Source organism: Syzygium oleosum, unplaced genomic scaffold (genome assembly GCF_021117445.2).
Source record: "Syzygium oleosum isolate NSW1041296 unplaced genomic scaffold, Sole_v2.1 Sole_v2.01, whole genome shotgun sequence".
In the NCBI taxonomy this organism is placed as follows: domain Eukaryota; kingdom Viridiplantae; phylum Streptophyta; class Magnoliopsida; order Myrtales; family Myrtaceae; genus Syzygium; species Syzygium oleosum.
Window position 1 is genome coordinate 17,613,847 of NW_026607485.1, and position 72,089 is coordinate 17,685,935.

Below are 72,089 nucleotides of genomic sequence, written 5' to 3' on the forward strand. Positions count from 1 at the left end.
TGCTCCCCAACGCCGACGCTACTGCTTTGCACCGCTGTAGCCCCCGACGACGATGTTGACGTTGTTGCTCTCGTCGCCGCCGTTGCTTTGGCAAGTTCGACTCTACTTCCTGTCGCCACCCTATGCTGATCCGGTGAGTTGTTGCTACTGCTACCTCTTGCCGACTCTGCTTCGCCAAGCAGCTGCCACTCCCGTCGTTGTTGCCTCCCTTACGGCCAAACCTGTGGCCATGAACCGTGATCCCAACTCCCTATTGACACCTGATTTTTGGTTCATGTTTCAAATTTACCTAAAAATCATAAAATTAGAATTAGGAACCTTAGCCATGCTTAGGAACCTATTTCTAAACCAAAAATAAATTTTTTAGAATTTTCGTGAATTTTTCCTTATTTTCTTTTGGCCAAAATGAGTGAAAAATCAAGAAAAATACCAAATGGAATTAAAAAATTCCATAACAATAACCATTAGTCTTATTTTAATTCTAATTTCATCACTGAAGTATCAATTTTGGAAATTTCAATTGGGGATATGTTTTTCCCAAAATTGGGTAATTTCATACTTTAATTGAGCCAAAAATCCAATTAAATCATTTTTAGTTATTTTTAGGCTATAGTGTCTTCACAATAATTGATTCTGGAACCTTGAATTGCATATTGGTCGGTCTAATTTCACAATTTGACAAAAGAACTGAAAAGCCCCAAAAATTCATTGAAGATTAGGGATTTTAAGACCCAAATTGGGGATTTCACTCAATTTGAAATTTTCAATCAAGACCCATACCTTCCCTAGGATTAATAAGTCATGGGTAATTCAATTTTGGCCTCAATTTTGCATAATTAGGTCATTTGGATACTTAATTGAACAAAAACCCAAGTAAACTGAATTTGAATTTGGGGATTTTTTGACCTAATTAAAGTGAAAATTCAAAGTGAACCCATTTTCTAGGATATAATGTGTCAAGGATTCGAAATTTGGGGTAAAAATCGTGAAATTGAATCAAATTAGGCCGAATTTGCAAATTTAGACCAACCCGGGTCTACCGGGTCGGTCGATCTCCTTCTTCACGTGGCTGGGCAATGCGTGGGAGAGGAAGAAAATATCTACTCGGACCTGCGTTTTCACGGACTGTCTCCGCCCAATCTAGCACGTGTTAAACGGATTAGATATCCCCAGCTGTCCATCTTTATCCGCTCTAATGTCGGAATCGTTCCGACGAAGGGATAAATAAGGGTGAGAAAGTCATTACTGAAGAAGGAGACTTGTTTGACGAAAATCCAGAGAGAGAAAGAGAGAAAGTTAGAGAAAGAAAGAGAGATTAAGAGATAGAGTGGGTAGAGCTTCCGAAGACCGAGCGATCGGCATTATTTTGACCGGAAAAAGAGCCAACAAATCTGTCCCTACGGTGAACCTCCTCACTAGAAGTCCCGAGACGAGTTGACCGCGAAGCTCTGAAACTGAGCTTCGGCCGGTTGATCCAAGACTATCTTGACAAAGTGGAGGTCATCATCATCAAGAGTAGGTGTCAGGAAATCAGTCTACGGTTGCCATTTGGGTCGGAATTTCAGAATCAAACTTCATCAAGAGTAGGTCATCTATAACATGTTTGACAAAAATCCATAATAGGCACTTGAGTTCCATCATGTCTGATTATGCGATTTTCTTTGTGATTTTGATATTATTGATGTTTAAAACATGTTTTTGATCATATGTTTCATTGTTTGTTGCATCTTGGATCGGATTATGCATAAATCGTGGGTTGGCCTTTGTAAACCCCTCCCTCGCCGGAGTATCCAACCTCACCGGAGCACTTTTTCATGGCCAATGGCCATTCAAGTTAGTGTTTCTGATCTTCCTTTATTGTTATGATTGTTGTTTGATCGATAGAAACTACTAGGACGCTTAGTTAGATAAACTGAATGCTCAAAATGCTTGTTAGAATAGTTTCAATGTTAGGTTTTTAGGTTCAGTTTTCGCCGGCTAGCGGTTGTTCAGTGGCAATTTAGTGAAGCTAGGTGGTTAGAGGGAGTGTGATATATGATCTAGGAGCTGAGGAAGTGGCCGGAAAATCATTAGAAGGTCGTCGGAAAATGATTCGAAGTTACGACCTTGAGAATTTGAGAATGAGTATCATGCACACCATGTGTTCGTAAAAATGTCCCAAAGAGAAAGAGGGAAACGTCGTTGTTTTGGCGCTGTTCCCCCCGGAGTACTGACCGTTGCTGACCAAGTCGGACCGGCCTAAACTGATTCGGTCCGGTTCACTCTTCGACGGGAAAAATAAAAAAAATTCAAAAAAATCTAAAAATAAAAATAAAAAATAAAAAAAATCATAAAAAATAAAAATTCAGAAAATCATAAAAGATGAAAATTTTCAGAAAATTCAAAATTTTCAGAAAATTCATAAAAATTTGTAGAATTCACAAAAATTAAAAAGATTCATAAAAATTTTTCAAAAAATGTAAAAAAAATAGATTTCGGGAAAGTGGAAATTCTCAGTAAACTTTAAAAAAAATCAAAAATTTCAAAAATTCACAGAATGGCTTAAAAACCTTGTGGCCACCCATTTTGAGTGAAATTTAAATTTTTCGAGGTGCCTAAGTAGTATTTTTGAGAACTCCTCAGTTTAGGGAATAAAAGGGTTTTAACCCCTAAAAAACCCTAAAACTCTAAGATAACACAATTCATTGAATGAACAAGCTATTAGGGCTTTACTAGGGTTTAGGTGTTCTGAATGATTTTCATTTTAGAGACCATTTTAAGATTGTTGTGTTTGATTGAAATTGATTGCGCATTTCCTTATTGATTGTCTGATATCTCCCGATTAGAACGGTTAGAATTAGTGGATAAGCCTTGCGAACTCGCGTGACATGTTTAGACACATCGGATCGTTTTAAGTACCGAAAGGGTGTTAGAGATCTCAATTTGGGATCATTAGCATAACCAAGTCCCTTTACCTACGTAATCTCTGGTTCGCAGAAATTGAGATGGTTCTCCTATATCTCGATTGGGTTTCTAGTCAACCAATAATGACTAGTGGCGACTTCAAATCAAAACTCACTAGTGGTGACTCCAAATCAAAACTTAGGCTAAATAGAAATATATAAAATTACCCGCTATTGCGTGAGGTATGGTCTGGGAGAGACCCTCGTTCGTCTAGTGATGAGATGTCTGTGAGACGTTTGGGCAAAATATCCGTTTCGAACCTTAGTAGCTCATTCGGGAACAGTTTCCTCATTCGTGACAAACGAAAGTACCTCCATAGGCGCATGAAAGCACGGCGCGACACCCCCGTCGCTCCACCGTCCACGTCACGAGCTGTTGTCCAGCCGTGCTGTAACTGATGCTCCATTGTCAATTGAGTTCCCCCCGTGTGTCAAGCCACCGTGAAGCGCCACCGTTGTTGCCGCCACCGCCGCCAGTCCCCGTCGTCGGCCGCCCCATGACTCGGGATCCTGATATGAAGTCAAGCTCAAACTTGGAAGTTATCTGCAAATTAGGTAATAATATTATCCGATATTGTTTCAAACATTTAATTGCCTAATTTGATTGGTCTAAATATCTTTGGTGGATTAGTTGATATTTTTGAATGATGCATGGTATATCTGCAAATTAGGTAACAATGTGCCTGGACGACTATTCGATCTTAATCATGAGATACAATACTCGGTGACACGGAAAATCTTTACTCTATTCATAACCATTTGGATACGACAATAGATTTTATCATGTTCCCAAATTTAAACGAATAGCCTTCCATCAATATCCATAACCACATGGATATGATCGCTGGTTTATATCGTTTTCCTAATTCAAAGATGATAAAACAAATGTTGCTGATTGCGTGGATTGGTTTCGACGACGGTGGTTATCTGCTTGAATTGTTTCCTAAAAAAATCCAAAAAGAATTAGTTAAAGTTTGAATTGTTTTCTTAGAAGATAATGATGCATGTTTAGGATGTGTTTTAAATAATTTTGTTTGAATAGAATAGGATAACCTGAATATGCTAGAAAAATAGGATAATTTTCCAATTTAAATTAGGATTTAAAGTAATTTATTTCCTAGTCTAATTTAGACATTCTCCAAATCTTAATGGTTTATTTAGGGTGATTCTTTATTTCGAATTTTCATAAAAAATACCAAAAAGAAGCCCCTTTAGAATAGGTTAAATTATCTTTTCCAGAATAGGTTGCATGTTAATGTAGGCATTTTTTCTCTATTCCGAATTTTATTGGAAAAATACAAAAAAATATCATTTGCCCGTCATTAGAGTTAGGTCATTTAATCGTGTGTCATGTAGCTTGCATGTTAAGTTTATTTAAATACGTGTCATACTTTGCATGTCATTGCATATGGATTAGTTTTAATTAAAATAAGCGAAAACCCTAAAAAATATATTGTGTGAACTGCTTATTAATTAGAATTCATATTAGGACTATCGCTATGATCTTCTTTCTAACAATGCACATGCTTACGTTGCTTCGAGGTACGTCATTCTCCCTATCTAGTAATTTATTTATTGCTTTCATTATTGGGTGTTAATTTGGTGATTTGCGCACCCGCATGATCACCCCATATGTTAGGAAGTAATAAAATAGATCCAGACTGCCTGCTCAAAATTTTCATGAAAATTTCATGAAAAGAAAAGATACCGAAAGGGCGCTAGAGTAAATCTAGCATAATCAAGTTTCCGTACTCATAATCTCTGGTTCGTAGGAATAAATAATATCTTCCTATATTTTATTTGGGTTTCTAATCGACTCACAGTAAATAGATTAGTGTCGACTCTAAAATGAAAATCATTTGCACGTTAAGAACTTGAATCTTAAGTCGCGAATTGGTAGAGCTTGGGAGGGCCCGAATTAGGCATAGACTTAATAATCCATTAGCCGAACCCCTAGGTGGTGCCACCTCGAGATTGGGTCGCGACTACACTCACAGTAATTGCTAGAGATTAGCGATGGCTTGGCCAATCATGAGAACAATGCACCTGGGCAAGTCGTCCAACAGCGAGGCAGCGAAAGGATCAGCGTGCTGGATGACGAGCTACCAGGAGAGAAGCTTTTAATTACATCCATGATATTTTAACAAGCTATTATCAAATACACTCTTATTATTATTCTCGACACTTAAAATTACAACCTAAAGTAAACTTCAACGCTTACAATAAGACTAAAGAATCTTACCTAGCTTTTAGTGCTTCTAATAATTTATCTTCAAATGTCAGCATTCTCATGGCTCCATCAACTACACCCGTCAAACCTCTATTAGACTGCTCAGTAGAATGAATATTTCGAGCTGCGGGTTCTAATCTGTCACATCAAATTTGTCACCTCCTACGTAAATGAAAAGAACAGGAGCACCAAAATTGCTGACCCCAACACAAGGGCAACGCAATGCTCCCATTTTGCCACAAAATAATCTCACGTGTCACCTGTCACGCCGATGTAACATACATATAGTTGACATAGAATTAACGATGACATGCGCCTGATCACAAAGAGATGTGACGGGGAAGAATGGCCGCTATACAGACCGTTTCGTGCACCCTCGTCCAGGCGAACCATAGCCTTCTATATCGCAGACATCAGCAATAACAAATGATAATCTTCTATAAGAAACAAATTTCATAAAGATTATAAGTTTCTAGACATGGGATAGTTTCGATAATAATATGTCAAACGCAGTGTGCATCGAAAAGGAGAAAATAAGGAAACAATGTTATAGGTTCGGGTTCAAATGGTTGACATTGACAACCAGTGAAGCGTGCTGTCTACAAAAGATTTCACGTAAAGTCAAATTCTTTCCGACCATATAACAAGAGGATTGAGTTGAGGTTTTCTTGGAATCCACAGAGACTCGATGGATTCTCATTCTCAATCTCAGTCTCATGGCCACATAGTGATGTTACCTTTCATGGCACATGGCCATCTCATCCCCTTCCTCGCCCTCGCCCGTCGCATCCGCCGCCAAACCCCCTTCGTCATCACTCTTGCCACCACTCCTCTGAACCCCAAGTACCTCTGCTCCACCATGTCCCCCTCTGACGCGGACTCCGGAATCCGTCTCTACGAGCTCCCGTTCTGCAGCTCCGATCACGGCTTGCCCCCCAACACCGAGAACACCGAGAACTTGTCACCCAATCAGATCGTGGCTCTTTTCCACTCAGGTGCATCCCTCGCTGCTCCCGTAGAGTGCCTCATCTCCGACATAACCACCGAAGAGGGCCGGCCACCTGTTTGCGTGATCTCGGATGTGTTCTTCGGGTGGTCTGTGGACGCTGCCAGGAGGCACGGGACGAAGAGCATCGCCTTCACCACAACCGGCGCATATGGCACTCTGGCCTATATCTCCCTCTGGCTTCACCTCCCGCACCGCTGGACTGATGCTAAGGAGTTCTCCGTGCCTGGATTTCCCGAATGGTGCCGGTTCCACTGCTCTCAGCTCCACCGGTACATTCGAGAGGCAGACACTACCGATGAGTGGTCCAAGTTCTTTCAGGTTCAGCTCAAGCTCTCTTTGGCCTCCGATGGGTGGTTTTGCAATTCAGTTGAGGAAATTGAGCCACTTGGGTTCGATCTCCTGAAAAAGTTCTTGAAGGTCCCTGTTTGGGCCATTGGTCCACTGGTCCCTTCACACATGCTACAAAAATCATCACCAAACTCTCCCAACTCTAGATCAAAATCCTTCCAAAAGTATACGGGAAAAGCTCTTGGAGTGTCCCTAGAGAAATTCGGAGACTTCCTCAATTCACATAGTCCAAACTCTGTTTTGTACATTTCCTTTGGTTCACAAAACACTATAAGTGCTAGCCAGATGATGCAGTTGGCCATTGGGTTGGAATCAAGTGGCAAGCCTTTCGTTTGGGTCATTAGGCCACCGCTTGGTTTCAATATCAAAGGTGAGTTCCGATCCGAGTGGTTGCCGCCAGGGTTCGAGGACCGAGTGACTGGAAGTAGGCAGGGCTTGCTAGTGCGGAATTGGGCACCACAATTATATATCCTCTCGCACAGATCGACAGGAGCATTCCTAAGCCACTGCGGGTGGAACTCAATTGTGGAGAGCCTGAGCCAGGGGGTGCCCATCGTGGGGTGGCCGATGGCAGCCGAGCAGGCGTACAATGCCAAGATGATTGTCGAGGAGATGGGGGTGTGCGTGGAGCTTACGCGCGGGATCGAGAGCCAGATTGATGCCAAGAAAGTGCAGCGGGTGATAGAATTGGTGTTGAAAGAGGAGGGAAAAGGAGGGGAGATGAAGAAGAGGGCGAATGCAGTGATGGGAAAAATGAGGGAAGCTGTGAAAGAAGGCAGTGATGATGACAAGGGGTCTAGTGTCAAGGCCATTGATGAATTTGTGAGGACAGTTCTTTGTGACTCCACAAATTATACAGTTTCATTCCGCTAAGTCAATCATCACCATCACTCGAAATTTGATTCGCTCGGCACATGTTAATCGAGTCGGATAGTTCCGCTGGTCATGGTGTTGTCCTCAAGTGATAGAACCGAAGAATTAGGATTCTGCTCGTTTTTCTTGAATACATTACGTTTTATTCACGTACAATCTAAACCTCTGTGCTTAATAGTATTGTCTTGAAAGATTCTGCCTGTAATAAACAAGAAAGCATTTTGTGTGTCCAATACTTACATCATGTGTCTGACCATATCTACAAAGTTTTGAGGTGCGACAATTTCAAATGTCGTCGTTATTTGTGATGTCGCTAGCAAGGATCATCCAGATGGAAGTCAATAGGTAATTTTAACAATTCTTGACGAATTTATAGCATAATTGAAAATGTCAAGGATTGACTCTGAACTTATAGTGCAAAGGTTTGTTGGAATTTTGGGTACAAATCCCTTGTAAAGTGAATAAGATGTGTGGATGGAAGAGTCCCACATTGAATAGAAGAGAGATGGGAGATGGGTTTAAATAGTTGAGCCTCTTAAATGGGTTTGGGCCCCAAGGGGTACCCCACTTTTGTGGAAGAGAGAGGACCTACGCCAATTCCCCTCCCCCGCGCACCCACCAGCCGGCTCGGATCGGGACGGGGTTTGCCCATCGGTTTTGTTTTCCTAACCGAACAGACATGTTTGATTTCGAATTTTTATTTTATTTTATTCGAACAAATATGTTTGATGTCTGTTCTGTTTTTGGACGAATGGACATGGTTCGGTTCTTGGAAGTTATTTTCTCTTTGAACGAACACTGTTCGTTCGTGACTCTTCATTAATAAACTGACCGACTAGTTCATGACTGAATGAGACAATTCGGTTCGTTCGTGACTCTTCATTTTTTTAAACCGTGACTATATATTGCAGTCGGTTTTTTTCGAAAAAAATGTTCTTCGCATTTTTTTGACATTTCTGAAACACATTCATTCTCTGCGATTGTCTATGCAAAATTGTGTTTGAAGGAGTCCTCTGGATACGTACCACTTCAGAGGAACGAGATCCAGTCTATCCTGGGAGATGATTGTCCAATATCCTCGGGTACTGATTGAGGGGCCAAATTCGTCTTAAGGACACAACGTTACTTCGTTGGGCTCGGATCAACATCCTGTTTATTTATTTGTACTGCTTTCAGGTTAGTTTTCTTGACGTTTGATTTCAATTTCTGGTATACGAACTTAGCCTACAACAATCTTAAGACGAATTTTCCTTCGGTTCTGTTCGTATAATGATTTGCATGGTCTATGTATTCTTATGCGTTGTTCTGTCAAATATCTACATTGGCGTTCCTTTAAGTCGAACCTTTGTTGTTCGTATGCTTCTGAGTTAATACAAGTATTCTGTATAGTTCGTATGTTCCTTGTCATAGTCGTATAGGAATACCATTCTGTTCATACATTCGGTTCATACATTCTGTTCCTATTACAATTTTTCAATTCTGTTCGTGGACATATTTTTCGTTTCTGTTCATATTAAAATTTTCAATTCTGTTCTTGATCAAACGATTCTGTTCATAGTCATATATTTCCGATTCTAGTCATGAATATGTTCTGTTTTTTTATTTCAGAAATGGCTTTGACTTCGACTCCGGTTAACCTTATTCCGAATCATGGAGAAAAGCCAGAAAAGTTCAATGGTACGGATTTCAAGAGATGGCAACAAAAGATGTTGTTCTATCTCACGACCTTGAACTTGGCTAGATTCCTCAATAAGGATGGTCCTAAATTGGATGTTGGAGAGACAAATAAAGAAAATGTTGCTGCTGTGGATGCATGGAAGTGTCCTGACTTCCTGTGTCGCAACTATGTCCTCAACGGTCTGGACAATACTCTCTATAACGTCTATAGTCCGCTAAAAACGGCTAAGGAGTTATGGGATAGTCTGGACAAGAAATACAAAACCGAAGATGCCGGATTGAAGAAATTCATTGCCGATAAATTTCTGGACTTCAAGATGGTTGATTCAAAGACCGTCTTAAGTCAGGTTCAAGAGCTTCAAGTGATTATGCATGATATTCATGCTGAAGGAATGACTCTAACTGAGACATTTCAAGTGTATTCATTGAAAAACTGCCACCATCCTGGAGAGATTTCAAAAATTATCTCAAACACAAGAGAAAGGAGTTGTCACTTGAAGACTTGATTGTTCGGTTGAGGATTGAGGAAGACAATAGGCTCTTTGAGAAGAAAGTTGGGAAGAACCTAGAGGTTTCAAAGGCCAATGTTGTTGAAGAAGGACCGAAACCCAACAAGAAGAGGAAAATGCCTAGCAAGTTTGCAAAGGGATTCACCCAAGGCCTGAAGAAGTTCGTTGGCAAGTGCTTCAACTGTGGCAAGTCTGGACATCGAGCCAAAGACTGCAGAGCCAAGAAAAGACAGAAAACTCAGGCTAATGTGATGGAAGAGATTTCCAATGGTATTGATGATATCAATCTGACTGCTATGATATCCGAGTGTAATATGGTGGGAAACCACAAGGAGTGGTGGATTGATACTGGGGCAACTCGTCATATCTGTGCAAACAGATCGATGTTCTCGTCCTACACAACTGTGGGGGGTGATGAAAAACTTTATATGGATAATTCATCAACCTCTAAGGTCGAAGGTGTTGGAAAGATTGCTCTGAAGATGACATCTGGAAAGATTGTGACACTAAATAATGTTCTGTATGTGCCAGATGTTCGCAAGAATTTAGTGTCTGGATCTCTCCTTAGCAAGAATGTCTTCAAGTTGATTTTTGTATCTGATAAGTTTGTACTCTCCAAAAATGAGATGTATGTAGGAAAGGGTTATCTGAGTAATGGTTTGTTCAAGCTGAATGTAATGACTGTTGTAACCAAGGATGATTTGAATAAAGTTGCTTCTTCTTATGTGCTTGAGTCTTCTAATATTTGGCATGCTAGACTAGGACACGTTAACTATAAGTCGATAAAGAAATTAATGAATATGGGACTGTTGCCGAAATTTTTCTGTCCAAGTGAGAAATGCCAAGTGTGTGTTGAATCTAAATTTTCTAAGCCTCATTCCCATTCTGTAGATAATAGAGTCTCAGAACCTTTAGATTTAATACACACAGATATATGCGATATGAAATCAATACCGTCAAGAGGTGGTAATAAGTATTTTATCACATTTATAGATGATTGCTCGAGGTATTGTTATGTTTATTTGCTTAGTAGCAAAGATGAGGCTGTGAATGCTTTTAGAACTTATAAGTCCGAAGTTGAAACTCAGTTGAATAAGAAAATTAAAATAATAAGGAGTGACAGAGGAGGTGAATATGAATTTCCTTTTGAGGAAATTTGTACCGAGTTTGGTATCGTTCACCAAATGACTGCTCCTTATACACCACAATCAAATGATATGGCGGAAAGAAAAAAATCGATCCCTAAAGGAAACAATGAATGCATTGTTAAACAGTTCTGGTTTACCGCAGAATTTGTGGGGGGAAGCTGTCTTAACAGCGAATTTTATTTTAAATAGAGTATCCCACAAAAAGACACAACAAACTCCCTATGAGAAATGGAAAGGCAGAATGCCTAACTTGAATTATCTCAAAGTGTGGGGGTGTTTGGCTAAGGTTGCGGTTCCTAAGCCTAAAAAGGTTAAGATAGGACCAAAGACTGTTGACTGTGCTTTTATCGGATATGCTCATAATAGCAATGCATATCGTTTTCTTGTTCACAAGTCAGAGATCCCATGTATACATGTTAATACGATCATTGAATCAAGGGACGCTTCGTTCTTTGAAAATATAATTCCGTATAACATAGTATATGAGCCAATTGATAATAATAAGAGGCCTCGAGATACTATATCTAGAAGTGATCCAATGGAGGATGAACCTAGACGTAGTAAAAGACAAATGACTTCCACGTCTTTTGGACCTGATTTCTTAACGTATCTGTTAGAGAATGAGCCTCAGACATTCAAAGAAGTTGCAACATCGCCAAAAGCCCCGTTCTGGAAAGAAGCTATCAATAGTGAAGTTGAATCCATTTTGTCAAACCATACATGTGAATTGGTTGACCTTCCTCCTGGTAATAAACCACTACAAAGTAAGTGGATTTTCAAGAGGAAAATGAAAGCGGATGGTGCTATTGATAAATATAAGACTAGGCTTGTAGTAAAAGGATACAAGCAATGAGAAGGCCTGGATTATTTTGATACTTACTCACCTGTTACTAGAATTACATCTATAAGGATGCTAATTGCCATAGCAGCGGTGTATAGGCTTGAAATCCATAAAATGGATGTTAAAACGGCTTTCTTAAACGGGGATTTGGAAGAAGAAATATATTTGGAACAACCTGAAGGGTTCATTGTTCCAGGACAAGAGAAGAAAGTATGTTGGCTTATCAAGTCACTCTATGGATTAAAACAAGCACCAAAACAATGGCATGCTAAATTCGACCAAGTCATGTTGTCGAATGGTTTTAAGATTAATGAGTGTGATAAATGTGTATATGTTAAGAACACTCATAATGGTTTTGCCATTTTGTGCTTATATGTAGACGACATGCTCATAATAGGCAGTAATGGTGAGATTGTTAAGAAAATCAAATGCTTGCTTGTAAGTAAATTTGATATGAAAGATATGGGGGTCGCAGATGTCATTTTAGGAATTAAAATCCGTAAATCATATGAAGGACTATCTCTATCTCAATCCCATTACATTGAGAAGATTCTTGAAAAAAGCAAGAATTTAGGCATATCACCAGTAAGTACCCCGATAGATGTTAATTTACATCTTTCAAAGAATACTGGTAAAAGTAAGGCTTAAAATGAGTATGCTAGTATACTAGGCAGTTTAATGTATGTCATGAACTGTACTAGGCCGGACATAGCTTGTGCGGTTAGCAAGCTAAGTCGATTTACAGTTAGTCCAAATGAAAATCACTGGAAAGCTATGAAACGTCTATTGGGCTACTTAAAGCATACTCAAGATTATGCTTTGCATTACACAGAATATCCAGCGGTACTTGAAGGATACTGTGATGCAAATTGGATAACCGGCACTAAAGACACAAAATCGACAAGTGGATATGTATTCATACTTGGTGGGGCGGCAGTGTCTTGGAAATCATCCAAACAAACTTGTATTGCTAGATCCACTATGGAATCAGAATTTATTGCTTTGGATAAAGCCGGTGAAGAAGTAGAGTGGCTTCGAAATTTCTTGGAAGATATTCCTAATTGGCCTAAACCAGTGCCCGCTGTTTGTATACATTGTGACAGTCAAGCGGCAATAGGAAGGGCAAGGAATGTCATGTATAACGGTAAGTCTCGACACATACGTCGAAGACATGACACAGTAAGATAACTTCTTTCTAGTGGAATTATCACCATTGACTATGTGAAGTCAAAAGATAATGTTGCGGATCCATTGACAAAAGGCCTAACTAGAGAGATAGTTGCGAAAACATCAAGGGGAATGGGTTTAAGGCCTATAAACAAGTCATCATAGCGGAAACTCTACCTAGTTGACTGGAGATCCCAAGATCTAGGTTCAAAGGGACAACTAAGTTATGAAGACAATGTAGAGTACTGTCAAATTTTTGACTCATTCCGGATGAAGACAGTACTAATATGTGAAGGTTAAGCAAAGGCTTTTAATGATTCTGAATTGAGTATGTGATATACTATATGTTCAGAAATCACCTATGTGAGTGTGAAGTGAGGGCCGCTTCTGTGAGAATTGAAAAGGCCGAATTCTCTAAAACACTCATGAGACCAGGCGGTGTTCATGGCCAAAACGAACACAACAATGAGAACCAATTTTGTTCGAGAAACAGTTGTGTGATTTCTATTATCTAGGCTTACACCAAAGGTCGACGGTTCAAAGACATCAAGTCTACTGATTGACCGAGTAAGTCCAATAGGTTTCACTAAGGAAAGTTCAAAGTCTCAGACTACTTATCCTAATGCAATGTTTTCTCATGGAATAATCGCACATTGCATCTCATGCATATATGAAGAGTCAGGAAAAAACCGAATCTCTTATTCATGTGGGGGATTGTTGGAATTTTGGGTACAAATCCCTTATGAAGTGAATAAGAGGTGTGGATGGAGGAGTCCCACATTGAATAGAAGAGAGATGGGAGATGGGTTTAAATAGTTGAGCCTCTCAAATGGGTTTGGGCCCCAAGGGGTACCCCACTTTTGTGGAAGAGAGAGGACCTATGCCAATTACGCCAATTCCCCCCCGCGCGCGCCGCCGCCGTCGTCCGTCCGGCCGGCTCGGGACGGGATGGGGTCTGCCCATCGGTTTTGTTTTCCCGACCGAACATACATGTTTGTTTTCGAATTTTTATTTTATTTTATCCGAACAAATATGTTTGATGTCTGTTCTGTTTTTGGATGAATGGACATGGTTCGGTTCTTGGAAGTTATTTTCTCTTTGAACGAACATTGTTCGTTCGTGACTCTTCATTAATAAACCGACCGACTAGTTCATGACTGAATGAGACAATTCGGTTCGTTCGTGACTCTTCATTCTTTTAAACCGTGACTATATATTGCAGTCGGTTTTTTTCGAAAAAAATGTTCTTCGCATTTTTTTGACATTTTTGAAACACATTCATTCTCTGCGATTGTCTATGCAAAATTGCGTTCGAAGGAGTCCTCTGGATACGTACCACTTTAGAGGAACGAGATCCGTTCTATCCTGAGAGACGATTGTCCAATATCCTCGGGTACTGATTGAGGGGCCAAATTCGTCTTAAGGACACAACGTTACTTCGTTGGGCTCGGATCAACATCCTGTTTATTTATTTGTACTGCTTTCAGGTTAGTTTTCTTGACGTTTGATTTCAATTTCTGGTATACGAACTTAGCCTACAACAAGGTCATATTCTAAACAAACTTTAGAAGCAGTGTAGCAAGTGTGCAACATAATATAATATGCAGAAGGAGTTTTAGGGATAAGAGAATTTACAGACAAGACTTATAGTAGTTCGGCTTAGATGAAACATACGTCCACTCTCCCTCAGTGACAACTTATTGGCCGAATTCCACTAGATGATCAGCAAGAGATTACAATAATGAGTGAAAACACTCACTATATGATAGGTCTCACCATCTCACTCAATCAAGCTTTCAGTATTTCTCTTAAGATCACAAAATGTAGCCTACAAAAGACAAGTATATAGGATTGAAGTTCGCTCAGACTTTAGAATTCTAGATTCTGAACTTTGTCTCTTACTTGCTCCTCGGCACCTTGGTCTCTTTTTGTACTCCTCCACTTTCAATGGACAGTCTCCAGAGGATCGATCATCTTCCAATCTACTCATTGGACATATTTGTATCAAGAAGACTGAGTAGCCATTGAGTGACAAAATCTAAATCTCCATAGATTCTGGTTATCCATACAACTAAAGTCTTAGTTTCCATAGTAGAATTTCTCTCTTCACAAGGTAACTTTTGTCAAGATTGATTTGCCAATCAATTAAGATGTTTTGCATCATAATGTTGGTTTGTAGATTGAGTCAATCAAATCTTTGAAAATGTGAAATCCAAACAAGATTATTAACCGTTATATACGTTCTGAACTTGTGTCACAATAGGAACATAAGTAGTTCTCTGAGTCTGAAGTTTTTTATCTCTAGTATAAAGTCTAAACCTCTTTCATTTGGAGTATATTCCACAATCTGAACTCGAATAAGATTTAAGATTGACATATGCTTCTCTTCCAAGAATAATATCCTGAATCAAAATACTTTGAAACATTTATCAGATTTACAAGACATATATGAATAGTTTTGTTAATTTCAAATTCTACTAGGATGTTTTCTCAACAGTTTGGAGATGTCAAAAGTAGCGTTTGTGAACATGAAACCTCAATCGAAAACCTTCGTCTTGTCATTCACAATTTCGCCACCAACGAAAACCCCAAGCTTTAATCACTAGGGCTTGCTCCATTGGCCACCCTTTCCACATGAGAGGGAATGGAGAGGTAGGGAGTTCAAATTCCCACCTTCTCAGGGAGATTTGGGGTGGAGACGTTTAGTTTCAGGTGTGGGGTTCGACTCCCACGCTTTGCAAAAAGGTAAGGCAAAAGTTTGAAAGTGAGTTGAGAGTTAGAGTAAAATAAGACAAAAAAAAATTGCTAAGCTTTTAATGCTCAACTACCACTCATTTTCTCAAACTTAATTCGGAACGAACATAGCAAGTCCAATGTAATTATAGTCCCTAAAATTATGTTTACTTTGGTCCAAAATTCTATTTGCATCAAAATATGGTTATGTAATTTCTGTAGGTGACCCAGTTGACTTACCTCAGGATTGTATCCGTCCAAAGCTAATCCAATTATATCTCGGAAAATGTCAAATGCAAGAATCGGGTCACATTATATATCAAATAAAATTTTCCCAAAACTAACAATCGCTAAACATTAATTTCGTCATCCGTGCCCTTTAAGAAAGATAACTTAAGGGCACTGAAGAAGATCTGTACTCTTTATAATCCAGAATTTGGAAACTCCAAATATATGTTCTACCATTTTAGCGAATGTGATCAAGTTCTGTACTTTTTTTGTGATGAAGATGCCGACTTTGGATAGACAAATTCCAAACTCATAATGCACTTTGCTAATATCATACACCAGGGGAAAATGCAAGGCAGATTCACGTCATTCGCGCACTTGTGTCTTAAAACTTTTACTTTGTTCATTTGAGTCCTAAAATTTGCACCAAAAAGGAGCCTGGAGAATTCCGTCAATTCAGTTGGCTTTCTTGGGATGGAAAGTATATGTGACATTTTTAGACTTTTTAATGTTATGTGGCATTAACACAGCCCCACATCAAAACAAAATTGCCAAATTTTAAAAGCAAAACCAGAAGTTGGAAAGATTAATACTTCAAATCGGGGAAAATTATCCAAAAAATCTTAAATCTATTACACTTTTGTCAATTCAGTCCTACACCTTTTAATTGTGTGAATTGAGCTTTAAACATTTTCACGTTTTGCCAATTCAGTCTATCTGATCAATTTTGATTGGAAATTGCTGAAGTGGACACTAGCCGTCCTACGTGGTACTGTCGGCGCTGATGTAGATAATTTTTCACAACATTTTTTGAATTTTTTATTTTCTTTTTCCTTTTACTTTCTTTTTTGTTCTTTTTTTTTTCCTTCTTCCTTTAGTTGGTTGCTAGGACTCAGCAAGGGCCGACAACTGGCCAAAGGTGAGGGTTGGTGAGGTTGAGCCTTGCCGTAGGGCAAGCTTCGCTAGAGGCCGGAAATTACTGAAGTGAACACTGACCGTCCTATAAGGCATGGCCAGTAAACGTGGATATTTTTTTAATAATTTTTTGAATTTTTATGATTTTTTTTCATTTTTTCCTTCTCTTTACTTTTTTCTAGTTTTGGGAGTGAGGATCGGCGACCGACCCTTGCAAGTACTTGGCAAGGGCTACGACGCCCTCGCCCAAGGTCGGCAAGGGTTGCCAAGCCCTCACCTGGCCCAGATCTAGCGAGGAGGCGAGGGTGTCGCAACCCTCGTTGGATCTGGGCGAGAGCTTGCATGCCCTCGCTTTGGCCGGTGAGGGCTGCCAACTCCTCTTTGGCCACTTAGAGGGACACGAGCCCTCGCCTAGTGGCCACTCTGGGTGAGGGCCGCAATGCCCTCACCGGCCCTCACTCAAAAAACCAGAAAAAGTAAAGAAAAGTTACGAAAAAAGAAAAAAAATTCAAAATACTATAAAAAAAAGAACGTCCACACCAGCAATTTCCAAACAAAATAGTCGGATGGAATCAACTGGCAAAATATGAAAATGCTTAGAATTCAATCGCTTCAATTAAAAGGTTTAGAACTAAATTGGCAAAAGTACAATAGATTTAAAACCTTTTTGATAATTTTCTCCACATTCGAGTGTTTGGTAAAAAGAATATTTCAAGAGGCGAGTTCAAGTTTAACCACTGAAAACGGAAAGAACAAACAGAAGAGCACCATCATTGCTGACCCCAAAACAAAAGTAGAATAGACACAAGGGCAACGCAATCGCGTATCTTGCCACACGACTCACCCACAAAAAACAAGTTCGACGCAATCTTGCGTGGTTTTGTAGACCGAAAAAGTGCAAAGAGTGACAGAATGTTTGGCCGTAGTTGTAGGGTTCAAGTGGATGACAAGCATTGGACTTTTGCAGCCTGTAATACTTTCCCGAAAAGTACAAAACCAAGCACAACAACAAAATACAGAACAACAACCGCGCCCAGGGCAGTCTTAAGTATTCTCCAATCATGAACCGCTCAACCAAAACTCTTAGCACTTTTTGAGCATATAGCAACACATATTGAGTTGAGGTTTTCTTGGAAACCACAAGACTAAATGGATGATTCTCAAGCCCGATCTCGATCTCATGGCGGGGTCGAGAGCTGGATCGACCCCGAGGAAGCACTACAAAAAAACACGAAATTTGCGACGAACGTTTTTCCGTCGCAAATTTGCGACGGATTACATTTTCCGTTGCAAATTTGCGACGGTTTATTTCCGTCGCAAATTTGCTACAGAAAATAAAATCCGTCGCAAATTCCGTCGCAAATTTGCGACGGAAAAACGTTCGTCGCAAATTTCCGACGGAAAATAAAACCGTCGCAAAATCCGTCGCAAATTTGCGACGGCATTGTAAGTCCGTCGCAAATTTGCGACGAAAACTACGTCTGTCGCAAATTTGTAGTTTATCAGCTCGTGATATTCCAACCCTATCTCTCTCTCTCGCTCTCTCTCGTTTTTCTCCCTCTTTCGTTTGTCTGAAACAGCAAAATCCGCGCACGCACATATTAATCTCGGTGAAGCTTTTGTACCGGTAAGTGTCATAGCTAGCTTCGTGACTATTCGTCGTTGTATTGTAATTTCCGTTTTTTTAATATATGTTTATGTTTATTTTTTTTTGGTATCTGCATCACCGGTTTAACGACTGGCGACCGGCGACACCTCGCCGGCCTTTGGATGAGGCCAAACGGCCACGCCGTTTTGCGACGGAAATAGTTTCCGACGCAAATTTGCGACGAATAAATGAAAATTCTGTTGCAAATTTGCGACGGATACTATGTGCCGTCGCAAATTTGCGACGGATACCTGATTTCGTCGCAAATTTGTGACGAATAAATGAAAATTCCGTCGCAAAATTTGTGACGGATTTGAGTATCCGTCGCAAATTTGCGACGGAAGACTATTTCCATGGCAAATTTGCGACGGAACGTAGTAACCGTCGCAAATTTGCGACGGCACGTAGTATCCGTCGCAAATTTGTGACGGAAACCTGATTCCGTCGCAAATTTGCGACGAATAAATGAAAATTCCGTCACAAAATTTGAGACGGAGTTTAGTATCCGTCGCAAATTTGCGACGCAAAACTAATTCTGTCGCAAATTTGCGACGGATACATTCCGTTTCCATCGCACTTTAAAAATTATTAAAAAATGATTCTTAAGTGATTATTCTTTTTTGGGTATGTGCCTAATTGAAGGTCTCGCAATCCAAGTGGACGTTGCAATTCTCATCAAATTGATCACTTTCTCCTACAAATATTTCAGTCAAATATTTGGGTAAGTCTTCTTTACATTGTAGTTTTTTTCTATTTTTGCAATTTCATATTAATTGTTGCGTGAATAACAAAAATTATAATTTCCAAAATTTTATGATTTTAATTAAGAACAATAGATATTTTAAATATTTTACCAGAATTTTTTATTTTAATACAGATACAATGCAAAGAGAAAGGGCTTGGATGTATAATAAGAACTTACCGGACGTCAAGGATTGATGATGAGTTTCAGATCTTGGGTTGGAACTATTTTTAGACTTTGCTAGTAGTAAATATGAGTTTATGGATGGAAATAAGTTAAGGTGTCCGTGTAAAAAGTGCGGTAATGGTAAATTTCTTGTGTGTGATCAAGTTAGAGAACACCTTATTAGATTTGGGTTTACTCCGAACTATTATAATTGGACTTCCCATGGTGAACCATTTATATCTGATGAAGGATATGGAAGAAGTGACCAATTTTCAGTTAGGGAAGAATGTGGCTATTATGAGCAATTGAACCCATACGAGAGGATGGTGATTGATGCAGCTAGTTATAATTTTGTCACAGAATCAAATCATGCAAGTACTAGTTTTACTCCTACACGTGAACAAGTGGGTACTAGTCATGCTTCACAATTGGAAGATATAGGAGTAACGGGTTTTGAGGAGAATATGTATAATGAAACTTTTCAATCTAATCAGTTCTGGGATGTCTTGAAAGCGCAGATGAACCTCTATGGACAAGGTTGTGAGGACCACACTAAGTTATCGGTGATGCCCGACTATTAAATATCAAGGCAGAGCATAATGTGTCTGCGGATTGCTTCAACTCTTTTGTTGAAGTAATGCGGGAATCATTGCCTCGTAATAACAACATGTCAAGTGATTTTTATGATATGAAAAAGCTAGTGGATAACTTAGGTCTTCCGGTTGTAAGGATTGATGTATGTAGTAGGGGTTGTATGATATATTGGAGAGATGATGAAAATGTAGAATCTTGCAAATTGTGTAGCCAACCTAGGTACAAGATTAACAGGAAGCCGGGTCGTAATCAGAAGCATAAACCATGCAAGCAAATGTTTTATCTGCCCTTAATCCCCAGATTGCAAAGGCTTTTGGCATGCAAATCATGAAACAGAAGAGGGTCTAATGTGTCATCCTTCAGATGCAGAGGCATGGCAACATTTTGATAGAACATACCCTGAGTTTGCAATGGAGCCTCGAAACATTAGGTTAGGTCTCTGTGCCGATGGATTTGCTCCATTTGGGAGAACAGGAAAAAGTTATTCATGCTGGCCAGTTATCTTAACGCCGTACAATCTTCCACCTGGTATGTGCATGAAGACACCTTATATGTTTTTGACATTGATCGTGACAGGGCCGCAAAATCCGAAAAAGTTGATAGATGTTTATATGCAACTATTGATTGAGGAGTTACAACAGCTATGGGTTGAAGGTGTCCCTACGTATGACGTTTCTACCGATCAAACATTTGTTATGAAGGCTGTTCTTCTTTGGACGATAAATGACTTTCCAGCTTACGGAATGTTATCTCGATAGAGTACAGCTGGAATCTTAGGATGTCCGATATGTTTGGAGAGGACAAAGTCATTTAGATTAAAACATGGAAAGAAGGCTAGCTATTTTGACTGTCACAGACAATTTTTACCGCCAAGTCATCCTTTCAGAAGGAATAAGAAAGAGTTCAGCAAGAATAGGATTGAAAGAACGCGTCCACCATTGAGGTTGACTGGCGATCAAATTTGGGAGCGTGTGCAGGACTTTCCAACTGTTGTTGAAAACCCGCACGGCACGACTTTTGAGTATGGAAGTACACATAAGTGGACAAAACGCAGTATATTTTAGGATCTACCATATTGGAAGGCCCATCTTATTCATCATAATCTTTGACGTCATGCACATAGAAAAGAATGTTTTCGACAATGTCATAAATACTGTGATGGATGTCGCCGGAAAAACAAAAGACAACTTGAACGCAAGAAAAGATATGAGAGATATTTGTGATCGGCCAATACTAGCTGTGGATGCAAGCAGCAGGGGATCAAAACCGAAAGCAGTTTATACATTGGATAAGGAGCAGAGGCGAGTTGTTTGTCAATGGTTGAAATCTGTGCGGTTTCCTGATGGATATGCTTCGAACCTCGGGAGATGTGTTGATTTGAAGGAATGCAAGTTGACAGGTTTGAAGAGTCATGATTGTCACATCCTGATGGAAAGACTAATTTCAATAGCTTTGAAGGAAGTTTTACCGAACTTTGTATGGGGCGCCATTACAGAATTAAGCAATTTCCTCCATGATATTTGCTCAACAGTGTTAAAAGCATCGCACATGGAAAAACTAGAGAGAGATATTCCAATTATTCTTTGCAACTTAGAAATGATATTTCCTCCAGCGTTTTTTGATTCGATGGAGCATCTCTTAGTTCACTTGCCTTATGAGGCCAAAATTGCAGGTCCCGTCCAATTTCGATGGATGTATCCATTCGAGAGGTAATGTTTTCTTTAAAATACAGTTCAAATGAGTTTATCATATAATATGTCCCGATAAGCTTCTTTCTATTTCAACTAGATTCTTATATCATTTGAAGAAAAAAGTGAAGAATAAGGCACATGTTGAAGCTTCAATTTGTAATGCATATATTATGGAAGAAGTGACGATATTTGCATCATACTATTTTGAGCCGCACGTTCAATGCAAGAGGCGGAGAGCAGGCAGAAATGATGAGGGCCCCATTGATCCCAATTGCACAGCATTCTCTATTTTCAATTATCTGGGTCGACCAAGCGGCGCATGTCAGTTTCGTTACTTATCAGGCGAAAAACTTCATGCAGCCCATACTTATATTTTACTGAACTGTCCAGAAGTCGAGCCATACTTCAAGTAAGTGTAAATTTGTAAATATATGTTTTGCGTGTCAAATATTTGCTAATAATGATATGGTTTTTAATATTAGGATTTTCCAAACTTCAATGTTTGGACTACAACCAAATGAGTTTGACCGTTTGTGCGATGAACAATTTGCAGCATGGTTCAAGACATATGTAAGTTGCCTATGGATTAAAACCAAGTTATTAAAATTATATACATCATTTAGTTAAATATATATTATTAACTTTGCATGTGTAACCTTAGGTTCACAGTAATTATGATGAAATTGGAGGGCAAGGATTGCTACATTATCTATCATGGGGTCTACAGTTAAGAGTTCGAAGTTGGCTAGCATATTTCATAAATAGATATAATTTTCATACTCAAGAATATGGAATGGGAAAATCCACAATGAATAGTGGTGTGTCTGTTCGGTCATCCAATGGTGACAGTTCGAAAGATGATTTTTATGGCTTGTTGGATGAAATCATAGAAATAGAGTACCCTGGACCATTAATGATGCGGGTTGTGTTATTTAAGTGCACGTGGTTCGACCCCGTCAAAGGAATGAAGGTGCATACGAAGTTCAATTTGGTTGAAATAAATCACAAGAAAATGTATATGAAGTATGAACCATTTGTCTTGGCACAACAAGCAATTCAAGTATGTTATGCATCATATCCTAGTTTGAAACGTGACAAAGCTGATTGGTGGGCTGTATGTAAAATCAAAGCACGGAGGAAAATCGAGGAACACTGGAAGGATAGAGCCTACCAACAGGAGGAAGTGTCTAACACGGTTGAAATTGAGGAATATAACATACCAACTTTACGAGATCCGTGTGGAGCAATGATAGATGTGGATCCAACTGAAATTTGCGAGTTAAATGTACAAGAATGTTCAGAATCTGATTTTCAGACAGATGACGAAGACGAGGACGAGGACGAGGACGAGGACGAAGACGAAGACGAAGATTAAAATTTTTGTCACAAAACACTACAGATGTGTAATTATTAATGCTACAAGTGCTATTTTGGTTGTTATCATTATTGTTCTTGTTATTATTGTTATTGTGTTTTTTATTATTGTTATTGTCGATTATTCTTTTTATTTTAATTGATCGTCCGAAATTTTGTCCCTAAATGCCGACAAGTCTAATATTATTAACGTGCCCTAACATTTCCGATATTCTAATTTCTATTGCAACATTTGAGATGGCTAAATTTTGGATTAAAAAAAAGATGTAGCAAATTTAGGACCCAAATAAATGAGATGCTAAATTTTTGACCGAAAAAAAAAATTCACAAATTTAAAACGTTCATGTAGTATGTGCATATTTGCGCCGGACTCAAGCTGTCCATCGCAAATTTTGCGAGAGAATTTGTACCGTTCGAAATTGTATATGGATAATTTAATCCGTCGCAAATTTGCAACGGAATTTTTTTTACGTCCCAAATTTGCAACGGAAAGTTGATTTTGCGATAAGATTTTTACCGATTGAAATTTTCGGCGTAAAAAAAATCCATTGTAAATTTGCAACGGACTAAGATTTCCGTCGTACAATTTGCGACGGACTAATCTGTCTGTCGCAAATTTGCGACGGACTCAGCCGTCCGTCGTAAAGTTACCGTTGAAATTTTGCCGTTCAAATTTGCGACAGACAACTTCGTCCGTTGCAAATTTTAGGAGGGAAATTTTGCCGTTCAAATTTGCGACGGAAAAATTAATCCGTTGCAAATTTGCGACGGAAAAATTAATCCATCACAAATTTACGACGGATGTTTAATTCCGTCGCAAATTTGCGACGGATTTTTGTTTTCGTCTGTAATTTTTGTCGGTGGAAAATTTACGACGAACGTGAGCGTCCGTCGCGAATTTGCGACGGACTTACTCGGTCCGTCGCAAATTTGGAACAGAATGTGCAGGTCCGTCGTCACCGTTCCGTCGCAAATTTGCATCGTTATTAGCCCTCCCCCTTCCCTGACGTCGCCCCCCGCCCGATCTGCACATTCCCCCCTGCCCGTCGCCATCGCAGCCGTCGCCGTCGCCGCCCAGCCGTCGCCGCTCGTCGCCGGTCGGCCGCGAGCCCCCGCCCATCGCCGGTCGCCCCCGGCCGCCTCTGCCCCTCCCCCCGCCCGTCGCCCGCCTCCCCGCCGGTCGTGCCTCGCCCCGCCTCGCCGACCGCCCCGTCTCGTCTCACCTCGCCCCGCCTCGTCGCCCGCCCCGCCTCGCCACCACCCCCTGGCCCGTGCACTGCCGCCCCGCCGGTCGCCCCTTAGCTCCGCCTTGTCGCTTGCCCCCGCCGGTCGCGTCAAGAGGTACCCGGCCGCCGTCGCCGCTCAGCCTCGCCGCCATCGCCGCGCGCTAGGAGCCGGCCGGCCGCCGCACGCCGTCGTCACTGTCGCACCGCTGGCTGCCGGCGCCTGCCGTGCCACCGCCGACCAGCCACGCCACCCGCCTCCCGATCGCCGGCCGAGGTCTGTGGCCGGTCGGCCCACCGCCGTCGCCGCCACCCGACGCCGTCGCCGCCCACGCCGTTGCCGCCGCCGACACCGTCGCCGCCCCTGACGCCGTCGCCGCCGAGCTCCGCCGTCGTTCTCCCGGTCGTGGCCGAGCACCTGGCCGACTAGTCACCATTTGAGCTCACGCTTGCGCTGGGACCGCCACTGTTCTATCGGCCGATTTTTATTGTCCTTGAACCAAGTAAGCAACTCTCCAAACCCTAGTTAGTATAATTAGGTAATTAGTCGGACTTGTTTAAGGATTATTTAAGATCACTTTTCGTTGGCTAAGTTATGGGTCGATTTCAGGATTGCATGTGGCTTTAATCGATGGTCGACTGGTTAATTTGTCTATTATGTGGATGATTAAGCGTTAAATGACGATAAGTTGATTGATTAAGCGTTTTCACAGAAAATGCTTGAAAATTGAACAATTCTATAAAAAAATCAAGGAAAATTACGGAAAATTAAAACAATGGTATATGTTGGCAACAAATATGAAATTTGACCGTAAAAGTTTTTTAAACTTTTTAAAAAACAAAAATTTCATAATATCACAAAATGGCAAAAATTAATAGTGACCACCCATTTTCAATGAAATTTAGATTTTTTAACGTTCCGAGGAAAAAAATATTAAAAAATTAAAATTTCCATAACCTTATAAAATGGCTTAACATAAATGTGGTCACCCGTTGTGAGGGAAATTTTTATTTTTTTCGGGTGAAATTTTTTTTTTAAAAATATAAAATTTCACTACTGCACAGAATTGCCTAGAAAATATGTGGCCATCAACTTGTAGTGAAATGTAAATTTCTTTAGATGGCAAAAAAAAATTAGAATTTAAAAATTTTCAAAACTTCACGGAATGACTTATAATACCTGTGGCCACCCACTTTTAGTTATATTTAATTTTTTTAACGTGCCCTAAAAATTATTAAAATAAATAAGGACAAAAATTTTGGAAACTTTACTTAATAGCTTAGACTACCTGTGGCCACCCAATTTTAGTATGGACAAATTTTTTTATTTCACGAAAAAAATTTATATTAAAAAATAATAATTTAAAAATGCTTAAAATTTTAAAATTTCAAAACTTTACAAAATGTCTTAGAATATCGGTTGCCACTAACTTTTAGTGAAATTTTTTTTAGGGCCCAAAATTTTTTTTTGCAATAATAATAATTTTTTTCTTACAAAACTGTACAGAATGACTCAGAATACCTGTGGCCACCCACTTTTAGTGAAATTTAAATTTTTGTACGTTGTCAAAAAAAATTTAATCAAAATGAATGCGATTCATATAGTGATGTTTAATACCTGTAGCCACCCAAATCGTGCTCATACATTAATGTTTCATATCAAAATGAATGGGATTCATAGTATATTTGTTTGTAGGAAATTGCACGTCATAAACACTCAACATTGGCTCATTTCAAGGAAACATTGTCTCAGTCTTTCCATCAAAATGGTAAGCTTCGTCATGTACATCATTATGTATTCGTAATACGTGGCAATAGTTCTTTACATATTCGCATAACCTTCCTACTTGTCAGTATAAACGTGGAGGTCACATGCCTAGAAGACAAGGCTCTTCCTCGTCCTCGTCCCCGTCCCTTTCCTCTTCCCCTGTCCCGGCATCTAACCCTCAACCACAGTATGGTCCGTCACAATATGGACACGTTGGCCCTTCCTCCAACACTCAACAACATGTTACGGGACTTGGCCACATGCGTACTAAACGTTCTCTAGTTCAATCTCCTTTAGCTCCCTCTCCTTCCGTTCCACCCCATTATTCGGCGGAACAATCGAATATTGACGGAAACATAGGTCAAGAAGATAACCGATTCTTCATATGCCCATTTGGAGATTCGTAAGTACTTCATTTTTATTTTAGTATATGTAATATTTAGGGCTTTAGATATTGATGTCAATTGAATTGTCCATGTTGCACAATATTCATATGAATGCAGATTCACGGATGCTCCATCTGTTGTGAGGGAATTGAACAAAATAGTAAGAAACTTTTGGATGGGAGAGTATATTACTTACAGAAATGTTCCACAAGAAGTGAAAGAAATATGGTGGAATGAGTTCAAGGTAAGTTTTACATATTTTATTTTCTCACCAATTAAGTGTGGTGTAGTATATTGATGGTCAAGAATGATGTAAAGGGACCAGAACAACTCTGTAGTTTTCAATACCTAAAGGACCAGATATTTTTCCCGACATGAACTTTACAAAATCTGTCTATATTTGTCTGGTGCATGGTTATGGATATGTAATCATCATAATAATTTTCAATTTGTGTTTTTATTCATTGCAGCGGAAGTTCAAGTGGGAGGAAGAGGAAGACAATGAAGTGAGAAGAATTTTCGATAAGAAAATAAGTGATTTTATGCGAAATGTCATGAATAAAGCGAAGAGCAAGCAAGCGAAGCCGTCTTTCTTTACGGCTGACAATTGGGAGGCAATTAACACATTTTGGGCATCTGAACAGAGTCGGCAACTTTGTGAGCAGAATAAGAAGAATCGATCTTCTAGTTCTAGTGATGGGTCAGCCACATATGCTGGGGGCTCTATCAACATTGCGGAGCATTGCATACGAATGGTAAGTCTGTTAAATGAGTTATAAGTTAATTTAATTCAATTACTCATGTTTACATTTTGTAGGCACATGAATTGGGGACGGAACCGACATTTGCAGCTACATTTGAACGCACATTTCAAAAGAAAGATAAGACATGGACTGGCGATCGAGCAAAAGCTGTTAAGGTATGTAAGGTTATACTTTGGCTTATATGTAAACTATAATGAAAACCGTGAATGTTTTCAATATTTTTGGTAGATATATATATATAGTGATTTTATTTTCATCTACATTGTTAATGTAGGAAAAATATGATGAACTTTTAATGAGCAGTGCTAGTGGTAGTGATGATTGTCCTGAGTCCCGGCCACCAGTTGATAATATGGTATTATGGATGGAGGCAACGGGTGGGGCGAAAAAAGGGAACATATTTGGGATGGGAACATTATCAAGGATGTACATGCCGAATAGTCCTGGAAGTTCATCATCCACTGGGACTGGTCGAAGGAGGTCACGACCAGACGAGCAATTGACCCAAGAAGTGCATCGTCTGAATAATTTACTTGTTAAGAAGGATGAACGAATACATAACTTGGAAGAACAAATGAGAGTCGTTATGCAACACCTTAACATCAATCGCTATGGCGATCCTCCTGTACCTCCAGCCAATCCAGTAGGTGATGGGTACAATGATGACCAACACATTGATGCCGAGAATGCTGCTGATGATGATGATGAAGATTTTCTCCGGTCTTTCTAGTTAAAATTCTCAAAATCGGGGGTAAGCTTGCTTCATAATCTTGGTTTTTCATAATTTCACTCATATTCATATGTAAGAACATTTATGTTCGTCCCGAAACGTATTTTTGTTAACCCTTTTGTTATTTTACACCTAGTTCCACATCTATGCATAAACGCTTTTTTTATATTCTGGACTGATTTATGTATCGACATTTCCTCAGGTCTCGACAAAAGTGACTACTTTTGGTGTCCTGCCATCGTACCAAAGCCGCGTCTTCTTCTATATGGTTTTTTTGCGTCTTCTATGGTTGTCTCGTCTCTTAGTTCATGTTTTGACTGTATTGTAAGATTGGATATCAAATAGTATCATGTCAGACTCTACAACTTTCCTTCTGTTATTTGTTTCAATTATATGTCATTGTGGCTGGTTTGTCAGAATTTATGGTTTGTTCGTTTTTCTGTTTCAATTATATATCATTGTCTCCTTTGATTGATATATACAAGAATTTATGGCCGAAATGATATAAAAATAGCGACGAATATTTTAAGCCAAATTTTGCTATCATTAAAGTTTGTCACTAATTTGCGACGAAATTCGCGACGAATTTTCTGACGAAATTCCCGATAAATTTTACGACGGACAAAGTTCGACGCAAATTTTCGACGAAATTTGCGACGAATTTGCGACGAATTTTGCGACGGATTGAGTTCGTCGGAAATTTGCGACGAATTTGCAACGGATTTTTGCGACGAATTTTGCAACGGACAAACGTTCGTTGCAAATTTGGGACGAAATTTGCGACGAATTTTACGACGGACAAATGTTCGTCGCAAATTTGCGACGGATTTTTGCGATGAATTTTGAGACTGATAGAGTTCGTCGGAAATTTGCGACGAAATTGCAACGGATATTTGCGACGAATTTTGCGACGGATCGAGTTCGTCGCAAATTTGCGACGAAATTTGCGATGAAATTGCGACGGACAAAGTGCGTCGCAAATTTGCGACGGAATATTTGCGACGAATTTTGCGAAGGACTATGTGCCGTCGCAAATTTGCGACGAATTTTTTTTCGTCGCAAATTTGCGACGAACTTGTGAATTTTCCGTCGCAAAATTTTGCGACGACCGAGTAGAGACGGAATTTTTTCCGTCGCAAATTCGATTTGCGACGGATTTTTCCACGTTTTTCGTCGTAAATTTCGTCGCTAATCTGGTGTTTTTTTGTAGTGAAGTGAAGCAGGTGATAGAAATGGTGTCAGAAGAGGAGGGAAAAGGAGGGGAGATGAAGAAGAGGGCCAATGCAGTGATGGGACAAATGAGGGAAGCTGTGAAAGAAGGCAGTGATTGTGAGTAGGGGTCTAGTGTCAAGGCCATGGATGAATTCGTGAGGACCATATTAGGTGACTCCACAAACGGAGCATCCTCCTCGTCCCTCTGAGTCAAATTATAAGACAAAGCTAAAAATTCGAGTCACTTAGTACATGCTTACCACTAAGATAGATTCCACAGGTCACAATCAAGTCCTCGAGTGACAAAACAGAAGAATTGGGATTATGCTAACCACTAAGATAGATTCCACAGGTCACAATCAAGTCCTCGAGCGATAAAACAGAAGAATTGGGCTTGACCTAAATGAACATGGACGTAGGCATTGGAGGCTCGAGCCTGGCCTCGATGGACTCGGGCCCGAACGTGGGAGATCTGGTCTTGAAAGCCAGGGACTTGAGAATCATCGTTAGGGTTCCCGTGTCCAAGCATAGAGTTCCGGATCTAAGCACCAATACCTAGTCATATTTTGAAAAATGTTATCCAAATTTTTGAAAGAGGAAATCATTTTCCTCAATTTAAGCATAAATTTTCCGTTAACTCATTTTTCTAAGCGAACCAAACGCTGAAAAAGGAGGAAAATGTTTTCCGCGAAACAAACGGAACCTAATTCAACACTTACCATCAGACAAAGACAATCTTACCTAGCATCTAGTGCTTCCAACAATTTATCTTCAAAGGTTAGCAGCTCTTTCATGGCTCCATCTACTACACCAGTCAAATCCATGTGAGACTGCTAGGTAGAATGAGTATATCGAGCAGCTGAGTTCACATTTATCACAACCACCGAAGTGGGAAAGAACAAGCAAAAGAGCACCGCAATTGCTGCTGACTCCAAAACAAAGATAGTACAAGACCCAAGGGCAACCCAATCGCCTGTTCTGCCACAATTAATTCGCAAGAAACGTGTCCGACGCAATGTTGCACGTGATTTTGTACACTGAAAAAGGAAAAAGTGAGGGCAGAATGTTTGGCTATAGTTGCGTGGCTCAAGTGGATGACAACCATTGGCCTTTCCAGTCTGATAAGTGCTTTCGCAAAAGGAACAAAACCAAGCACAACAACAAAATACAAAACAGCAGCCGTGCACACGGCAGCCTCACATCTTCTCCAAATCTTGAACCGCTCAATCTTTGTACCTTTTTAGCATATAACAACGACATATTGAGTTGAGGTTTTCTTGGAACCAACCGGACTCGATGGATGATTCTCCATCTCAATCTCAATCTCAATCTCAATCTCAATCTCAATCTCAATCTCAAATACGAGTTAACTGTTATATTTCGCCGGTCCGCCCATGATGAGTGTGTCCAAGGGACACCATTTGCTCTAATTATAAGTGTGTCTGAGAGACACCTTTTGAAGAGGCACGATGGGAGTTTCTTAAGGGAAGTTAAGATAACTTCCTCAGAACAAACATCGAACAAGAGATAAGAAAATGCTGAAGAATCAGAACTCTCTCTCTCCTCTCTTCATCAAAGAGCGACGCATAATTTCGTATCTACTTCGAGAAGACAATCGGCATTAATGATGTGGAACGAGAATGCTTTCCTTGTGATTGTATTCGGACCAACGTGAAGTAGATTCGTTCATCGTTTGCTGGTGATTCAACATACGATCCTGGAAAATTGGTTTGGAGTGCATCGAACATGTTAGTCGATTCTCCCGACACTCGCTTTCTCTAACATTAACAATGCAAACCTAATCGGTAACTTGATCAGAGAAAAATTGGTAATCTTTCTAATTGAGGTTGATAATATCCAAAAAATAATTGATACATTTCAAAACTTAGTAAACAGGGCAAATAGAGGTGGTAACCTGATAGAAAAGTAATAAGAGAATCTTATGTTTTTTTGTTGGGAATAAGAGAAGTTGATATTTACCAAAAAAAATTATGTTAATATTGGTAACTAAATCAACGGGAGTTGGTAATGCAAACTTAGTTGTTAACTTAGTTGGAAAAAAAATTAGTTATCACTCTAATTGAGGTTGGTTCATAAATTTAAAAAATGGGCAAGCAAGACAAACAAATGTTATAACATAGTCAGAGAAAAGTTGATTACTCTAGTTGAGTTTAGTGATTTCTAAAAAAAAATTGATAAAATTAAAGATGGGCAAACGATGCAAACAAAAATAATAACTCAATAGAATAGTTAATGAAACAAAAAAAAAATAATTCAAATGAGACTTGATAACCTAATATTATCAAATACTCTTATTTTTATCTTCGGCACTTAAAATTACAACCTAAATTAATAAGAGAAAACAATCTTACCTAGCTTTTAGTGCTTCCAATTATTTATCTTCAAATGTCAGCTTTATCATAGCTCCATGTGCTACACCCATTAGACTGTTAGGTGGAATGGATACTTCGAGCTGCGGGTTTAAATTTGTCACCTCCTACGTAAATGAAAAGAACAGAAGAGCACCGAAATTGTTGACCCCAACGCAAGGGCAGACGCAATTCCCCACTTTGCCATAAAATAATCTCATGCGCCTGATCACAAAGAGATGTGGCCGGGAAGAATGGTCACTATACAAACCGTTTGAGCACCCCATCCAGGCCAACCATAAGAAAAAAAATTTCATAAAGATTCTAAGTATTGAGACATGGGATACTTTCGGTGATAATACGTCGAGCGTGGTGTGCATCGAAAAGGAGAAAATAAGGAAACAATGTTATAGTTGTGGGGTTCAAAATAGATGACAACCATCGTAATGTGCTGTCTATAAAAGATTTCACAGAAAGAACACAAGAGAACAAAACAACAAAAGTACAAAACAACCTTTCCCACGAAAGTCAAATTCTTTTCGAGCATATAACAAGAGAATTGAGTTGAGGTTTCCTTGGAACCCACAGGACTCGATGGATTCTCAGTCTCAATCTCAGTCTCATGGCCACATAGTGATGCTACCTTTCATGGCACATGGCCATCTCATCCCCTTCCTCGCCCTCGCCCATCGCATCCGCCGCCAAACCCCCTTCGTCGTCACTCTCGCCAACACTCCCCTGAACCTCCAGTACCTCCGCTCCACCATGTCCCCCTCCGACGCCGACTCCGGAATCCGTCTCTATGAGCTCCCGTTCTGCAGCACCGATCACGGCTTGCCCCCCAACACTGAGAACACCGAGAACTTGCCACCCAATCAGATCGTGGCTCTTTTCCACTCAGGTGCGTCCCTTGCTGCTCCCGTAGAGCGCCTCATCTCCGACATAACCACCGAAGAGGGCCGGCCACCTCTTTGCGTGATCTCGGACGTGTTCTTCGGGTGGTCCGTGGACGTCGCCAGGAGGCTTGGAACGAAGAGCATCGCCTTCACCACAGGCGGCGCATATGGCACTCTGGCCTGCATCTCCCTCTGGCTTCACCTCCCGCACCGCTCGACTGATGCTGAGGAGTTCTCGGTGCCTGGATTTCCGGAACGGTACCGGTTCCACCGCTCTCAGCTCCACCGGTTCATTCGAGAGGCAGACACTACCGATGAGTGGTCCAAGTTCTTTCAGGTTCAGATCAAGCTCTCTTTGACCTCAGATGGTTGGTTGTGCAATTCAGTTGAGGAAATTGAGCCTCTTGGGTTCGATCTCTTGAAAAAGTACTTGAAGGTCCCTGTTTGGGCCATTGGTCCACTACTCCCTTCTCACATGCTCCAAAAATCATCACCAAACTCTCCCAACTCTAGATCAAAATCCCTCCAAAAGCATACGGGAAAAGCTCTTGGAGCGTCCCTAGAGAAATGCCAAGACTTCCTCAATTCACATAGTCCAATCTCTGTTTTGTACATATCCTTCGGTTCACAAAACACTATAAGTGCTAGCCAGATGATGCAGTTAGCCATTGGTTTGGAATCAAGTGGCAAGCCTTTCCTTTGGGTCATTAGGCCGCCGCTCGGTTTCGATATTAAAGGTGAGTTCCGACCTGAGTGGTTGCCGCCGGGGTTCGAGGACCGAGTGACTGGGAGCAAGCAGGGCTTGCTAGTGCGGAATTGGGCGCCACAATTAGATATCCTCTCACACAGCTCAACGGGCGCATTCGTAAGCCACTGCGGGTGGAACTCAATCATGGAGAGCCTGAGCCAGGGGGTGCCCATCGTGGGGTGGCCGATGGCAGCCGAGCAGGCGTACAATGCCAAGATGATTGTCGAGGAGATGGGGGTGTGCGTGGAGCTTACGCGCGGGGTTGAGAGCCGGATCGAAGCCAAGGAAGTGAAGCGGGTGATCGAAATGGTGTTGGAAGAGGAGGGAAAAGGAGGGGAGATGAAGAAGAGGGCAAATGCAGTGATGGGACAAATGAGGGAAGCTGTGAAAGAAGGCAGTGATGATGAGAAGGGGTCTAGTGTGAAGGCCATGGATGAATTTGTGAGGACTGTTCTAGGTGACTCCACAAACGGTACATTCCCATTCCTCTGAGTCAATCAACAGTAGAAATTCGATTCACTCGACACATGTTAATCAACTCGGATAGATCCGCAGGTCACGGTTATGTCCTCAAGCAATGGAACCGAAGAATTAGGATTTTCCTCTTTCTCTTGAATGCAGCACTTTTTCTTCACATGCAATGTAAACCTCTGTGCTTAATAGTATTGTCTTCGAAGATTCTGCCTGTATTAAACAAGAAAACATTCTGCGTCCAATACTTACACTGTGTGTTGGACGATATTTACGGAGTTTTGAGGTGTGACAATTTCAAATGGCGTCCTTGTTCGGAGATGCGAAAGTAGCGTTTGTGAACATGAAACCCCAAGCAAAAACCTTTTTGTCTTGTCATTCACAATCTCGCCACCAAACACAACCACCCAAACTGCGAAGCTTTTAATGCTCAACTACCACTCATTTTCTCAAACATAAGCGAACATAGCAAGTCCAACATAATTATAGTCCCTAAAATTACGTTTACTTTGGTCCAAAATTCTATTTGCATCAAAATATGGATATGTAATATCTGCAGGTGACCCACTTGAGTTATTACAGAGTTGTATCCGTCCAAAGCTAATCCAGTGATATCCAGGAAAATGACAAATGCAAGAATCGGGTCACTTTATATATCAAATTAAATTTTCGCAGAACTAACAATCGCTAAACATTAATTTCGTCATCCGTGCCCTTAAATATCTTTAAGGGCCCTGAAAAAGATCTGTACTCTTTAGAATCCAATTCTTCGAAACTCCAATATATGTTCTACCACTTTAGCGAAAGTGATCAAGTTCTTTGCTTTTTTTGTGATGAAGATGCCGACTTTGGATGGACAAATTCCGAACTCATAAAGCACTTTGCTGATATCATACACCAAGGGAAAATACAAAGGCAGATTCACGTCACCGAATGTTCCAAACCGGTGATTATTTGCCCTTGATGTTATTATAGCATTGGGACAATTCCAAAATGAGTCCAAAAGCTTGCATAATTCGTGCACCCATGTCTTAAAACTTTTACTCTATTCATTTGAGTCCTAAAATTTGCACCAAAAAGGAACCTGGAGAATTCCGTCAATTCAGTCGGCTTTCTTTGGATGGAAAGTGTATGTGACATTTTTTAGACTTTTTTAATATTATGTGGCATCAACACAACCCCACATCGAAAAAGAACCGACAAATTATAAAATAAAAGACTAAAAGTTGGAGGAGGAAATATTCGGTGGTTAGAAACTACCACATCAGCTCGAGACATGGCATACATGTTTTAGTCCCAGCCACTCATAATTTGACACATGTCCGCAGACATGGAATTATATAGAAAAATAAAAAACTGCCATGTATCTATTCAGCCTCAGCCATGGAAGAACTTCGTTATGTTGCAGCAACTCCCCTCGCGGTGGCCACTAGCAGAGTCACCGGCACTGCTCCTGCACATCTAAGCCGAGTTGCCTACGCCAACAAAGCGAAGATGGCCATGGGTGAGCGACGCTATACCCTAACACGATTCCAGATCTGTAGGTGTTGGAGAAGTAAAGAAAAAGACGAAGCCAGAGGTAGCTCGTGCGCCGGAAGGGTTCCTCCATCGTCCATGGCTTAGATGGGTTCTTTGCCCCTGTTTTTTGGCCTTGAGCAAAGTGGGTCTCTTGGCTTGTCCTCGGCCAAAGGTTTTGGGGCATTAGAAGACATGACCATAACCTTCCAGTCTTGAGTTTTCTGTCTTCCTCCTCCCCCATCATCCATGGCCGCAGGCTTTGCTTGTCCATGGCTCGTGAGGTGGCTCGGCTTGGACGCGGCCCCAACGACTTCGCTAGTGGCAATGGCGGGCGGAGGTTCAGTAACACCAACGAAGCAAAGAACCTTCCGTCGTTGGCATAGTTCATCCTTCAAGAGGTGGCTGGATGGAGGAGAAGGAAAGAGGACAAAAGGTTAGATTTTTATTTATTTCCACGTCAGCTACTGAAGTGGCAACATGAACATATGTCAAATTGTGAGTGGTTGGAAGCAAAAAACTGTTGACATCCAAAATTTTGACCAACCATTTAGAAATTAATTGCATAAAAAATTAAGGATTAATCTTTAACCCCTAAACAAAAACATTAAAACTAGTTTGCATAGCATATAATTTAGAAGCATATAATTTAATTGCATTTTGCATCAAACCAGCGGTGACCAATAAACTCAAGTCAATTGCATAGATTTGGCCCACACATCAAGAAAAATTCGGTCAGGCTTGAGGGCATTGCGGCCAAAAAATTTCAAGGCAAGACAGCCTAGTTGAGCTTAATTTGATTATATTTCAGCCCATTAAAGTTTGATTACAATTTAGCCTTAGGTTATTAGAGCCCATCATATTAGGAAGGCTTAAACTAAGCTCGCGATAGTGAGATAAACCTAGGTTTACATTATAAATGCACACTTATGCCTCTTAATTGAGTGGTCGGCAATCATAATCTCAGAATGTACGAGTGATACACGTGAGAAAGAGAGAAAATGAGTTTGGTTTGGCCGAGATCCTCACAGACAAGCTGATGCTGCTTCCTCCACTCCCACCAGCGACAAGCCAAGGACCCCACCCTGACGACGATCTCAGCCGCTACAACCCCGACCGTGACGCTATCTCCTAACCTCCGACGCTGCTGTCGCGACCTACCTCCCGAGGGCCGAACTCGATAAAGCGGGTTTAGAGGTAAGTTTTCATGAAACGATTCGTTTGGCACATCATAAAAAACGGCTTACCGAAATATCGATCTTTTGGTCATCCTTACGGTCCATTGATCATAAACGTGAATTTTCCCTAAATCTATACCTCGCGTGATAGTGGATTGATTTTATCTTTTCTAGCAAAATAGGAGTCGCCACTAGGCTAGGTCAGGGTCGGCTAGAATACCCAACTGAAACGCGAGAGTTTCGTTTCAGTTTCCATGAAAATAAGAGATTATAGGTTCGGGGACTAACTTACGTTAATATTTTCACTAACGCTCTTTCGGTACCGCTAAACTTAACATGGTTGTTATCTAAGTTGTCATGCATTTGCTTTTTACCATTTTCATGCCAAAGTCTTAGTCCATTAGATGATCATGCATTTTGTTTTTGTATTTTCCATTTAGGTTCTAAACTAATCCTATCTTAGTCTAGAAAAGGAAAAGAATCAAACAATTTGTATTGAAATGGCGATGCGTAAAGTAAACACACAAGGTATTGAAATGATGAGTTAATCTAAGTGCGAGGAAAGAAAAACTCACAACTCATCGGGTGTTTAATACAACACGAATAGAAAGACCCAAGACATGATCAGGTAATACAAATTGTATATAAATTGAGACTGGATTGGACATCGGTCTTTAGCCACCATCTTCGAAGTTGTTTGGCCATCTTCTCCATGGACCACCTCACGGGTGTCGGTTTTACATTCAATTCACACATAGGAAACCAATAGTGCGAGCATGTAAACAAATCATCCAACTCATCAATTCAAGAACCGGCCTCGGGATCGGCCTTTGAATTTCACACTTTTCAATCACCCACTCTCTTAATCATCTAAAATTGATTGATTGATAGTTAACGATAACGAGCCACCATTTGCATTCACAAAACAATGGCTTATATCGGTTAACCCCTAAAATAGGATATAAGTGTTCACCGTGAGCTACCCGCCAAACATGCATCGGGTCTAAACATACATTTAGCAATCACATGTACAACAATGAATAAAGCATGCACTTAGGCCCATGGGCTTTGTTTCTCAATCAATCAAGCAATGGAAAGTAGGCCTTATAAGAGGATTACTTATTTAGTTATTATTATCAAATTCGGACCCTTTCTATTCAGTTTGGATTAATCATCTTAATGATGTCCAAATGATGCAAATCAGGTGCCTTTAGAAAGCTTATATCGTGAGGATCAAAAGTCAAGAAAACCGTTTTTCACAATTCCCGCCCAATTTTTCCGAAAATCAACATTTAACTCGGAATGACAGACTGGACCCAGTTCTGTTAGGGATTTCAAAATAAAGGCGGGACAAATAACAAACGTTATCCAAACTACGTGAAAAATAATCCAAATAATGACCACAAAAATTTATAAAAATCGTGAAACATGCAAAGGTCGATCTGAAACTGATTATTACAAACTAGATGACGTGACTTCTAGCATCAATCGTACATACTAAATCAGCATGGAATTTTCTAAAATTTTTATACTAGATAGATCTAGATGTGTTCTACGACTTTTATGAATGAAGTTTCTTCAAACAACGATCATAGAAAATTATAAAAATCATAGAACAGAACAACGTCAATCAGGAAATCACCATAACATAATGTAAAGTCATTATTCCAAATTCTGATCCTAACTTACGAAGTGATTTTCACCTAACAAACGAAGTCCAATTTATGCATATGACTATGAAATCGAAGCTCAGGAAGTATAGATTGGTTCTCTAGGTGAACACTTTTCCAGATTCTAACATTTTCGAGGTCAAATTAACACTAGAAGCATGCAGGTTCCTTGGTACACGATTTCACATAACTAAGATTTAAGAATGCCTACCTTGTTGAATGAAGTTGCTGAGCTCAACCGAGCTATTTTGGCCACCGTTGAGCTCCAGAATGGCGCCAAATATAGCTCTCGGTATCTACGTCACAACGTGATAAGATCGACGTAAGCTAACAATCCGAGAAAGAAGAATAAACAAGAAGCAAAATCAAACAAGTTTAGGAAGTTCCGATCGCTTCTTCGATGGAGGTCGGCTACCCCGGTCTCGAGGAACCTCCGGGGGATGTTGGAGGTGCGATGGTCTGCCGGAGATCGGTCGGCGTGGACGGTAGAGAGCCCTGGCCAAGAGAGAGAGAGAGAGAGAGAGAGAGAGAGAGAGAGAGAGAGAGAGAGAGAGAGTTTAGTGAGAGAAAGTAAATCTGAAAAATGAACCCCCCTTGATATTTGGAGGGAAAAGCTTATATATCCCCCCAAGTTTGAATGCTAGCCCTTGAATTGATCAAACGGCCCAAATTGCTTCCTTAATAGTTAAGGATATTCCTTAAGGGCTAAGGATAGATGACATGGCACAATGAAAGGCTATGATGCACTCTTAATGGATGGCCATGATTGTTTGCTTAATCCCTAAGGAAATTTGCTTATCCCTTAAGAAAATTGATTAAAATTTGATTATATCGGCATTTTTTTAATTTCACTAGGGGCATTTTAGTAATTTTGGGCATAAAGGGGATAGATGGCTGGCCAAGCTTGAGGTGGTCGGAATGGACCACCGGAATTTTGGCCAGGAAATGGCCGGCCCGATCGGGCCGGTTCAATTCCGGTCAAATCGAGTTGAACTAGTTGGACCGATTTGACCCGAGTTTGATCCAGTTGAACCGGTTCGGTTCTTGGCTCAGTTTTGTTCTAATTTCATGCAATTTAATCCGTATCATGATTGATTGACTCAATTGAATTGAATTTGATCGAATTGGATTGAACCAATTTGAAATACAAGAATAAATTGATCAAATTTAACTTGTTTGACACAATTGCTTTTCAATTTGAGTTAAATTGCATTGCCAAGCTAGACTAAATAATTTAATTGAAGTCTAATTGGCCAAATTGAACTTCAATTCATCAAATTGGATGTTAGTCTAGAATGGGTCAAATTGAATTGCACTAATTGGATCAATTACTCTTGGATTTCTCAATCATTGGATCACTAGATTGGTCAATTTGACTCAAATTCATGTGAATCTCCCAAAATTGATTTTGGATTTGAGTTTTATATAAGAAATTAAGTTCATCCATGCCTCAATTATGCAAATCATAAAGAACCAATCGGAATCCCTAATTAGGGCTCAAATTGGGGGTTTTCACCATTGGCTTGGAATTCTAAAATTGATTTGAAAATTGAATGTAATACGACCTCTAGATCAAATATCGTGAAAGAAACTATCCTAAAAAATGACCAGAAATGAAAAAAATTTCATTTTTGGTTGATTTGAACCAAATTCCGCAAATTGGGGAAAAGTTGATTATAAACCGATTTTTGTAAAATTAATTATGCCAAAGTGAAATTAAGGTAAAAAAGAATTGATTTAGGGGCTTGGAACTTTTTCAATTTTTTTAGACAAAGTGTTGACCAAAAGTCAACATTTTTGTACTTATATACTAAAATGCCAATTAATGGGTCAAACTATGAATTTTTTGAAAATTGGCTGTGAAAAAATGAAATTGACACTATTTTGGGGTTTTTCATACAAAAAACTAAATCTTGACTTTGGGTTGACTTTTTATCAAAGTTTGACCAAAAAGTCAACTCAAAAGTCAACGTTTTGACTTTTTGAAATTAAAATGTAAAAAGCTAGAAAATGAATGGATAATGCTAATTCAAATGCTAAATAGCTCTTTTTGGTTGAGAATTGAGTTCTGTCACGATCAAAAACATTAATCTCAAAATTTTTACCTTTGTGACGTGTCGACTAAAAATGAGATGTCAACAGCTGCCCTGCTTTCCCGCGACGCAAGCTGCTTCCTCCACTGCCCTACTCCTACAACGCGAGCTGCTGCTTCCTCACGCCGCCGTGTCTTACTACACCCTGCACCACTCCAACGAGCTGCTGCCCCAAGCTGACCTCGATGCTCCGCCCTGCACCGCCTCGACGAGTTGCAACTACTAGGGGTGAGCATGGTTCCAGGGTAGAACCTGAAACCTGAGAACTTGACTGATGGGAAACTGTAAGTTCCAAGTTCCAAAGTATGTAAGGTAGGTTTCAAGTTCTAAAAATTAGGGAACCTGTTTCGACGGGTAGGTTCCAGGTTCTAGGTAGATAGATCCTGGAATTTGGAACCTAAAACTTAAACAAGTTTTTTTATGTCTTTTCTTGGTCAATGTCTTTGCATGATCTTGCGGTATTTCATGGTGTTAGATAATGAGTGTATAATCTAGAACCACTAGTCTGAGCTTTCATTTTATGACTTGTTAATGTTTCATATTCTTCGTGTATCTAAATATAAGTTATAGTCAGTAGATCATAACAACAAGTGGTGGTTATTAAAGGTGATGATTCATTGCAATTGTTTAATTAATAATACAGATGGAACCTGGATAGACCCTGGAACCGACCTGGAACTTGTGATAGGGTAGATTCTAGGTTCCAAAAAATGAGGAACCTATTCTCATTAGTAGGTTCCAGGTGGAGCGTGTACAGAACATGAAACCGCTAACCCCTAGTGTCGATTCACACAATAACTTCTCATTTTAATTGTATTTATTTGAACCATAATGCCAGAAAAACTAGTCTTTTGTATTCTTTTTGGTGAATGACAAACTTATTTAGTTTTGTTGCTTAACATGTTAAGCCCTAGAACCTACTCAAGAACCTGTGACAAGGTAGGTTCCAGGTTCCGACAGGTAGGTTTCAGGTTCCACATGGAACCTGTAAGGAACCTAGAACCGCTGACCCCTAGCTGCTACCACCATTGTCCCTGCTGTCGCCATGTTATGCCTCGGCGTGCTGCTGCCTCGGTGACATGACCTACTTGGGTGATGCTCGAGGCCCTTCAAGACTAGCTATTGCCTCATTGATTCACGTTGCCGTTGACGACCTACTACTCTCCCGACTTGGTTGTCCCAGCCGCGAGCCATCGTGGCTTTTGTGAGCCCGACGCCATCGACACTACTGTTCTATTCCATCCCGAACAACCCCCTATCGTGTTCTGTTTCGCAAGTTTCCAATCGAGAATCATTGTACCGGTCGTCCTTACCTTGAGCCACGCTGTGGCTAGCCTTGCCGATCATCGCGAGTCACCACGAGCACCATGTCGTCCTCGCCACTGTCGAGCCCCCATACCATGCTGCAATCCGTACTATTGCTGGTCTACCCCCATTGGCTGATCGTGTGATCCACAATCTCGATCCGTGTCAAGTTCAAATTTGGAAACTATCCACAAATTATGTAAGAATTGTATCCAATATCAATTCGTATATTTTATTGCCTAATTTGATTGGTGTTGCTTATTCTATGGAATTTTTGTTACCTTTGGGCATTTGTGTGATATCCGCGAGATTTTAAAAATCACCCCAAGTTAAAAAAAATTCCTAACTTAACAACGTGCTTGGATGATAATATGATCTCTAACTATAAGATACGATACGATACTCGGCAACAAGGAGAATCTTTCCTTCTATCCACAACTATTTGGATACAATGGTTGATTTTATCCCATTTCCAAAATTCAAACGAGAAACCTTCCATCCATATTCATAACTACTTGGATCTAATCGTTGGTTTATATCGTTTCTAAATTTAGGAAGATAAGACAAATCTTACGAATTGCGAGTATTGATTTAATGGTGATATTTATCTCTTGTTTGATTTGTTTCTCTAAAAGAAAATCTCAAAAAAAATTAAGTAGAAATTGAATTGATTTTTAGGGATAGTGTTGCATGTTTAGAGTAGATAATTTTCTTTCAATGGAATAGAATAATTTAGATTTGCTAGAAAGATAAGATAATTTTAATTTTAAATTAGGATTTAGAATAATTTATTTCCTAGTTTAATTTATATATTATTCTAATCTTGATAGTTCATTTAGGTAATTTTTTAATTTCGAATTTTTATGAAAAATACCAAAAAGAAATCACTTTAGAATAGGTTAAATTATCTTTTCTAAAATAGACTGCATGTTTAATTTAGGTAATTTAATTATTCAAAGTTTTATTTAAAAATACCAAAAAATTTCTCTAGAATAGTCGATTAATTTTCCTTAGCTTAAAAATTGTATGTTTAGATAATAAGTATTTTTAATTAAAAATTTTAATGAAAAATACAAAAACACATCATATGCCCGTCATTAGAATTAGGTAATTTTATCGTATGTCATATAGCTTACATGCTAGATTTATTTAATCGCATGTCTATTTCGTATGTCATTGCATATAGGTTAGTTTTCATGTAAATAAGAGGAAACCCTAAAAAAAATACAGTGAGTGAAATTGCTTGTTAATTAGAAATCATATTAAGGTTGATGATGTGATTTTCTAACTAAAATCGGTGATACTTACATTTCTTCGAGGTAAGTAACTCTCCCTATCCTGCAACTTATTTAATGCTCTAATTGTTGGATGTTAATTTGGTGGTTTGCGCACCTACATGATCGCCTCATATGTTAGAAAGTAATAAAATCCAAGCTGGCTGCTCAAACATTTTCATGAAAAGAAAAGGTACCGAAATGGCGTTAGAGTAATCTAGCGTAATCAAGTCCCCATACTTATAATCTCTGATTCATAAAAATAAAGTATATCTCTCGATACTTTATTTAAGTTTCTAATCGACCCACTGTAAATAGATTAGTGGCAACTCCAAATTGAAAATGACTTGCATGTTAAGAACTTGAATCATAAGTCGTGAATTGGTAAGGGCTTGAGAAAGCCTGAGTTCAGTCTAGACTTAATAATCCATTAGTCAAACCTCTAGGTAGTGCACCACGAGAGTAGGTCGCGACAAAAACATACATGCTATGTTAGCTACTCATGGTGTAGTTTCTAACCACTGAATATTTTCTCAAATCGAAGAGATTAATACTTCAAATTAGGGAAAATTGTCCAAAAAATTCTAAACTTATTGCACTTTGCCAATTCAGTCCTAAACCTTTAATTGTGCCAATTGAGTCATAAACTTTTTCACATTTTGCCAATTGAGTCCATCCAGACAATTTTGGCCAATAAAAAGCTTATGACTAAAAAAAAAAGATTTAGAATTGAATTGGCACAATCGGAATATGTTTAGGACTTTTTTGGTAATTTTCCCCTTCCAATAAATTTTCCTCGAGGGCTAGTATGTCTTGAAATGATCCCTTTTGATGTAAGTCAGGTTGATAAAATAGGCCAAGAAATGAATTTTTCCATCGCCAACTGAATGGTATAATCAAGAATTAATTTCATTAATATTGATGCTTCGTCTGCGAAGATAATAGAGGATCTAATGAAGAGGATCGAGGACAAGATGAGGGAAAATGGAGTTTTGTACACCCAGAAGTAGCAGGGTTCAAATGGATGATTCTCAATTGCCGCCAATATCTAAAACGCACTTGAGTTGAAGTCTTCCCACTCCGACATGACTGCCAAAGAGGGCCGCCCGCCTCTTTGCATAATCACCGACGTGTTCTTCGGATGGTCGACGGACGTCACCAATAGGGTCGGGACCAAGAACATCACTTTCAACACGGGTGGCGCGTATGGCACTCTGGCTTATATGTCCCTCCTACTTCACCTTCCGCACTGCTCAACCGATGCCGACGAGTTCTCGGGGCCCGGCTTCACCAATAGTTGCTGCTTCCACCGCTCTCAGCTCCAACGGTCACCTAACTTCGAATGATTGACTCGAATAAATAGAACATCCGTGTTTACACACCATCAAAAAATATTTCATGAACTATTCATAAGAAAAAAGCCAGCACGACTAAGACAGGTTTGGTCATTGGATTTGACACTTTTTGGACCATGGAGTGTAGAATTTACCTAATACAGTCATAGGTATCCCATAGACCTAGTATATATACTGAATTCAATCTAAACTGTCAGATTTGGAGGAACCCATGTAGGATCTACATGGAACCTACCATTTTCAATATTTAAAATCAGATTAATTCCACCTATCCTGATAGGTGATTCGATGGCAGCGAGTGAGTCACGACCTTTTGCCATAGAAGGGAAGATTTGGGATTTTGCTTCATGAATAAATTAGGATTTTGATCTTATTCTTGAATACTGCGTACTTTTCTTTTGTTTGCTAGGCAAACAAGACTTTATAGAATATACACAGTCTAGTAGTTATACATTAACTGTTGGAACACAAAGCAGGCAGGACAAGCAGCCTTCAGAGGGGCCTCACAGGGTACTTTTAATTCACATGACAATCTAAACTCTATAGTATGCTTAATAGTCCTATCCTGAAAGATTCCACTAGAAAAATAAAAGATATATTAAACAAAAAATTTATTTTATATGTCTGACATATATATCACATGTCTGATAATTATTTACGAAATTTGTTAAGTGCGACACTGTCATTTTTTTCCAATTTCATGATATCACAACGCCATAATATTCCATATCTCAAATTCTGAACGGACACAAATGTAGGCCACAATGAAACTCAACAAAGAGCGGGATCCACTTTTTCGGAGAATTTATGCAATAGCAAGAATATTTTGAGCGGAACAATTTTCCAGTGTCATGAGATTATGACGTCGTAGTAAATCATAAATCAAATAGCAAATAGTTGAATAAGTAACACTTTAAAGATTTTAATTCCGTCAAATAGCAAATATTGTGGACATATGACGAACATTATCGGTACATAGTCCTACTTGTTATAAAAGCCTTAGTCGTTGTTTCGCCGGTTTTATTCCTTCGAAAATCTTTCATCGAACGCTACGTTTCGGATTTTATTAGAGGGGACTAGGGTCTTGAATCAAGTTCGGACAGAGAATGTCAAATGCGTCTATTAAACCCAACTTGTGCCTTACAACTTAACTCGATAATACACCCAACTCAACAATACTAACAATAGGATAACAACTTGTAAATGCCAAGACCAAGCTATATCGGAATCCAATCAATGACACAACCAGTACACAACATTGCAATTCCAGGTACGCCAAAATCTAATCAATGACGTGACCTGAGAGAATATGGCTGGAATCCAATCAACAGTTATATTTCAAGCACAACGCCGGAATCTAATTGATGACGTTGAACTGGTGGCACAGCATTGGAATTTAATCAACAATGCTGGACCTGACAAAGACTCGCGCCGGAATTGAATCTACGACGTGGAATCTGAAAGCTGTAACTACTACTACTCCTATTGTGCCGAAAATAAAGATAGATAAGAAGTGTGTTGTCTTGTTCGGGGGTCTCTCCTACGTTGGAAATCCTTGAGTATTTATAGAGCAGCCTGGTAATCGCTACTTCTCCTTGAAAGTTGTTTTTCACTTCCTTACGTTTCACACTTTAACCGCTTCCTGACTTGTTGATGTTGCTTATGCTCCTTGGGCATCACGTAATAGCTGATTTTCTTCCACGCGTCTCTTTATTCCCTGCTGTTTCCCACGTTTCATTATTTAGCTTCCTTGATCTTCACGCCCACGGTCATGTTTTTACCTTTTGACACGTGGAAATGTAACACCACGTGATTAATTCATGATCTCAGACTCATCAACATCACATGCAAAGCTCGTGATCTTGGACTTGTCGACATCACGTGCAAGACTCGTGATCTTGGACTTGTCGACGTCATGTGCAAGGCTCATGATCTTGGATTTGTCGATGTCATGTGCAAGGCTTGTGATCTTAGACTTGTCAACCTGTCGACACTTCTCTGACATGTCCTATCGATAACTGCTCCAAATCTTTCCGATGCCTCTAGGCCTGACTCACGGCCTTTCTCCGGATTCATGCTATGTGGGCCGTGTTTTACGTCCTTTGTGACTTGCAATTGGCCCGCTCCCGCCAGGGGTAATTCTGGGTGTCAACATATGCCCCCTTTTAAAAGGAATAAATTTGAATTTATTTCTTTTAAAGATATACCTTGTCCGTGTACGAATCCCTAGGCGATGATCATGCCTTTTTGTCCCCTGTCATCCTTTCGAGCAGCCAATATGAATTTTTCATCCAATATTCTTTGGACACGTCACCTTGTATTTTCTTTAAACAATCGCGGCTTTTCGAATCGTCTTCTTCATCCTGTATTTTTGCAAGAGCTTCGTTTCATCGCCGTGTCTTCTTCCTTAAACCCTAAAAATCCCTTCTTGAACCTTTTCCGATCTTGATCCATCATTTCTCATGGCGTCCAAAAAGTCTGAATATTCTGCTGGCAACTACATCGCGGCTTTTGACAAGTTCAAAGAAGACCCGCGCATTGATAATTGTTCTTTCCTTTTATTGAAAGCTGTCGAGGATGAAGCCAATTGTTTCTCTCTAGGCCCCAGTTTCATGGACCATTTTAATATTCCCGTAAATCTCCAATTCCATTTCCCGTATAAGCATAGTGAAACTTTGGCACTGCAACATTCTTCCATCACGGATGTATGGTCCACCGGGTCTTCTCGATTTCGAGGTTTCCCTTCTTACGAAGAGGATTTTCACAGATGGTTTATTCACTTGAAGGCCGATCAAGAAACTCAACTTTTATGGACGGCTGCTGGGATTGACGTTGCTTTCGAGGTCAGTATGTCATCTTATGACCTGGAACGCAGGCTATTGGGTTCCGCCATCACTTTCTGGTTTTCTTCCAGCAATTGCTTCTTTTTCCCTTGGAAACACATGTCTATCACTATGCTCGATGTATTTGCTATAGTGGGTTTTGAACTGGTCGGTCATGCTGTCGAGGATTTGCCTGTACTGCCCACTCATTTTATTTCTGAGGATGTTCTGGCATATAGCAATTTTTTATCTCGATTTTACCGAACTTCGGGTCCTGTTACCCAGGACGAGCGTATTCTTTTCTTGCTTTTTTGGCTATCAAAATACGTGTTCTTTAGTCCTGCCCTTAATGTTTGCAAAGACTATCTGCAAATTACCGTAGCCTTAGCCATGGGAAAACGCCTTGCATTGGCCCCTCTTGTTCTTGCAGTTTTGTACAGAGGCTTTACTCACGCCTCTCGGGTAATGAAGTTTAGGGATTTTGGAACCATCTCGGGCGCTTTTTGGATACTTCAAGCATGAATGGCTTTGTATTTCCCTTCTCTTTTTAGTAGAGGTGATCGTCATCTTCCCCATCTATCTCTGCAAGGGTATAGAAGACCTTTACCTTTACCTCTGGGCTGCCGATTGCTGAGCCGTGCCTCTCGACATATTGCTTCTCAAGCGCCTCCTTTTATCTTCTATCTTCGAGCCTTTCTTGAACTGAACCATGACCAAATCATTTTCTTTAAATATGGCTATGGAGAATTTGATTATTTATTCGATCAGGCTCGATTCAACTTCTATAGTCCTTTCTGGATTTGTGCCTTGTCTGCAGTAGATCTTCCCATATGGACTTCATTAAAGGGTCGATTCTATCCTGGGTTTGAGGTATATTCTCCACAATATTGTGCTAGGCAATTTGGACTCTGGCAAGCAATTCCCATGCCAATTTCTTATTCAATGGGCTTCTCGGAAGGAACCAAGAAGAAAGAATACTCCCTCAAGAATCGAAGTCCACTTCTTTATTGTATTGAAATTGCCAACACAATGCGCACCCGTTACAGTGCAGACCTCCTTAATGGTTTCAAAGCCCATCCAGAACACCTTACTGAATGGCAAACTCGGTGGTATTCCTTTGCATTTGAAAGTGCATACGAAGAGGCCCTCCAGTCCGCGATTGATCGTGTGAAGCGGAATGGCTCTAAGAAGCCGATTACCCAAGATATGGGCACCACCACTCTACGTTCCTTTTCTGTTTCAATCCGGTGCATCTCCTAACTTTCCATTCCTTAACTCGGAAACAGAAAAGGATTCTGACACAGAGGGTGTCGATGCTGCTGAAAATCCTACTGATGGTAAGCCTCTATCTTTCTTCCTCTGCGTTAGCCCACTTTATTCTCTCCTTTTATATGGGTTTGTTACTTATAAGGTCTTCCTCCCCTTTGCACCATCTCTGAACTAAATGAAGAAGAGACATTGAAAGAAATTGTATCATTGTTGAAAAAGAAAAGGAAGAGGTCTTCTCCTCCTTCTCCAAGAAAGAAGTCCAGAACTTTATCTGTCGAGCCATCTACTGAGCCGGCTGCACACAATGTGGCCTCTTCAGAACTCCTTACTTCTTTTGATAAGAGTCAAGGAGATAGCATCTCTGTTCCCACGATCCAGGATCCTGTCACTACCTTGGCATCAACTGATCTTCATTCTGTCAAGCAAGCCAGCAACATTTCAATTCCATCGACTGACATTTCCAGCACAACACCAGCCCTAGCTGACTTGGTGTCTTCCAGCCCCTCTGTTACCAGATCAATGGTATCTCCAGCACAACTCACCATCTAGCCTAGTTCATCCACTATTGTAACCCCTGGTAAGCTTTTGTTTTGACTGGCACTTTCTGCTTGTCTAGTTTATTTGATTTATTTATTCTCCTTTTTCTTTTCAATTGAACCAGCAATTGTTCATACACCTCCACTTGTCCGAACTGCTCCAATTCTTAACTCCACTATAGAAACCACTATCGCTCTTAATCTGGCTGGACACGAGACAGCTATGCCCGAGACAGGTACATGTCTTTCAAACATTACTTTGTTTTCGGCAAAAGAACACTACAAGTGCCATAACTTGTGTACAACGCTCACTTTGGTACCATAAGTTTTTTTTGGATACTTCAGTGCTAAATTTTTTGAAAAACTGTCACTTAAGTGCTAAAATTTTTGAAAAACGATCACTTAAGTGCCAACTCCGGTGCCGTACACAACTTTTTGCCAGAAATCCGACGTGGCATTTTTTTTAATAATTTCTGAAGCTGACGTGGCTCCCCGGAGATTGACACTTAAGTGATTGTTTTTAAAAAATTTTAGCACTTAAATGATCGTTTTTCAAAAATTTTAGCACTTAAGTGATCGTTTTTCAAAAATTTTAGCACTGAAGTGATCCAAAAAAAACTTATTACACTTAAGTGATCGTTTTTCCTCCGACTTGGCACCAAAGTGATCCGAAAAAAAGTTATGACACCAAAGTGATCTCCGTACACAACTTATGGCACTTATAGTGTCCTTTTGCCCTTTGTTTTCAATTCTTATTTAACCATGATACTGAGATATCATTCCGGTTTTATAGCATGTGGTCCATCGACAAGTGTCATGGCCCAACGGACCATTACTCCAGCCACTGTGGTCAATCCTTCCACAGCCTCATCGTCGACGTCCACTCCAATGCTCGTAGCCTCGACTTCGACGACTAATTTTGCAGAGGCCTTATCGTCGACACCTGTCTCATCAACTCCTTTGCCTGACCATCAGTCGGCCACTTCATCTGTCGCATATCTGGGCAAGGCAATGCACGCCATAGACGAAGCTGAATTTATTTTGGCGTTTAATCCATACGACTTGTCGCATCACTCTGACCAATCAAAACTAGCTATAATCAATAAGAAGATGGAGCTAACGCGCTTTTTGGACTTCTCTATAGGAGGACTTGCAAGGATGTCGTATGATGCTACAGCCTTGGAGCAATTCAAACTCCTCATCAATCGCCTTGGAAATGAAAATGTTGAAGTTGGGTCTATTCTTCCTTCAGCACTCAGGGAGCAACTCAAGACTTTCTCCCAGGAATTCCAGACTATGTTCAATAAATACCAACAACTCCTAGGCCAAGTACAAGAGACGGCCATTCCTACAGAAATACACGAGGAGCCAGCTAACATTGTGAAGGAGGCTAGTGAGGAGGTAAATACCCATCGTGAGTCTCTTCGGGTTATTACAGACGAAATAGGTGTCCTTATCGAAAAAGAAAGACATCTTGCTGCAGCCCTCGAAGAGACTCGTCGACGGCGGGAGATGAAGCTTCGTCAACAGGTAGAGGTCAAACAAGAATTGCACCATCACATCGGCGTTTTGAAGGGCTTGAAACAAAAGGAGCATATGCGAGTGTTGAACCTTACAGTGGAACAACGTCAGAGTAGAAACGCATGTATTTCTGAGATGAGTAGATTAGAATCTCAATTACTCTTGCTCCTACGAGGGGTTCACGATTTTTTGTTCAGCAGACCTCCTTCTCCTCAATAAAATACTTTTTATTTTCCTTGGATGTCCACGTATGCCACGATTACTCATAACCAACTTTAATAATGGATCCCGAGCCTTGCGCCTTCGTTCATGTGCACGTTGCTAGTTAGTGGGTCTAACTCATCGACTAAATAGACTAGTATAAATACCTGGTAGCCGTAGTCCAGCTTCATCATTCGGCCCATCACAATGGCTAACTTTTCTTTTTCCCCAATCAACACTCAAGCTATCATTCGCCTGAATTGTTTTGAAAACCTTCGAAGTTTTGAACGACAAGGCGCCTCTTCCTATCCTTTATGGATTATGATGCGGAAGCTCATCATGTGACCCTAGGCCCGCATCTCAAATCAACACCTCCGCCATCCATCTTTACCGAGCATTTTCCACGTTATTATAAGGAGGTTCTTCCCATAAGTCAAACCCGACTTAGCATCTCGACTTGGGCGTCACCGAATTCTCGTTTCAACTCGTATCCATGCTATGACGAGCAATTCTCTCGGTGATACCAAAGGATGAAACAAGAGATATTGGTCATCTGGAAGGTGGCGAAAATAGAAAAGGCTTTGTCACTAAGCTGTCTTTCTATATATCCTGTTGAATATGGGCTCATCGGAGCTCTTTGCTGTCTTTGGTCGCCATCAACGAATTGCTTTTTTCTGCCCCCTGGTCTGGTAACCATCACTTTGCTCGATATGTGGTCACTGACTGGCCTATCACCTTTTGTGGAATTTTATAATCAGAAGTTGTGGTCATGTCCAGATTTTTATGGTACTTCTTTCGTTGATCTCTCATTTCATGACTTCATCAAAGAGTTTAGCAAGCCAGACGGACCAATAACTTCTCAAGAACATGTTGCATTCCTACTTTATTGGCTTTGTCGATATATCTTTTGTACCACTTCCATATCATGTGGGCTTGTGGACATCGCATATGCCCTCACTCAGGGTGTTAATATAGGGTTAGGTCGAATGGCCCTGTCTGCTTTGTATAAAGGCCTTTCCGATGCACAATCTTCATTGTTTAGTGCACATCCTGACCCTTTCATTGGCCTGCTATGGATATTGCATGGTTGGGTTCGATCATACTTCCCTCAATTGTTCACGTCTTATGGTTCTACACCTGTCGACTGGTATGATGCACATAAACAACCTATGGAGACTGTTTTTGACCCCTGGAAATTTTGTAGCATTTTCCTCCGGCCAATCGGAGGACTTCCGGTCTTGGAGTACTTCCTAGTGTTCTGCTTACCTTGAAGGACTTCATTTTTCATAAGTTCGGTGTAAACTTCGTATGTGACCCATCGACTGCTCAGTATGACACCTCAATATTTGGGGAAGCGTCCTCATCTCCACCAATCTTCCACTGGAATTTACTTTTGGAGGAAGATTTCATATTGGTTTCGAGGCATACAATCCTCATTACTGTGCCCGTCAATTTGGGTTGGTCCAAGGTATTCCCATGCCAATCGTCTACTCAGTGAACTTCCCTCTTTCTTTGTCTCTAAGGAATGATGCTCTATCGTATTATAATGAGGTTGCTAAATATATCCTGGGACGGTTCAAGCTTATCGACAATTTCAGCACCCCGTATGGTTCAATGTTATTTAATCAATGGTGGGACGACTATAAGGTCTTGATTTTTCCTGAAGACCTGGATTCAGCCTTATCGAGGATAACTCTGCTTCCAATGGGATTATTACATCCTTTCATAAGGTTTCCTATGTCCGATATGCCCTTATCTCCAAGCACGCCATCATTATTGTTCTCCGATATGAATGAATCAATGGACAAAATGAGCTCTACCATGGATCATCCCTCCCTTAAAACTCCTCAGGTTAACAGCATTCGAGTCATTGGAGGTAAACGTCCTTCGGTAGGCAGCTTTTTTCCTTCTGTTAATCATGATGAAATTCGTACGAAAGGAGCTCAACTTTGTAAGCTCTTAAAAGAAGGGTACGACGTTATTTGTGACCTCCCAGAGTTCGAAAGCAAAGCCAGGTCCTTGCTTGACTATCTGACCAGTTTACCTTACCCCTTGCCTTGTCGAGCTTTAGACTTTGCTCTTCATGAATTTTCTGATTCATTCGATGTAACTGTGAAGGCTTTTAAGGCAGGGCTTTAATATGTCAATGCCATTGAGGACAAAGAGAGGGTCCTGAGCCTCAAAGAAGAAGAGCTTGGTGAGGCCCGTAAGGTCTTTAAGGCATTTCGCATCAACGAAAGCATTTTTCTGTCGACGCTCTTTGATCAAAGCAAGGTCATATTAGACCTTGAAGCAATTGTGAAGCAACTGAGCACTAAGGTGGGGGATAGCCAGGCCGAAAAGGACAAAATTCTGGAATCAAACTATAATCGAGAAATCTAACTTCACAGCTTCATCCTAGGCCTTGAACAACATTTTATTTAATTTACATCTAGTACCATCTTTTCTTTCTTTTTCCGTGTCATTAATGCCAAGGATGGTACTGCTGTAAATATTTTTGTTACTCGGCTTTTCCTTTTCCTTGAGTATTATCCGAATAATCATAGTCTGCGCTTGTTTTGATGACCTGTGCAGTATTATTGACCGAACTATCCTTTCTTTATGCTCTCGAAAAGACATCTCTGTACAACCCCCTGCACTTGCATTTAATGAATCTGTACAAAATGTAATCAATTTGTACCGATGTAATTCAATTTTGCCGTCACATGGATGTACGCCTGAGTAGTAATTGAATCTCATCAGTACGCGTGTAGGTCATCGAACGGCTGGGAGTGATTATTGGCACGTTTTTTCCTCAAATCTTGTTTCGTGACCTTCAAGGAATAAATGGCCATTACTCGCAACATTCCACTCCTTGTATCTTGGACTGATCAAACGGATACGAACGTGCCATTCGAGATATTCGTGACGTCGGCTGATCTTCTCGTACCAATTTGTGAAGAGTTGGGACTCCAGTCACGGGCTATAAATAGTGGGTCTATTGAGATCAAGACTTCACCACTCAACTTTGAATTCTAAATCCCATTTTCATAGAAGTTTCCTTCTTTTACCCTGCCGAGCAACGATGGAATCTAGTGCCTCGTCACCAGCCCTGAGCGCTCGCCAGTTCAAGGCCTTATGGAAAGAGATTATCTCCTTCCTGAGCCTAACCTATGCCGTCCTGGTCACCAAGCCCAAGGCGATAGCTAAGGTCGAGAAGCTAGTTCGTGAAGGGAAGCCTGAAGACCTGCCTTCCGATCACCCTTTCCTTGCTATCTACGAGGAATTCGTGACCGTCTTCGAGCACGGGGTGTCCTATTTCTGAGCCAATGGGAGGGCCATCAATGCATACTTCATTGCGGAACACATGTTCGAGAGCCTCAAGGAGGAGATCGAGCATGCTAATGTAGTGTACAACACACTCTTTAATGTGTAGGGCCAACTCCACTCCTCCCAAGAGCATCTCGACAAATATCGGGAGTCAATTATTGAACGGATCCGGGGGGGCGGAGAAGAGACTGAAGCGAGGAGTCCCTTGCCCCGAACGGGATGAAATCGAGATTGGACTCTTGATGGACTCCCGTTGTGAGGTTTTTGTCAACTCCGCTTCCACATCCTTGGGCACCATGGCCGAGAAGTCGGATGAACTGGTGCGGTCCCATCTTGAGCTCATCCAACGGCTCGAGAAGCGGCTATCAAACCTAGAAGAAATGCTCTCCGACCTCGAAGAAGCCAAAGAACAGGCTGAGACGGAGAACCAGTGCCTGGAGGACCCGATGCAGCACTTCGTAGCCCGCTTTAGGGAACACATTGGTCTCGACCTGGGGAAGTAACATCGGCTGGCGGGTCTGGGATCGGAAGGAAGGAAGGAAAGATGAAGAAGAAGAAGAAGAAAGAAAGAAAGAAAGGGAGAGAGAAAGAGAGAGGAAGGAAGAAAAGAAAACCAATTTTTTTTTTCAAGTAATCTGTCTTTTGTTTGTGAATGAAATTGGACTTATTCGGAATCTTCAGTCTCTTCTTCCTCCATTTCCCGCATCTCCCACATAGTAGGATAGTACCTCTTCAAATATTTGCCATTGATAGCACGGGGAAACTCCTTTCCCTCGATATCCATTAATCGATAAGCATTCCCGACAAATGCCTCGGTTACCACAAATGGTCCTTCCCACGTTGGTAACCATTTACCAAACTTTTCACTATCCAAACTCGTCGGTAAAATGGCCTTCCAGACCAAGTCGCCAATTTCAAACTATTTATGCTTTACATGTTTATTATATGCTTTGGCAACTCTATCTTTCTGGAGGATCAACTTTTCCAAGGCAATCGCTCTGTTTTCTCCCAATTCATCAACGTTGGCGTACATTAACTCGTCATATTCCTCCTTGGCCAAGTTGTTTTGAAGTCTGACTCGTAGGGATTGAACCGTAACTTCAACAGGGAGAACTGCCTCTTGTCCATAAGTGAGCATATATGGGCTAGTTCTTGTAGCAATCTTTTTAGATGTTCTATAAGCCCATAATACAGTTGACAACAACACATCCCACTCTCTGGGATTATCCTCCAAGTGTCGTTTAATCAGAGCGATGATGGCTTTATTGGAGGCTTCAGCCTGACCATTGGCTTGGGCATAATAAGGAGTTGAATGAATCATCTTTATGCCTCTAGCCTTGGCGAAACTAATCACCTCTTGTCCAGTAAAGGCCGTGCCTTGGTCCGTAGTTATAGATTTTGGGATGCCAAATCGATGGATAATACGCTCCTCGATGAACTCCTTTACTGTCTTTTGTGTTATATTCTTGTACGAGGCCGCTTCAACCCACTTGGTAAAATAGTCGGTGGCAACCAAAATGAAGCTATGTTTCCTCAACGAAGAGGGGTAAATTTTTCCTATTATATCCATTGCCCAGCCTCTAAATGGCCAAGGTTTAATGATAGGTTTCATTACGGCCGTAGGAACATGCTGAATGGGACTGTGCCTTTGACAAGCTTCGCATCCCTTAGCATAACTTATGCAGTCTTGAGTGATAGTTGGCCAGAAGTAACCATGTCGATGGAGCAACCACTTCATTTTTATGCCTGATTGATGAGCTCCACATATGCCTTCATGAACTTCGGCCATTGCTATCACAGACTCTTGCTGTCCCAAACATTTGAGCAATAACCCGTCCACAGTCTTGCGATATAACTCATCTCCAATCATCAGATAATTAAAGGCTTTTCTTTTGAAATTTTTATCACTAGAAACTGGGTTGTTGAGATACTCTATAAATGGAGTTCTCCAATCTTGAGTTACTACTTCGTCGACAGTCACGTTGTCGACAAAGGTTTCCATCGATTGGGTAAACATGATTCTGTTGTTCATCGATGGTAGAACCTTGGTCTGAGTAATGATATGGTCAGCAAGCTCTTTTGATATTTTGTAACCGGAAGCCATTTGTGCTAAGTCATTGGCCTCCGTGTTGTCTTCTCTTTTAATATGGACCAGCTCAAAGTCGTCAAAGCGTTCTAGGAGCTCTTTGGCCAGTGAATAATAGGATATAATATTCTCATTAAGACACTGGTATTCCCGAGATAATTGCCTTATCACCAATTGAGAATCCCATATGACTTTGACGAAACGTATTTTCATGTTGGCCATGATGTTTAGGCCAACAATTAAGGCCTCATATTCGACCTGATTATTGGAGCACTCGAAATTCATCTTGAACATAAGTTTCGTTTTCTGTTCATGAGGGGATATTATCATGATCCCAGCCCCAGCAAACCCAGGGGTACTGGATCCATCGAAGTAAAGCTGCTATGGGACCACGTGAACGTATCCCTCACTATTTTCATCTCGTGCTCCAGGATATTTCGTAATGAAATCTGCTATGGCTTGTCCTTTTATTGCTTTAAACGGAACATAGACCAAATTTATTTCAATCAAAGCAAATGCCCATTTGGCAATTCGGCCTTTAACAATAGGCCGAGTCAACATGTACTTAATCACGTTTGTTTTACATATCACATATACCGTAGTCGGCAGCATATAATGATGTAATTTTGTACATGCATAATATAATGACAAGCATAGCTTCTCAATTGCAGTGTATCTTGTCTCAGGATCATTCAACATCCGACTCAAATAATACACTGCTTGCTCTTTGCCTTCATTATTCTCCTGCGCCAGCATACATCCGATGGTAGTATCGGTAGCGGCCAGGTACAATTTCAAGGGTTGATCCGCTCTCAGCGACATCAATACTGGTGGATTAACCAAGTACCGCTTGACCTGGTCAAAAGTATGTTGGTATTTCTCTTCCCATACGAACTCTTCTTGATTCTTCAACTTCAATAATAGGAAAACACCTCAATCTTTCCTGATAGGTTAGCGATGAATCGACGCAAGAAATTTATCTTCCCTAAAATCATCTGAAGTTGCTTTTTGGTTGTGGGGGGCGACAATTCCAAAATGGCCTTAGCTTTATTCTTATCAATTTCAATTCCCCTTTGATTAACCAGGAACCCTAAGAAGTTACCAGCCCTTACTCCAAAAGCACATTTCAATGAATTCATTTTCAAGTCAAATTTCTGCATCCTAATAAAAGCTTGTTCCAAATGATTTAAATGACATAGCTGGTCCGAATTGACAATAATATCATCGATGTAGACTTCCATAAAGTCCCCAATCATGTCATGAAAGATGAAGTTCATGGCTCTCTAGTAAGTTGCCCATGCATTCTTTAATCCAAATAGCATGACTAGCCATTCAAAAGTGCTAATAGCTCCAGGGCACTTGAATGCAGTTTTATGGACATCCTCTTTAGCGATGAATATTTGATTGTAACCTGAATGACCATCCATTAATGACATGATTTGGTTCCCAGAAGTCGAATCAACTAACATATCCGTGATTGGCATCTGGTACTCATCTTTAGGTGTGGCTGCATTTAAATCTCGGAAGTTGATGTAGATACGTAACCTTCCATTCTTTTTCTTTACTGGAACTATATTAGATAACCATTTGACATACCACGACGTCCTAATAAATCCAGCCGCTAGCAATTGCTCCACTTCCTCTTTTATTTTAAGGCTAACCTCCGAGGCGAATCGTCTAGGCAGCTGTTTATGAGGCCTGAACCCCTTTTTTATGGGCAGTCGATGTTCGACGACGTCTCTGCTTAATTCTGGCATTTCTCTATAGTCCCAGGCAAAACAATCCCTATACTTCTTCAAGAGTCCTACCAACTGGGCTTTGAAGTCATCATCGATCAACGAACTTACGTAAATAGATCGATGTTCATTGCTTAGCCCAAGGTTCACTTCCAGTAACGGGTCTTGAGCTTCAATCGACTTTTCAATCTCTTTTATGGGTGACTCTTCAAATTCAAGGATTCCATCGACAGCTTCTATGGATTGCTTTGCGAGCTTGGCCCGATAGGCCGAGTACCTCTCAATGAGGTCTTTTGACAACGTAAGGTTCTCCATACACAACCTTATTTAATTGCCCCACGAGTTGACTCTTCGGGACCCACTCAACGATCCCTTTGTCGAAACGACAGAATGCAATACCATTAGGGTCAACAAGGGGTGGCTTACTGATGGATATATTGTCTTCTGGTACCAATTGATGAATTGGAGATGCATGTGCGCAGGTTGTTTGCGACTTGGTGTTTGCTTTAACGTATTCTACCTTATCCCCATTCCAAAACACTATCATCTGATGGAGAGTCGACGGTACGCACTGATTACTATGGATCCAATCTCGGCCCAATAGTAAATTGTAAGACCCATCTGCATCAACCACACATAAGGACATCCTAGAAGTTTTGGTGCCAACAGTTAAGTCAGCGATGAAAATTCCTTTAACCTCTGAGACTTCTCCAGTAAAGTCAGACAATTGGATGTTCGATGGGATAATCTCCTCATCGCGCCTTCCCAGTTTCTTGTAGAAACAATATGGGATGAGATTCAGTATGGATCCCCCATCCACTAACACTCAAGACACAGGTCGGCCATTAACCTGTACGTTGATATTCAGAGCCCTTAAGTGGTTTGAATCCTTGGGTGGAGATTTCTCAAATTCAACCATTTCCTCTATATCAAAGTGAAATTCTGCTCTTTCTTTCTCATCCATTGTGACTTCTGCAAGATGATCTGGCTCTACCGTCATAACCCGAAGGTTTGATGGAAGCCATACTTGAACCATGCAAGAACTTAGTGACGAGACTGACTTCGACAACTGTTGCGGTTCACTCTGGGCAAGCTCAATGTCTTGCTTTGGTGAAAATTGCTAAGGTCGACTAGATGTCGATGCTTGGTTTTCTAGTTTTCTTTTCCAGACTAAATTTCCATGCTTGGGGAACTTTGGCTTGACCCCTTGTACTGCTATCAGGGTCGGCTTAACCTGCTTGATGTAAACTTGACTCACTTGTTGTTGGAGTTGATACTCTTTTCTTTTCCTCTGCATTCTCCTTTTTTGAGTCCGTGTCAGATTTGAGCTGCAATTCTGAGTTCTGCGGGCCTCATACCATTGACCCATAAGTGGGTCTCTCGGTACTTTCAGAGTTTATCGACGTGGTGGATGTGGGTCTGTGTAGAGATCTCCTCGATCAGAGAAATTAGGGCCCTATCCACTTGGCTCAATCTTCGCATTATACGAAGGTGGTGGAGCACAACTAACATAGTAATCAAATTTTCCACTAGGTTCTCCCAAAGTATTAATGGTCGAATCACCTTCCTCGTACTTCTGCTTGAATGATTTAATGGCCTTATTATGGTCTCGACGGCTCCTACGACGGTTGACACTTTTAGAAGGAGTTTATTCATCATATGAGTCGGTGAGAGCCAAATCGCAGAATTCGTCGACAACTTCACTGGGCGGACGTCTTCGACTGCTGGAATAATGTTTGTCCCGTTCCAACAACCGTTTACACCTTTCGCAAAAACGATATGGTTGATGCCCCCTTGTCTTCGTCTTCAATGACACCATCCCTATCATTACAGGAAAAGGATCGACATCAACTTCCATCGGGGATTTACTTTTGTCCTCTATGAATTTATCTTCCCCTGCTTGATCACTTCCAGGACATTTCTTTTAAATACCAGGCAGTCGTTGGTGGCATGGCTCCACAAATGATGCCGTTTACGATACTTTTTTCCCGCCAATTCGTCTTTGGTGGGTAAAACTTGACTCTCCGTGAGTCTGATCTGTCCATCAGCTAACAACAAGTCAAATATTTCTTCTGTCTTATTAAAATCGAAAGAATAAAAAATGGGTTCCTTAGCCTTGGTCATGAGGTTGGATTTTTCTTTAACTCTTGCCGGCTTTAAAGCTTGGCAGATATATGGCTTATCAATCACCATTTTAGCGAGAGCCACATCTGCTATATCTGCTGATTCAGTTTCATTTTCATTCTCGCTCTCGACAGCATCAACCCAACGAACTTCACTTCGTCGACCATACCTTTTGTCTTTTTCCTAAAAGAGGCTTTTGTGCTTAGTAGCTATGGTTGACAACTGAAACAAATCTGAATAAGGTTGTCCAACCATCCTTTCTCGGATTTCAAACTTTAGTCCGTTAAAAGTGAGGTCCGCAAAAGTCTTCTCAGGTAAATGGACTAGACATTTATTCCTTACCCTTTTAAATTTGGAAATGAACTGATCGACAGATTCATTGGCTAACTGTTTCATAATCGAGAGATCAGCTACCGATAAATCCGGCACAGCTCTTTGAAATTGACAAGGAAATAATCTTTCCATCTGTTCTCATGATGTAACCGAATTTGCAGGTAAAGCAGTATTCCAGGTAAATGCGGTTTTCGACAAAAATAAGGGAAATAACCTCAATTTCCAATAATCGGCATGAGCCGCATCGCCACATTGCGCCAGAAAATGATTAACATGTTCAAAAGTGGACTGATATTCCTCTCCGGTGAACAATGTAAACTCTGGCATTTTAAAACCCCTTGGATATGGTATGGTATCCATCCAGTCAGGATATGATTTTCTATAGACATTCGGGAAGCATCCCATATCATGACCATATCCCCTCATCACAGGATCCATTACCAACTGATTTCTTACTTGACCCACGGTGGGCGCAGGAGCTACAACATAATTAGGTGGTAATGGCTGGTTTAGATTTTGGTTAGGTAATTGGTAGAATGGCTGCTGTGGTAACTATGGCTGTTGTTGAGGTTGTGGCTGCATGATCTGTGGTACGTTATGAGCAATCATTGGGGGATTAACCGGTGGGTTTAACTGTGCTGACAATGGTAGCTGGACTTGAACATTTGGACCCATAGGGGGTGGAAATGATGATTTACGTTAGGCACTGCAGGCTGAGGTGCCTGACGTTGTGGTTGGTTGTTTATTTGTTGGAGCTATTCTTGCCCCCTAGGCAAAGGCGCCACAGGATTCTGAATATCCAAGACTACAGGTGGAGGATTTACCTGGATCACAGGAGGACCTTGTGCCTGAGTAACTTGATATCCTCCCTGGAAGTTCTCATCGATCATCGTCTATCGAGCAACCCCTCCATTTAGGCCCACGTTAGCCTGAGGAAACCCCTCACTAGGTGCTACTGGCAAGGTTTCTCCCCTCGGTAATATTAGAATGGGCGGGATCGTCAATGTGCCTTAGGTCATCGTCCCAAACTGTATTGTAGGACCTCCCAATGTTGATGGAGATCCTATTCTCGGTTGGGTTGGCGCGATGGACCCTCCATATTGACCTTGAGTACATTCATGATAAATGTTGATCATCAAAGGCCTAACCACCTCAGTCATACGCCTTACCACATAATCGGCGAACTCATTATGAGTTTCCTCAATAGTCCGCCTCATAGTAGAAAGTGCAACTGGTGTGAGCTTAGTTTGCCTTCTATCTTCAACGCGCTACCTCGACATATCAATGATCTCCTCTCGAGATTGGTTAGCAACCTCGTTATGAAGAAGTTGAGCGGATGATGTCTCAGCACGAGTATTATCTTCCACCATCGATGCAACTTGCTCGTCAGTAGTATTATCCGAGTTGGTCCGACTTCGGGTGCGTGGCATAGTACTCTCTCTACTTAACTCAATAAGGGTCCCACCGGGCATGCCAAAAAGATGTTTCGCCGGTTTTATCCCGTCGAAAATCTTTCACTGAACGCTGCGTTTCGGATTTTATTAGAGGGCACTAGGGTCTTGAATCAAGTTCGGACAGAGAATGTCAAATGCGTCTATTAAACCCAACTTGTGCCTTACAACTTAACTCGATAATACACCCAACTCAACAATACTAATAGTAGGATAACAACTTGCAAATGTCAAGACCAAGTTCTGTCGGAATCCAATCAACGACACAACCAGTACACAACATTGCAATTCCAGGTACGCCATAATCTAATTAATGACGTGACATGAGAGAATATGGCTGGAATCCAATCAACAGCTATATTCCAAGCACAACGCCAGAATCTAATCGACGACGTTGAACTGGTAGCACAGCATTGGAATTTAATCAACAATGCTGAACCTGATAAAGACTCGCGCCGGAATTGAATCTACGACGTGGAATCTGAAAGCTGTAACTACTACTACTCCTATTGTGCCGAAAATAAAGATAGATAAGAAGTGTGTTGTCTTGTTTGGAGGTCTCTCCTACGTTGGAAATCCTTGAGTATTTATAGAGCAGCCTAGTAATCGCTACTTCACCTTGAAAGTTGTTTTTCACTCCTTACGTTTCACACTTTAACCGCTTCCTGACTTGTTGATGTTGCTTATGCTCCTTGGGCATCACATAATAGCTGATTTTCTTCACGCGTCTCTTTATTCCCTGCTGTTTCTCACGTTTCACTATTTAGCTTCCTTGATCTTCATGCCCACGGTCATGTCTTTACCTTTTGACATGTGGAAATGTAACACCACGTGCTTAAGTCGTGATCTCAGACTCATCGACATCACATGCAAAGCTCGTGATCTTGGACTTGTCGACGTCACGTGCAAGACTCGTGATCTTGGACTTGTCGACGTCATGTGCAAGGCTCATGATCTTGGACTTGTCGACGTCATGTGCAAGGCTTGTGATCTTAGACTTGTCAACCTGTCGACACTTCTATGACGTATCAAGTCAATAACTGCTCCAAATCTTTCTGATGCCTCTGGACCTAACTCACGGCCTTTCTCCGGATTCATGCTATGTGGGCCGTGTTTTACGTCCTTTGTGACTTGCAATTGGCCCGCTCCCACTAAGGGTAATTCTGGGTGTCAACAGTCGTTAAAGGCAATTTGGATTATAGCTTAGTTTTCTTACTACTATAATCTCACTCGGACAACGGTAGGATTATGAAAGTTCAAAACATGTGAGCTCGATACATATAGACGAAAGAAATATAGAAATACATAGGTTTGGTAAGCCACTATGGTAGAATTATCCAAGCAAGTGATTCTCTGCATCTACGGATATGGGGAATCAAATCTATTTAGTGCTCGATTCAATGGTTATAGTCAATAATTATTTTGTACCAGAAAATTACCCAATCAATCAAGAATCTATTATAAGGATATCAATTCAGTCCTAAACTTTTCATTTTTTCCAATTTAGTCCTAAACCTTTGCACAAAATTTCAATATAGTTCTTTCGATCAATTTTTGCCAAAAATAGTTTACGTGATAGTCCAGTTATTGCCAGCTACTCTAAATGGCACACTACGATGTCAGGAATTTCCAATGAAAATTGGCTGAAATTACTACATTGGAATTTCACAAAAAGGTTTAGGACTAAATTGATAACACTGGAAAATTTAGGATTGATTGGTATCCGTACAATAGATTTAGATTGATTGGACAACTTCCCTCATTTTGTAGAGCTGCATACTACCAAGCCATGGATGACTCAATGAGATTTTGCAATTATTAGTGTCATGATATGAAGTTATTGTTTTTTTTTGGTAAGGATGATATGAAGTTATTGTTTAGGCTTAGTCTATACATACGACTTCCAATATTGAGTAATAGAAAGGATGGCGAATAGGGGTGAACATCAGTCCAGCTTCACTCGGGAATCGAATCGAACCGTTTGGTTCTGGGCGATTTCTCAGGTCCAAAAATTTGGATTCGACGATTCCCAATCTAGTTCCCTTACCGGACCGAACCGGACCGATACGATTTTTTTTAAATTCTTTTTCTCTTAAAGAGTAAAGATGCTTGGGTTGCGTTTCTTTCTGACCTTCAGCGGAGATAGAGTAATGACTACAAATTTGTTATATATATATATACTTTTTTATTATTTAACATTTCTTGATATGATGCCATGTAATAGTGTAATGACTAGTGGAAGACTAGTGAATCATCAATTAGCGCCGCAACCCTGATCATGTAAACATTTATTTAACGAAAAACCAAAAATAATGCTCCTTTTTTTTCTTTTAATGTTGGGAAATTGCCACTTGTAACTCTTTAACCGAGAAGATGCGCATGGAACGGACAAACCCAAATTGATGCAGAAAAGAACAAAATGAAAGGTGAAACCATTTGAATTCATTGGAACATGATGTGGTTACAATCGCTCTAGTAAATGGTGGAAGCAACATCACCAAATGCAAGCAAAAGGCAACACGAAACTTTTGGAGTTCCAAATGTAGGGAATAGAAGAAAGCAAAAATAAAAAAATAAAAAAAATGAATTACCAATTCTAGGGCCGGGTGGGCCGGTTCCCGGTTCCACAAACTGGGAACTGACCTTGTTCTGTTCGATTCTAAGGTAGATATCGATTCACCCAGAAACCGATCACTCCTAATGACAAAGCCGGAGTTGGTTAATCTACATAGCCTCCAAAATTACAACCGAGATTTGGGATGGCAATAGTGCCTTGCCATACAAGGTGTAGGGCATGAGGTGGGAATGGTGACTATATTTCCATCCCAAGCGGGTCACAGGACGAAAATGAATTGGCAGGGAGTTTAAAACAGGCTGTATCTTCCTCCATATATTATTGATTTGAGGCAGTTGATTGGCGAGTTATTATATGAACATCATCCGAGTGCAAACCCTAACTATATATGCAGATAATACTAATGTTTGTAATCCACCGATCAAAAGAGTTGCAGGAGATCTTTTAATCAAGGATAGAGAAAAACACAACTAGCGAGACATCTTGACTAATATATTGAGCAAAACACGAGGGTGTGGCTGCAATTCCCGCAATTAGAATGTAGAAAACGAAATGTTTGGTTTAATGGACGTACGTGGCTCCTAAAACCAAACCTGGGTTCTTCAATGTCTAATCACGATGATTACCATTACCTTGTCTTAAACTCTCGTGATAGCTAAGGAAGAGGACTAAATACGAATCTCCACCGTCACAAGACGGTTCGATCAATGTTCAAGAATCCAAGGAACACCAAACGTGGCCGTTCTCCTTATATCAAGCCCTCATGCGATCGAAAAACTAGACAAACAACGTATGTACCAAACGAAATAATCCCTTTCGACAACAAAAATCAACGAAGAAAATTGACCACTCTTGCAACCACAAGTACACATAGTGACGCCACAGTGCAAGTGGTGACCTACTTAGAGACAATATATATTCACGTGCAATCCCCAAATGATCCCTAATCGATTCTCTATATAAAGCACATGAAACATCCCTCCCTCTCTCGTGGCCAAGAAGCAAGCATAACCCTCGAATTAGAGAGACTACGAGTGTGTCTGTAATCACTTAGACAACAAGAAGATGGAGGCAACCGGCAAGAAGGCGGCAATTCTGTTGGGATTGATGGTCGCGATCGCTTGCTGCACCGACGCGCAGACCATCTGCAACATGACCTACGCACAGCTGATGTCCTGCAAGCCGGCCGCGACGCCACCGAACCCACCACCGCCCACGAGCGCGTGCTGCGCAGGGCTCTCGCACGCGGACCTGAAGTGCTTCTGCCAGTACAAGAACTCGACGATCTTGCCCTCGATCGGGGTCGACCCAAAGCTCGCGATGGAGCTCCCCAGCAAGTGCAAGATCCCTCATGCGCCCACATGCTGATCGCATTGCATTGTGCGGGTGCGTGTGGGCTCGGAGAGAAAGTATAAGCCCAAAGCTTTACAATAATGCATATCATGTAGTATGCTTTTTCATTAAGTTCTTAATCTCTGTGTGCTTTGTATAATTAATACACCCTTTTATGAGCTCTTGCTCACTCTATGGATACCAGCTTATAATATTTGACAGAAAATGTAAAGGAAGGAGTATTGAAAATTGTACTGTTGTATTGTCTATTCTGCATATGTAAATGCCAATATTTATAGTACCAAAAAGATCAAAGAAAGAATAAACATCACACAATTTCCTATTTTATCCCGATTGACTGAATCAATTAATTCTTGATCTTCGTGATTAGAATCGGAATCAAGAACCAAATCAGATCTTTCTCCAACACTCCCCATCAAGCTTGAAGCTTACATATGTTAAAGACGCCCAGCTTTCTTAGTAGATACGCATGCTGTCTCTGGCATTAAAGGCTTAGTGAAAATGTCCGGTGTCACATCCCGATGTTTGGGCCTGTGAAGCCGCAGGTAAATTGTAACATCCTCAATTTCAGTCCCTGGGAAATGGCTATGGTTTAAGTTTGGTTGTTTTCCAATCGGAACCAAAATTTTTACTCGTTTTGGAAAACCCAGTTTCGGATCTTTGTACCCGTTCGTTTTGTTATTTTTGGGAAGACTTTTGTGATCCGAATTTCCAAATACTTCCTTCTTGAGAGGTTCTCCAAACATCTTGAGGTTTTACATACTTTAATTTCAGAATTTTTGGAGTTGATATGAGTGGTACGATGGCCTGATTTTCGGACCTTGTAAAACTGCCCAGAATGGGTATTTCGGTGATGTTCACCATTTCTTTATTTTCTACAAGATTTTCTGGGCCGATTTTGGAAAAGTTTCCTTCACAAAAGTTGTTGACAACTTCCTTTTCTATAATTTATATGAATTTGGGAATTTTTCGAGATGATTTGGATTATGGACAGAGCTTACTTTGAGAAACAAGAATTCTGTTCCAGCGAGCTGTTTTTAGTATGATTTTGAGCTACTAAAAATGGTGTTTACAGAGAGATTCAGAATTTGTGTTCCGCATAAAAGGCCTTTTTTATGACATATTCAAATTTGAGAATTTTCGGAGTCCATTTACTATGTTTTCAAGTCCGATTTCGTGAACAGTGCAAAGCTGACTGGTTTTGTCAGATTTCAAAGATTCAGCATTTTCTATACAAGAACGTTGGAATTTCAACTTGATGTCTTCTGATGACTTAAAGCATACGTTCTGAACTTTCAAATGAGATATTTTACACTTTTATTGGAGGTCATATGAAGGGGAAAATGAGGCTTTACATATAGTGGCAGAAGCTGAAATATTTTCTTCTGGAATGATTCTATAATGGAATCTTGATAACCAAGGCCATTCGGCCAAGGGGAGAGAGAAACGGAGAGAGAGAGAGAAGCCGAGAGGAAGGGAGAGAGAGAGAGAGAGAGAGAGAGAGAGAGAGAGAGAGAGAGAGAGAGAGAGAGAGAGAGAGAGAGAGAGAGAGCCAATGAGGTGAAGATAAGGTGTGCCTCTTCATCATTTTAGTCCATTAATGGCATTAAATACATGCCATCATGAAATTTGACTAAGAGGCTTAGTCCATTAATGAGCATAAATGACCTTATCTCTTAGTGACATAAGCCATGACCTAATCCCTTGATGACTTAAGCCATGAGCCAAGCAACGGCCATTACATATAAGGAAAGGGAACCCCGCGTAAAGACCCTTCTCTCTCACGCCAATCTCACCATCTTCTTCCTCTCCCTTTTTGTTTTTTGTTTTCTCATCTTTTGACCCGAGAAGCTCACGCCCAAATAAATTCCGAACCGGCCCGTGTTTCATCTCGTTTCCACCCAAGAGCCCGCGGTTTGGCCTTCGTAGGCCTAGGTTTGCTCGGCCAAGCAAGAAGGAAGCAAGGAGAAAACCCGAAATTTCCCGAGCTCACCCATCTCGAACCCCGTTCTCTAGTTTTGTTTGTCGTTGTGTAAGTGAATTCCCTAATCTCGGGAAAGGATGATGAGATGCGTTGTGACGTGGTTTGCTTGGACCGTGTTCGGTCTTGATTGGTTACCTCTTTGGCTTGTTTATGTTTTGTGTTTGACGTTCATATCTCGAGATAGAAGCCGGAATTTGGCTAGTGATGTTCACGTGTTACAGCCATGCTTAGAGTTCTCTAGTATTTGTCGGCATGAACTTTGCCATCGACGCTGGTGCGGTAAGGGCCGACTCATGTTAACGTCGATCGATTTATCCTCACTTGACATTAGTGTTTTCACTTGCTGAGTCTCCCCGACTCATCCCCCGTTGTTTTTCCCTCTCAGGTTCATAGGATGGTCGAACGGACGGCGGCAACAGGCAGGGTTTAAGCCATGTTGGAGTTCGGGGAAAGTTAGGAGCTGTGAATCCGAAGTAGTGGGCTTAGGACACCCAAGCCATAACGTTTGTTGTTTGTAAATGGCTAAAATCGGCTAAGTTGGCTTGTAAAATATGTTTGCTTGTCCTGTAAATACAAGGTTTGCTCATGATGCTGCTGGTCGTATTTTCGCTGTTGTTCTGAATGTGATTGTCCCGAAATTATGCTTTCCGCTTGTGTGTAACGAAAGATAATAACGAATGGGACGTCACGTTAATGACCCTGAGGTGGGGGCGTTACATCCGAAGGCTACTCTACAGTTCCAATTCCTCGAGTTGTAATAATCCCTTCTTGAATCTTTCTCGAGTGAAATGACAATCAACTTCTATGTGTTTTGTCCTTTCATGAAAACTGGGGTTGCTGCTAATTTGAGTGCTGCATCATTGTCACAAAATAATTAACTCGCTCTATGAATTTGTACCCCAAGATCCGATAGAAAACCTCATATCCAAACTATCTCACAAATAGTTTTTGACATAGCCCGATATTCTGATTCAGCTGATGATAAAGAGACGGTTGATTGTTTCTTTGTCTTCCACAAGATTAGGGATCTTCCCAATTTAATGCGAAAACCAGTGATAGATCTTCTGGTCATTGGGCAAGTCACATAATCTGTATCACAATAAGTCATCTTTTTCATGTTGCAATCATGAGACAATAGGATTCCAAGTCTTGGGCAATCAATTGATGGGGAGATAAAGAAGAAGGCCAATGAGGTGATGGAACAAAATGAGGGAAGTTGTGACAGAAGGTGGTGATAATGATAAGGGGTTATGAGGGCCATGGATGAGTTTGTGAGAACCATTTCTGAAAACTCCATAAACGCCGCGTCGTTATATTGAAAGACAACATAAAAGATTTAGGTCACCTAACATCGAATGATTGATTCGAATAAATATATCTGTGTTTACACACCATCTAAAACATTTTCATGAACTACTCGTAAGAAAAAGCCAGCATGACTAAGGGCCTGTTTGGTTCAACTTTGAAAATGCTACTTGAGGGAATGCAAATACCTTTGGGTGAAAGCCCATTGGGGAAATGCAAATGGTGTTTGGTAAAAATATTTTGTAAAGTTACTTTGGCCAAAATATAGTGTTTGGTAAATTTTTTTTGCAAATGGACTTTGAGAATTATTTTATTTATTAAAAAAAAAACACAAAACCTACCATCGCCGGAGCCGGCCGTCGGCGAGGGCCTACGGCCGCCGGCGAGATAGATCTGGCTCGCCGGTGGTCGCCCGACCTCGCCGGCCCTTCTCCCTCGCCGGCCGCCCTCGCCGGCTGCCTGGTGAAGAACAGCTTCAAACCAAAAAAAAATATATATATATTGGTGAACAGTAGCATTCGTGGAATGCTAGCATTTGGCCAATGCTAGGCCAAATGCTGAACCAAACACTCCAGCATTTTAGGAAGGGGCTTTCGGGGCTCAAAGCCCCTTCCCAAAGCTGAACCAAACACTCCAGCATTTTAGGAAGGGGCTTTCGGGGCTCAAAGCCCCTTCCCAAAGCTGAACCAAACACCCCCTAAGACAGGTTTGGTGATTGCATTCGACACTTTTTGGACCATGGAGTGTAGAATTTACCTTATACAGTTGTAAGTATCCCATAGACCTAGTATATATACTCAATTCAATCTAAACCGTCAGATTTGGAGAAACCCGTGTAGGATCTACATGGAACCTACTGTTTTCAATATAAATCAGATTAAGTCCACCAATCCTCATAGGTGATTCGATGGCAGGGAGTGAGTCATGACCTTTTATTTTGCCATAGAAGGGAAGAATTGGGATTTTGCTCTTATTCTTGAATATATTAGGATTTTTGGTCTTTTTCTCGAATACTGTCTACTTTTCTTTGTTTGCTAGGCAAATAAGACTTTATAGAATAAATACAAAGTCTGGTAGTTATACATTAACTAATGGAACACAAAGCAGGCAGGTCAAGCAGCCAAGAAGGCTACAGATGGGCATCACAAGCTTTACAGTGTACTTTTTAATTCACATGACAATCTAAACCCTATAGTATGCTCAATAGTCCTATCTTGAAATATTCCACTAAAAAATAAAGCATATATTAAACGAAAGTTTTATTTTATATGTCTGACATATACATCACGTGTCCGATAATTATTTACGAAATTTATTAGGTGCGACACTGTCATCCAATGTCATGAGATTACGATGCCATAATATTTCATATCTCAAATTGTGAACGGATAGAGTGTAGGCCACAATGAAACTCAGCAAAAGAGCATGATCCACTTTTTTGGAGAATATAAGTAATAACAAGAATATTTTGAGGGGAAAATTTCAAATAAGGATCCAAAGTACTCTCATTTTCTCAAATAAGAGCCTAAAGTGAACCATGTGCCAAATAAGAACAAGAAGTGCTCTCATTTTCTCAAAAAAAGGCTTGAAGTGAACTTTGTCTCAAATAAGGGTCTGAAGTGACTATTCTAGTCTAAAAAAGGGGCCTGATCTCACTAGAGTCAAGGGCATTTTCGTCTTTTAATATTTTTCCTTTTTTCTTTTTTTTTTTTACCTTTTCTATTTTTTTCATAAAAAAACAAACTCAAAAATGAAAAAAAAGCTAAAGTTTAATAGAAAAAAGAAAAAAACAAGGGGGCGGGCTGGCAATAGCCCTCCCGCCTATGGCCGCCGCCCCATCGCCGGTGGGGCGGTGGCGATGGCTAACGGGGTCGCCGACGTCTCAACGATGACTGGCGACCCTTGCCGGCCAAAGGCGAGGGCCACCAGAGCCGAAAGAGGGGGACGACCCTCTCCCAGATCTGGGCGAAGGTCACTGCCTTTTGTAGACCTGGGTGAGGGCCAGTAAACCATCGCCGCCGCCCCACCGGCGATGGGGGGCGGCCATAGGCGGGGAGGGCTAGCTAGCCAGCTCCCTGTTTTTCTTTTTCTTTTTTTAAATTTTTAATCTAATCTAAATAAAATTTATATTAAAATTATATTTGTACGAAAATACCCTTGGTCGGCCTAAAAATTTGGCCGGTCGGCGAGCCGGTGCGGTGAGACCTTTATTTGAAACTATTATAGCCACTTCAAGCCCTTGTTTGACACAAAGTCCACTTCAGGCCCTTATTTGAGAAAATGAGAGCACTTCGAGTTCTTATTTTGAATTTTCCTTATTTTGAGTGGACCATTTTTCCAGTATCATGAGATACGACGTCGTAGTAAGTCATATCTCAAATAGCAAATACTGTGGATGAATGTTGAACATTATCGATACATAGTCCTACTTATTATAGAAGCCTACGTCGTTAAAGAGAAAAACGGATCATAGCTTAGTTTTTCTCCTACTATAATCTAACTCAAAGAATGGTAGGATTATGAAAGTCCAAAATATGTGAACTCAATACATATAGGCGAAAGAAACATAGAAATACTTAGATTTTACTTAGATTTGGTAAGCCACTTCTGACTGACGCGAGATAAAACTTGTGACATCCCGAACTTTGATATGGTCAAAAGAATGAAGGACCCTAATGAATTGGGGCGCTCGTCAACGGAAATTAGAAAAAGTGAAATTGGAAATTCGGGTGTCAGGCTAATGCTGCCTTCGTCGTTTTTGGAATCGTAAATTTTAATTTTTGGGTTTATTTGCCACTGAGTCGACTAACTCCGACATCACGTCATTTGCGTGAGCCGACTTCTTGCCAAGTCCTTTTACTCTCATTTTTTTCCCTCTATTTCTTTCCCTCTCTCAGTGCCGGATCGTCTCCACCACCACCGTCCCTTCATCTTCCTTTTTCCCCTTCTTTTCTTTTTCTTTTTCTTCCCCTCTGCCGTGGCAGAGGAGAATTGCCAGGTGGTGCCCCACGTTGGGACTGTCTGAATGCATGCGAGAAGATGAAGAGCCACATATTACTTTTCCCTCTCGTTTCCCCCAGCTCACTCCCTCCAAGCTCACTCTCTCTCACACTCTCCGACCAGCTCACTCTCTCACTCCCTCTCTCTCGCTCGTCTCTCCGCCGAAGCTCCGCTGCCGCTCGAGTCTGCTAGCCACTCATCCACCGCCTGACACCGTCCGACCAGCAGCCATCCACTCCGCCGTCCCGTTCATCCACGCCACCACCAGCAGCCGCGCAAGCTCAGAAACCACCGCCGCCGTGCCCTTTTCTCTCCGCTAAGGCCGCATGCTGTGATCGCCGCACTCGCCGGCAAGGGAAGTGTGCTCTCTCACTCTATACTAACCGTGATAATGTTTGCATGTTGATTTTGGGTCTTGGATAGGACAATGAGTTGGCTGGTTGGCGATAGGAGAGAACGATTTGGTCGTGTAGTTGCTGTTCATATGAGTTTGAACCTCTAGAATGAGTTTTGGTGAGTCTAGATTGCTAGATGTTGACACTTAAATTTTGACAACCCATTAAGTCGTTTATTGCATATAAAAATTAGGGATCGACCTCGACCCCTAAACAAAAAATATTAGTTAAATTGGATATAGCTATTAGGAGCATTTCATTAATAGTTAATTAGACCCATATAGTTTACACATTTATT

General features: G+C 40.8%; 2 protein-coding genes and 1 pseudogene across 2 annotated transcripts; all 3 read left to right on the forward strand.

The window, feature by feature from the left end:
- Positions 1-5,710: 5,710 nt before the first annotated feature.
- Positions 5,711-7,635, forward strand: LOC115681088 (crocetin glucosyltransferase 3-like). Its single transcript, XM_030604932.2, has one exon. The coding sequence runs from the start codon at positions 5,861-5,863 to the stop codon at positions 7,400-7,402; it is 1,542 nt and encodes a 513-aa protein (XP_030460792.2). The 5' UTR covers positions 5,711-5,860; the 3' UTR covers positions 7,403-7,635.
- Positions 7,636-31,761: 24,126 nt separating this feature from the next.
- On the forward strand, positions 31,762-33,696 carry LOC130134895 (crocetin glucosyltransferase 3-like). Its single transcript, XM_056302773.1, has one exon. The coding sequence runs from the start codon at positions 31,881-31,883 to the stop codon at positions 33,420-33,422; it is 1,542 nt and encodes a 513-aa protein (XP_056158748.1). The 5' UTR covers positions 31,762-31,880; the 3' UTR covers positions 33,423-33,696.
- Positions 33,697-64,461: 30,765 nt separating this feature from the next.
- On the forward strand, positions 64,462-65,167 carry LOC130134956 (uncharacterized; annotated as a pseudogene).
- Positions 65,168-72,089: the final 6,922 nt, after the last annotated feature.

Bases quoted from the DNA above. Each gene is read 5' to 3' on its own strand.
- LOC115681088 (XM_030604932.2), top strand. From the start codon at position 5,861: ATGGATTCTCATTCTCAATCTCAGTCTCATGGCCACATAGTGATGTTA.
- LOC130134895 (XM_056302773.1), top strand. From the start codon at position 31,881: ATGGATTCTCAGTCTCAATCTCAGTCTCATGGCCACATAGTGATGCTA.